General features: G+C 43.7%; 2 protein-coding genes across 7 annotated transcripts in view; one reads left to right on the top strand and one right to left on the bottom strand.

Annotated features, from left to right (window-relative positions):
- The first annotated feature begins 432 nt into the window (after window positions 1-432).
- LOC112214510 (insulin receptor substrate 2-B) lies at window positions 433-29,165 on the top strand. Of its 5 annotated transcripts, XR_006078926.1 has the most exons (4): window positions 433-4,766; window positions 24,897-26,671; window positions 26,786-26,934; window positions 27,009-29,165. XR_006078926.1 is itself a non-coding variant. In XM_024373299.2 (2 exons), the coding sequence occupies exons 1-2, from the start codon at window positions 758-760 to the stop codon at window positions 24,584-24,586; spliced, it is 4,023 nt and encodes a 1,340-aa protein (XP_024229067.1). In that variant the 5' UTR covers window positions 433-757; the 3' UTR covers window positions 24,587-24,874. The 5 variants fall into 5 exon arrangements, 1 of the variants encoding a protein (XP_024229067.1); XR_002948120.2 differs by having other exon boundaries at window positions 24,897-26,934; XR_002948122.2 differs by lacking the exon at window positions 26,786-26,934.
- A 23,598-nt stretch (window positions 29,166-52,763) lies between these two features.
- The window catches only part of col4a5 (collagen, type IV, alpha 5 (Alport syndrome)), an 83,349-nt gene continuing 64,023 nt past the window's right edge, over window positions 52,764-72,089 (bottom strand). The window contains exons 34-50 of one of the 2 annotated variants that reach the window (XM_042298201.1): window positions 69,667-69,806; window positions 68,997-69,123; window positions 68,686-68,865; window positions 68,325-68,375; window positions 67,709-67,894; window positions 64,974-64,982; window positions 64,190-64,198; window positions 63,514-63,647; window positions 63,246-63,318; window positions 61,956-62,027; window positions 61,610-61,738; window positions 61,295-61,393; window positions 55,793-56,005; window positions 55,383-55,560; window positions 55,127-55,241; window positions 54,637-54,809; window positions 52,764-54,433 (exon numbers count right to left, since the gene is read on the bottom strand). In XM_042298201.1, the coding sequence (XP_042154135.1) occupies window positions 54,352-54,433; window positions 54,637-54,809; window positions 55,127-55,241; window positions 55,383-55,560; window positions 55,793-56,005; window positions 61,295-61,393; window positions 61,610-61,738; window positions 61,956-62,027; window positions 63,246-63,318; window positions 63,514-63,647; window positions 64,190-64,198; window positions 64,974-64,982; window positions 67,709-67,894; window positions 68,325-68,375; window positions 68,686-68,865; window positions 68,997-69,123; window positions 69,667-69,806 (1,970 nt within the window). In that variant the 3' untranslated portion in view covers window positions 52,764-54,351. The remainder of the gene's footprint in view (window positions 54,434-54,636; window positions 54,810-55,126; window positions 55,242-55,382; window positions 55,561-55,792; window positions 56,006-61,294; window positions 61,394-61,609; window positions 61,739-61,955; window positions 62,028-63,245; window positions 63,319-63,513; window positions 63,648-64,189; window positions 64,199-64,973; window positions 64,983-67,708; window positions 67,895-68,324; window positions 68,376-68,685; window positions 68,866-68,996; window positions 69,124-69,666; window positions 69,807-72,089) is intronic. The other variant, XM_042298202.1, reaches the window with a different exon arrangement.

Raw genomic sequence — 72,089 nt, forward strand, 5'->3', positions numbered from 1 at the left:
GTTGCTGGATTGAATCATAGCGCTGACAAGGTAAAAGTCTCTCATTCTGCCCCTGATCAAGGCAGTTAACCCAGTGTTCCTAGGCAGTCATTGTAAATAAAAATACACCTTCGTGCCAAATCAAAACAGTGGTCAATCAACAATATTGTCCAATGAAAGGGGTAGCATCAACGAACGCCTATCACTGTACCAATAATCATTGGCCAGTCAGCTGTCAATCATCTCGAACACCTCTCTTTAACTAAAGAAAATATGTGCGATGTCTCATTGGTCCACCGTATTGACGTAAAACACGAATGACACAAAACAATTGTCTCGTTTGCCTGTCAGTTCCTGTCAATCTCGCTGAACTTCCAATGAGAAGCCCCGTCTGGCTCATTAATTCCTCCTACTTATGGATGACGCACCAGTCACGTGTTGTTTGTGCTCCGCTCAGTAGAGATATGTAGAGAGGGAGAAGGGGACAGATTGCTAGCCAGCTAGCTTGGATTCTAACGATTATAGAGACGTGGATATGTTGCACAGGGGCGGCTTTATCTCATAGAACCCCATATTGGATACCTGTTTTTCGCGAAGAGGCCTGGACCGGTCGTTTTTAACTTAACAATCTGACATTTTTGCTTTGATTGTAGCTAACCATCGCGCGGTGTAGCCACCACAATACAGCAGCGCCAGCCGGAGTCCGTCTCCTAAACAAGAATGGGGTCTAGGTCCACAGCACTGCTTAGGTAAAGTGACCTTTGGTTGTGTTCTATAAATGGCCAATTTGATGAATTACCAAGAAAACAAAGCCGCTATGTTGTTGGTGGAGACGCAACAGAGGGGCATCGGGACAACACCAGCGGCTACGGCAGCCAACGGCTACACCTCAATTGGGGAACCCCCTTCCCCGTTATTGAATATCTGCGGTGGCAGTGGAGCTCGTTTTCATCAGCACATGCCGCCCTCCAACCACCACAGCCACCATCACTACCCCCAGAGCTCGCTGCCCAAAGAACAACGCCCGCTGTTGCACCACTATCCGGCGGCGACACAGCAGCATACTCTCTCTGGTGAAAACATCCCAGGGTCCCCGGTAAGGAAAGCCTCGTTGTCGTCTTTGAACCTGGTACATGAGGACCCCTCTGCTAGCCACCACGCACTCGCTGCATCGGTGAACGCAGCGTCGGCTGCAATTCAGTTGGCTGCGAATGCTAACGTTAGCGTCGCTACCTCAGGGGTCATGGACGACATTCGGAAGTGTGGCTACCTACGGAAACAGAAGCATGGACACAAGCGGTTTTTCGTTCTGAGGGTGGCCAGCCACCTAGGCCTCAGCCGGCTGGAGTACTATGACAGCGATAAAAAATTCCGCAGTAGCCTGCGGTCTTCAGCTGCAGCCCCGAAACGGGTGATCTATCTGTATCAGTGCTTCACCGTCAACAAAAGAGCGGATTCCAAGAACAAACACCTCATAGCCCTCTACACTAAGGATGAGTACTTTGCCATTGTGGCTGAAAACGAGCAGGAGCAAGAGGACTGGTATGTAGCCCTGAGTGAACTAATGAGTGAGGGGAAAAAGGGGCATCTAGACTCTGACGAGTTGGATGATGGCTATGGTACAGTCACACCAGGTACGGTTTTCAAAGAGGTGTGGCAGGTGAATGTGAAACCCAAAGGTCTGGGTCAGACCAAGAACCTCACAGGTGTGTATCGTTTATGCCTCTCTTCTAAAACTATCCATCTGGTCAAACTAAACTCTGAGACACCGTATGTCAACCTCCAGCTAATGAACATCAGACGATGTGGACACTCAGAAAGCTTCTTCTTCATCGAGGTGGGTCGGTCATCCTCCATAGGACCAGGGGAGATATGGATGCAGGTAGATGACTCTGTCGTGGCTCAGAACATGCACGAGACCATCTTAGAGACCATGAAGGCTCTGAAGGCCTTCGCAGAGATCCGCCCTAGGAGTAAAAGCCAATCATCGGGCTCCAACCCCATGGCGTTCATCACCACCCGCCGTCACCTAGGCAACCTGCCGCCGAGCCAGACAGGTCTCCAGCGCCGCTCCCGGACCGAGTCGGCGGTCGGTACGCCACCATCGAGTAAGAGCTCCGGTGCCAGTGGCTACCGCTTCAGGACATCAAGTGAAGGTGAAGGGACGATGAACCGGCCATTCCGGTCTGTTACCGGCAGCCTGATCCACCTGAACACTGCCCGGATACACCTAGGGCGCCAAGAGGGTGGGGGAGGGGCAGGGAACACCGGGGGAGGAGGGCGCTATGCCAGGGCGCTACCGGGCTCCAATTGCCACACCCGCTCCGCCTCGCTCCCAGTCTCCCACTTCTCCTCCACCACCTCCCCCGTTAGTGTGTCCAGCAGCAGCGGTCACGGCTCAGTCTCTGACACCCTCACCCGGCCCTCCAGCTCGTCCATATGCGGCTCCCCCTCTGACGGCGGCTTCAACTCCTCAGACGAGTACGGCTCAAGCCCCGGAGACTTTCGCTACTTCCGAGTCCGTAGCAACACACCCGATTCTCTGGGCAACACCCCACCAATCAGAGAAGAGAACTGCCTGAGTGACTACATGGCCATGGGCTGGCACCGCGAGGTGTTTGGAGCGGGCGGCGTGAGTAGCTCTGGTGGTGCCGAGGCCCCCCACCGGGACGAGAGCACGTCGACGGACGAAGACCGGTCTCTGAGGCGGCGGACACACTCGTTCACGCGGCCCGGGAGTCAGGGTGGTGTTGCCGGCGGTAGCAGCTGCGTGGCTGTGTACCAGAAGATGACCCAGACCACCTTCTCACAGGACGAGTTGGTGTCTGTGGAAGAGGCTCTGTCTCTGGGCCGCACCGGCAGCAGCAACCAACCTTCCTCCACCTCGTCCTCCCTCCGCTCCGACTACAGCTCCTGCTCCGAGCACAGCCAGGGCAGACCCCCTCTTTCCTCCTATCCCTCGGCCAAGGAGGACAGTGGCTATATGCCCATGTTGTGTGGGGTGGCAGCCTCACCCCGTGACACCCCGGATTACATGCCTATGCAACCTAGCTCCCACTCTCATCCCCATCACCACTCTCTCTCACACCCTCCCCAGCCCTCCCACTCCCCCCAGGCCTCTAGCCCAGCCCTGGCCCCACGCTCGGTCCACCAGCTCCAACCCCACCAGCCTACAGACCCCCAGGGCTACATGATGATGCTACCAGGGGGACCGAGCTCCTCTTCTCCAGTCCAGGCCTCCCCAAGTCCCCACAGCAGTAGCAGTAACATGGGTCTGGGTGTCGGTAGTTCTGGTAGTATAGTGGAGCGGCCTGAGACTGGAGAGTACATGGACATGTCGTACAGCAGTGGAAAAGGAGGGAATGCAACAGGAGGACGGAAGCTCTCCAACGAAGGAGGATACTACACACTGAGCAACCCTGAAGGTACCCCTAAATCATACAGTCCCTACTTCTCCCTGCCTCGCTCCTACAAGGCCCCTGTCGCCAGAGATGGTGAACAGAGAAAATGGGAGCATGAGGAATATGTGCCTATGAGCTCCCCGGCTAAACCCATCTACTCCCAGGTCACTGGCGTTACAACAAAGGGTTTCAGTAGTGGGGGGTCAGACGCCCACCACCCCCCGCCCTACGGTGCCCACCACCAAGCAGCTCGAGGTGACCGACGAACGACTGCGGTTCGGCCCAACCGCCTCCCCTTGGGCCGCCACAGCTTCCATGGGTCGCTGAGGGTTAGTGAGCCAGCTGCTGCCGAGGGACCCTCCAGCCCCGGCGAGTACATCAACATCGAGTTTGGGGATCCCTACGGACCCCTCACATCCTGCCCTCTCTCTGACCAGTACGTCTCACCCTCGATGGGCTCTGCCGAGCAGCGTCACTCCCCTCCCCAGAACCAGGACTATATGAGTGTAGTGGTTGGAGGTGGGCGTGATGATGGTTGCCGCCTGACTAAGAACCAGTCCCCCAGACCCTCTCTGGTGGCCCCATGGAACCCACCCAGCTACATTCGACCGCTGACCGCCAATTCCTCCCTGAGCGGGGCTCTTGGCTCTTCTGGCGCTCACTGGCGGACGGGAACAGATGACTACACAGATATGACCTTTAACCTTAGCAAGGATGAGGGGTCGCGGGGGTCACAGAGTAGCCCCACAGCTATGCTGCAGCACCTGTGTGTGATGGAGGGCCGGTACCCCCCTACCTTACTCCCCCACACCATCAGCCCTCCCTCATCCTTCAGCCCCCAGCCTGAGCCCCCCAAAGTGGTACGTGCTGACCCCCAGGGGCGACGCAGACACAGCTCTGAAACCTTCTCCTCCACCCCCGGAGGAGGCAGAACCACAAGCTCCAGCACCGGCACCAATCCACCCTCGAGCTCAGCCAACCCCTCTGCCATCAACGGAGCTCTCCTGACCGAGGGCTCCAAGTGGGCCAGCTCTGGCTCCTTTGATAGCGTGTGGATGTGTGTGGAGGGGATAGGGGTAGATTTGGCTGCCCAGCCAGGGCCCTCTGATCTGGGCATGGACTCAGCCTCCTCTGGGGGCCCTCCTGGAGGACATATGTGCAGAAATGTGTCTGTGGGATATCAGAACGGCCTCAACTACATTGCCCTGGAGCTGAGAGAGGACCAGGAATCTAACACACTCCCCATACCGCAGCAGCAGGGGGGAACCGGGCCGACCCCCAATGCCCCCTCAGCTGGTAATGTGACTGTGCCGGTAGCGGAGAACAACGGCGCCTATGCCAGTATAGACTTCACCAAGTCAGACGGGATGACTGCCACGTTCACGGGTGAGTGACGGAGAGAGTGTTTTTGTGGGAGATGAGGTGGGGTTTGTGTATGTATGGGGGGGGTCTGTGTATATTAGCCTAATGCTCATAAGTGTGTGTGTGTGGATCTGCATTTCTGTGTTCAGTGTGCTTACATCTGCTCTGTGTTCAGTGTGCTTGTAGGAGTTCTGTGTGTGTGTGTGTGTGTGTAGCCCTCCAGTTGTGTCTGTTAGCATGCAGGGAGGCATGCTTGCCCTACAGTGTAAAAGGTGATAATGAGGAGAGGGATTCTCCCCTACTGTACTCTACTATCGATAGTTGCATATTGGGAAATAATTTGACGATATATCGTCTCGTTTTGACGATCGCAATATTATTTTTTCAGTTGGCTGTACCTGCACCAACACTCCAGTATTTTTACTTTAAAAAAATATCTTCCTTTTGAAATAGAGAGCCTATTTTGTTTTCAGCACTCTTGTTTATTTCCATGGCTGATCAAAACATATTTTCTCATGCTCTCTTTTCTAGCTGCAGCAGACATATAATGAGCAATATGTTTGCAACAGAATCACAGTATTGAACCGCAGTAGATATAGAATCGTGAGAATGGCAATACATATCGTGTCGGCACCAAAGCGTCGTGATGATATCGTATTGCGAGGTCCCTGGCAATTCCCAGCCCTGTTACTCTGCCCACACTTTTAAAATATTTTTTTTGATGAATTCGCAGCATTCCTGTAAAATGCTGTAGGTGCATCAGTCATGAGTTCAAATGTAACACCTTGGATGATTTTAAGGTTGCTTTGTAAATTCACTCTGAGTGTCAGAGGGTGCTCGGAGCTTTTTATAAATTCAAAGGTTGTCAATTGTCCCTTCCTAAATTCAGTGTTTCACTCTGAGTGTTCAGAATGCACACTAGATGCTCTGCAGACTTGCACACGTTTTCAAAGTACGCTGGTATGAAAAACAAATGTGAAATATGCAAAAATAGACTTCTAGTTGGCACATTGGTTTTTGACTCACTCAACCGTCTGAAGTTGGAGCTAGGAGAAAAAATGAAACCCAATCAATTTTACAACTGGTGTAGAGCTTAACTGGCATACATAGGCGGTGTGTGAGTTTGGAGGAGATCATTTTCACCATAAAAATGCACATTAATAATGCATTAAATGCATAATTGCATTTACGGTCACTTTTGAGAATGTTTTCCTGCTAATTGATTGCATTTTTTTATATTTGTGCTTATAGGCTACTGCCATGTGTGAATTGCTGCACTTATAATGTGAATAAATAGCCTAATAGTTGATCAATTTTTTTTGTTTTGTTATATTAGTGGTTGTATTATCTTACAGCCCTATGTGGCAGTGTGAAAATGATCTCAAACGGGTGCAGGAAATGCAGATTTTTTGGGGGGGAGGGGTTGAAGTTTAATTGAACAGTAGCAAACAGTCAAAGTAGAGCGACCCATTGAAGTCATAGAATGTACAGTGCCAGTCAAAAGGTTGGACACCTACTCATTCCAGAGTTTCCTTTTAACTATTTTATACATTCTAGAATAATAGTGAAGACATCAAAACTATGGAATAACACATGGAATCATGAAGTAACCAAAGAAGTATTAAACATCTCCAAATGTTTTATATTTGAGATTCTCTAAAGTAGCCACCCTTTTGCCTTGATGACAGCTTTACATACTCTTGGCATTTTCTTAACCAGCTTCATGAGGTAGTCATCTGGAATGCATTTCAATTAACAGGTGTGCCTTGTTAAAAGTACATTTGTGGATTTTTTTCCCTTAATGCCTTTGAGCCAATCAGTTGTGTTGTGACATGGTATGAGTGGTATACAGAAGGTAGCCCTATTTGGTAAAACACCAAGTCCATATTATGGCAAGAACAGCTCAAATAAGCAAAGGGAAACGACAGTCTGTTATTTTAAGACATGACGGTCAGTCAATCTGGAACATTTCAAGAACTTTAAAAGTTTCTTCAAGTGCAGTTGCAAAAACCACCAAGCACTATGATGAAACTGGCTATCATGAGGACTGCTACAGGAAAGGAAGACCCAGACTTACCTGTGCTGGAGAGGATAAGTTCATTAGAGATACCAGCCTCAGAAGTTGCAGCCCAAATAAATGCTTCACATAGTTCAAGTGACAGAAACATCTCAACATCACCTGTTCAGAGGAGATTGCATGAATCATGGTTGAATTGCTGCAAAGAAACCACACCAATAAGAAGGGACTTGTGTGGGCCATGAAACATGAGCAATGGATATTAGACCGGTTGAAGTCTGTCCTTTGCGAATTTTGGATACAACTGCCGTGTCTTTGAGACGCAGAGTAGGTGAACTGATGATCTCTGCATGTGTGTTTCCCACCGTGAAGCATGGAGGTGTGATGATGGTGCTTTGCTGGTGACACTGTCTGTGATTTATAATTCAAGGCGCACTTAACCTGCATGGCTACCATAGCGATACACCATCTCATCTGTTTTTTATTTTTCATTTATTTAACTAAGCAAGTCAGTTCAGAACATTTCTTATTTACATTGACTGCCTAGGAACAGTGGGTTAACTGCATTGTTCAGGGGCAGAACGACCGATTTTTAACCTTGTCAGCTCAGGGATTCGATCTAGCAACCTTTCGGTTACTGGCCCAACGCTCTAGCCACTAAGCTACCTGCCACCCCTTGCGCCTAGTGCCACTATCATTTGTTTTTCAACATATAAGGACCTCCAGGCTGTATAAGGGCTATTTGACCAAGAAGGAGAGCGATGGAGTGCTGCATCAGATGGCCTGGCATCCACAATCACCCAACCTCAACCCAATTGAGATGGTTTGGGATGAATTGTACCGCAGAGTGAAGAAAAAGCAGCCAACAAGTGCTCAGCATTTGTGGGAACACCTTCAAGGCGGCAGGTAACCTAGTGGTTAGAGCGTTGGGCCAGTAACCAAAATGTTGCTAGATCAAGTCCCCGAGCTGACAATCTGCCATTCTGCCCCTGAACAGGGCAGATAACCCACTGTTCCTAGGCTGTAAATAAGAATTTGTTCTTAACTGACTTGCCTAGTTAAATAAAAGGCTTGGAAAAGCATTTAAGGTGACGCTTGTTGTAAGAATGCCAAGAGTATGCAAGGCTGTTATCATGGCAAAGGTTGGCTACTTTGAAGAATCTAAACTTTTTTTGATTACTACATGAGTCCATGTTATTTCCTATTTTTGATGTCTTCATTTTTTTATTCTACAATATAGTAAAAATAAGAACCTTTGAGTAGGTGTCAACCTTTGACTGGTACTGTATGTGTTGCCACTCTAGGGGTCACGCACTACTTATAAAGGATATTTTACAATTGAAAAACTTAAAATACCATCCAAATTGGAAAAATGCTGTGATTTATATTTTGGCCATATTGCCCTAATCCAGTAATCCCCAAACAAAATTAAGACAGTTTACATTTTCACTAGACTATTGACATAAAGACACCTAATAATCAATACCCCTACATTTGAACCTAGAAAAAATGTGAGGGTGTCATTGAGATGACTAACTCAATTTCATCTAGGATTCAACACAAGACTTCTGTGTTGTCTACATTGTTTGATATCATTTAAGACTTTCAGGAAATGGCATTCAAAAATGCAAAATGCTCCAACTTCCTGAGGGGGAAGTTGACTGACCCAACCTTAGGCCTACATCAGCACCGCCTAGTCAGAAAATCCTAGGGAGATCCCTGATTGTACATTTTAAACATTTCTAGTTAGCTAAGGAAGAGCAGCCAATCACCAAGTACTCGTAACAGTCTATTGCCTCAGCAGGAATGGTAGGCTGTCTTCAACCAAGATAATTATTAGGCTAAAAAAGGTGCATTTGCTTATGATTAGAGCAGTGTGGGTGTCACACGTGCCACCGTAGTGGCTGGGTGTGCCACCGCCACGCTGAAGTGGTACCCATAACAATTCAGGTCTGACTCTGGCTGAGGAGTAGGGTTGATCTGAACGTTCTGACCTCACAACGGTGGTCAAGCACCCAAGCCAACTGGCTGAAGTTGGCTAGCTTACTAGCTAGCTATTTCCAGACACAATGCGAGAACACCTCTCTGAACACATGACTCAGAGCTGGTAGAGCTGCTAGTGTTTTCATGTTACCAAGAGGGTTAGTGACATTGTTAATGGCAACAATTGAATTGTTTATTTTTGTCTGTCTACTTACACCTGGAATTCCTCAATTATTCTGATGTTTTATGATTTCTTCTTGGAAATGTACTTAATCTAACTGCACTGTCCAATTTACAGTAGCTATTGGTGAACGAATGCCATGCTATTGTTTGAGAGTACACAGTTATGTGCTTGAAAATGTATCAATAAACCAATTCTGCACGTTTGGGCAGTCTTGATACATTTTGAACAGTAATGCAATGGTTCATTGGATCAGTCAAACTTGGCAAATTGCTGTTATCTTGTGGCCAAAATCTAAATTGCGCCTAGACTCCTTAGTCATATAATGGCCTTACTCGTGCATTTCAAAAACGATGTACCAAAATTGTATTTTTGAAATTATGAATATCCTTGCTTCAGGTCCTGAGCTACAAGCAGTTAGATTTGGGTATGTCATTTTAGGGAGTGAGGGGAGTGGGGGTACGATACGATCCTTAAGAGGTTTTAACTTTAGGACAGCTAAACCCTTGTCTTGTGATGAATGGATACTTTTGTAACCACGAACTGTCCCTTGCCATACCCCCGTCGGCAGAGACTGACTCGGCCATCCTCTCTTTGGTCTCGAGTCTCCTCAACCTTTTCCTGGCTGCTAGTTCTTCCACCATCACTACAAGCACTTGTTTGCTGAAGCTGTTATTGTGCTTTCCTTGGTTATCCATTTTTGATATAGCTAGTCTGATGGCTATAATGTGTGAAAAATAACATTTGTTTTTGTGTATAAATGGTTTGCGAGCCACCAAAAAATATATATATTCTCGAGACATAAAGCAGATACTTCGAATGTATTATTTATTTACCAACACTTTATTATAGTGGGCCAAATCCTACCATCCGTCACAGGCTTAATTATGGTTTCAAGCACGTCACTAATGTCAATTAGGAGATATTTACGAAGTTTTTAGGAAAGCTATTTACGAAGTTCCTAAGAACATTCCTAAGAACACTTACAAACTATCTTGTGAACTTGTATTTTTTCCCCCTTAAACTTCTTACGTTTTTTCACAAGTAGTGTTTTGTGAATCCGGCCCCAGAACATTAGTGTACTGTTAGTACAGTACATGCCTAGTACAGTACATGCCTACTACAGTACAGACAAGATTGGGTTGGTTTGACAGCCCATTAGGAAAGAAGCATGAGTTGTCACCCTAGTAAAAATGTGTGTGTGTGTTAAGTGAGACAAGCATCTCTCTTTTCAGCCTTTAACCTAATTGTTTCTACAACATATCCTATGAGCAATCTAATGAAACAAACAAATCCTAGACAATGAGCAATTTCATCCGGGGTGATTGGTGCTTGATAGTTTGACTCAATAGGTTCATGCAACCACAGGCTGACTCGTATGTTAACTGTTGAGCTGGGGCTGAAATGGACAAAGGGATATAAGTTCATTGACCCTGAGCCTGGCCAGTGGGTCAAACAGTACCAAGGTAATCTGAAGAAACCTTGACCTGCAGGTGTGTGTGTGTTCACGTGTGGTGAGTGTGTGTGTTGCATTGACCCCTTTCTGCACCCCTTAGTGATGTTATGCTCCCATAGGAGGGTATGCGTGTTTTTGGTTTTCCATAGGGAAAAAACACCTTTCTGACGAAGGGTGTGTTCACTGAAGTGTTTCCGCTGTTGTGTGTCTGAGTCATGCGGATGGTCTTTGATGTGCTCTAATTGGCCCAGCGTGTCTCAGCAGCCCGGCAAGAGGCACAGGAAACGCATCATCACACAGGAATGCACTTCCTGTGGCCTGCCCTGAGCAGCCAGGCACACCTGAGTCTCTTTCAGTACCCTTTCCATTTCTTCCTCCATGAGAAAATGTTTGGAAATGGAGTGAGACAAGGAAGTTAGTGGGCTACTAGGTCCTGTTCATTAGGGCACGCCGAAGTGAAACCCTTTGAAATGGGAACATGGGCAGAATGTAGGCTACTATTCAAAGTTGTCTGATAACAGCGCAGACTTTCCTTCTCGTTTTGCCATGTGTGGCATACTGAACACGACCCTGGCTTCAGAGTGAGAGTATATGGAGGGTTTTGTGTGTGTGTGGAGCATAGATGCAAGAGCGTACAGTGTTGTGCTTGCTGCTGCCCTTTCCTATCCCTGTGACATCCATAGGTAGGCCCCAGAGTGTGAAAGTGTGAGTGTAGCCTACTGGTTGTCTGGAGCATGGAGTTATTTGGAGCTTGGTTATGGTCCTGTTGAGTACAGAGTAGCGAGAGTTTTAGCTAGCTAGCTACTGTTTTAGCTTAGAGTAGCAAGGTTAGAGGGTGTTAGCTAGCTGCTGCCCATTCCTATCCCACTCCCGGGGCGGCAGGGTAGCCTAGTGGTTAGAGCGTTGGACTAGTAACCGGAAGGTTGCAAGTTCAAATCCCCGTTCTGCCCCTGAACAGGCAGTTAACCCACTGTTCCTAGGCCGTCATTGAAAATAAGAATTTGTTCTTAACTGACTTGCCTAGTAAAATAAAGGTAAAATAAAAATCCATAGGTCCCCTTCAGAGTGTGACTGAGTATACTGGTTACTGGTAGTATACTCAGCTAGCTGCTGTTGAGTGTTCGCTTGCTGCCCTTTCCAATACCACCTCCATCTATATTTACTGCTTTATTTTCAGACTGACACTTATTTATGAGCCGGGCCTAGCGGTAAGCATGTGTAGGTTGCGTCCCCAAATGGCACCCTATTCCCTATGTAGTGCACTACAGAATGTACACTGGCCCTAAAGCAGGACACTACCCAAGCACAGGCAACTGGATCCCTGTGTGTGTGTGTCGAAGAACCTAAACTTGCTCTCAAACACTCTGACGTAAATACATACAGATGTTAATGTAATCACAAGATGTTAGGTCAAATCAATGTTTTAGTAGGCTATATACCGGTCTCAAAAATTGCAGGTTGATGTTTATTGGGATGAGCGCATTAATTGCCTTATCGCTGTATAATAAGTTGCTCTGTAGTAAGTTGCTATGAATGACGATATAAGTCTGGGTCGTTCCATCTCAAAAAGCTCAAGATTTGATTTCAACACATTTTGTGTAACCACAGCATTCAAACGAGGCTGCAATAAAAACGAAAGGGAATGGTAGTGACTGTGTAGCATTAAAATGCGGGGTGTTAGCTATGTTTCTATTCAAGTGTTGATTGACATGGTAATGGACTAATAGTGTTTGAGAAAAGATGAAAAACCGGACCCCTCTGACACTGTACATTACATCGTGTGTGTGTGTACTTACTACCGTTCAAAAGTTTGGTCACTTAGAAATGTCCTTGTATTTGAAAGAAAAGCACTTTTATTTTTTTCAATTAAAATAACATCAAATTGATCTGAAATACAGTGTAGACTTTGTTAATATTGTAGCTGGAAACTGCTGATTTATCTTATGGAATATCTATGTAGGTGTACAGAGGCCCACTCAGCAACCATCGCTCCTGTGTTCCAATGGCATGTTGTGTTAGCTAATCCAAGTTTATAATTTTAAGAGGCAAAATAATCATTAGAAAACCCTTTTGCAATTTTGTTAGCACAGTTAAACTGTTTGAGAAACAGACACCTCACAAGTCCTCAACTGGCAGCTTCATTAAATAGTACCCGCAAAACACCAGTCTCAACGTCAACAGTAGGCATGCAATCGGCACATCACCCACCACTTTACAATGTGAGCTGGAGGCCGTATGCATTTTGAGAACATAATTAATTGTTTGAAACCTGAATATTTTACTGCATATGAGTCATGCCTTGCTTGAAAATCCGACAATAGGAAGGTGGAGGCAATTATTTTAGGAAGACTTCATCAGCAGCTTTTGAGTTTCAAGTTTGGGGAAGTATACAAATTATCATACAATTTCTACCGATCTGCGTGTCAATTATAATGTTCATATGTGCATTTTCCTGGTAGTTTCATTTCAATAATAGTTTTTGTTGCCAGCTCAATGCCAGAGTGAAAACGTGATAGGCATGCTTGCAGTTTAACAGCGAAGAAAACAACTAGCCTAAACTGTTAAACGAAATATGGCCCATATTACCGGAAATGTCTTTTTTCTTTATCGGGTTTCGCACACATTTTATATAATTTCACAAACCATGTCACAGGCCATTTTAAACTAAGCCCGGGTCACTAGTTATTGGTTTCATAACAAATAATATTGTTCAGTCATGTTACCTCGCTAGCTAACAACCTGGTAGCTTGACAGTAGGTTTAGGCAAATGTGATTGGCATAGGAAGAAAGGGATAGGGTCTGCTATTCATGAGATATGCTTCCGGAGGTAGGATTCAATGTAATCCTAAACTACACAATGACATGCAGCTCCTTATGTATGTATATCACAAGAGGTTGGTGGCACCTTAATCGGGGAGGATGGGCTTGTGGTAATGGCTGGAGCAGAATGAGTGGATTGGTATGAAACACATGGCTTCTATGTGTTTGATGCCATTCGCGCCGTTCCAGCAATTATTATGAGCAATTAATTTAATTAATACATCCAGAAAGTATTCAGACCCCTTGACTTTTTCCACATTTTGTTAATTTACAGATTTAATCTTAAATGGAATAGATTTTTTTTTTACCACCCTCAATCTACACACAAATACCGTAATGACAAAGCAAAAGCAGTTTATTTTTGCCAACTGAAATATCACATTTATGTAAGTATTCAGACCTTAACTCAAGTACTTTTTTGTTGAAGAACATTTTGGCAGCGATTACAGCCTCGAGTCTTCTTGGGTATGACGCTACATGTTTGGCACAGCTGTATTTGGGGAGTTTCTCCCCTTTGCAGATCCTCTAAAGCTCTGTTAGGTTAAATGAGGAGTGTCACTCCAGAGATGTTTGATCGGGTTAAAGTCTGGGCACTGGCTGGGCCACTCAAGGACATTCAGAGACTTGTCCCAAAGCCACTCCTGCGTTGTCTTGGCTGTGTGGTAAGTGTTGTCCTGTTGGAAGGTGAAAATAGCTGTGCAACCCACGCTGACCTCAGACGAAGGCATGCAGCCAGCTAATTATCTATAGGCTATGTTTCAACTTGTCAATTTCAAATTACACTGACAAAAATATAGACGGAACATGTAAAGTTTTAGTCCCATGTTTGTTGAGCTGAAATAAAATATCCTAGAAATGTTATGCACAAAAAGCTAATTTCTCTAAGATTTTGTACACACATTTTTGTACATCCCTGTTTGTGAGCATTTTCGCTTTAAGATAATCCATCCACTTGACAGGTGTGGCATATCAAGACGGCGATTAAACAGCATGCTAATTACACAGGTGCACCTTGTGCTGGGGACAAAAAGGCCACTTTAAAATGTGCTGTTGTCGCACAACACAATGCCAGAGATGACTCAAGTTGAGGGAATGTGCAATTGGCATTCTGACTGCAGGAATGTCCACCAGAGCTGTAGCCAGAGACTTGATTGTCAATTTTCTCATAAGCCGCCTCCAATGTCGTTTTAGATCATTTGGAAGTGCATCCAACCGGGATCACGACCGCATACCACACGTATGGAGTTGTGTGGGCGAGTGATTTGCTGATGTCAACGTTGTGAACAGAATGCCATGTGGTGGGGTTATGGTATGGGCAGGCATAAGCTATGGACAACGAACACAATTGCATTTTATCAATGGTAATTTTGAATGCCCAGAGATACAGTGAAGAGATCCTGAGGCCCATTGTCGTGCCGTTCATCCGCCACCATCACCTCATGTTTCAGCATGCTAATGCACGGCTCCCATGTCGCAAGGATCTGTACACAATTCCAGGAAGCTAAAAATGTCCCAGTTCTTCCATGGCCTGCATACTCACCAGACATGCCATCCATTGAGCATGTTTGGGGTGTTCTGAATCGACGTGTACGTTCCAATTCCCGCCAATATTCAGCAACTTTGCGCAGCCATTGACGAGTGGAACAACATTCTACAGGCCACAATCAACAGCCTGATTAACTCTATGTGAAGATGTTTGACGTTCTATTTTTGAACATCAGTTTTGAATTGGTGTGCCTAGTTAAATAATAGAAGTATCCCATTTTACTGTTGCGGACATTTTTTACGTTTGCGGCATTACTGAGCAACCCAAGCGCAAACTTTTTTTCTCCCTGGCACATTTCCCCAGGTGGCCCCCGCATTGCCTTCGCTACTACTACTAATTTTCATTCCTATCACAGTGCCTTATTATGTTATCATTACAGTTTCTGCATAACATGTTTTGAATGTTTGTTTTTTTACTGAGTTAATGCTAAGCTAATTGCCATGTTTGTTGACATCATACAATACGTGACAACCAGAATGCAAATGTCTGTCAGACCAAAGATATTACAACAAAATGAGGTGAAGGGATGGTTCACTCGTCTTTCGGGTAAACTTCCGGGAAGTGAATGATGGTAGATGACACACCCCCTTCAATATACATACTGCAAACAGACCCAACTCTTGTAACTGTTAATCTTTGGTTGATGAGAACTAAACATGGCTGCTCGCACAAACTATCGTCGGATTACTTTTGATTTTTAGGGAGTGTTTTACTAAATTCTATCACTGGTGAGGTCACCTGTGTTGTGATGAATTGTAAATAGTCATTTCTAATTCATATTATGGTTTGTCAGCTGAGAGTTCGTTATGACCAATGTAGCCTACATCTTCTGGTGTGGATGAGAATTGGTATGCTGGCGCTACTTCTATGGATGTCTTAGCATTGCATCCCAAAAATAAACTGCTCACATTGAGGACAGCTTTGTAAAGAATGTGTTTGTGCAAAAATGTGTCCAGGTCTAACGCTGCGTCAATCGTAACTGGACGTTCTAATCACACCGGTTTGAGCACACGTCGCAGGGATCACTGTAGAATGAGCCCACCCGTGTGTTCGTACGTGTCAAAGGGTTAATCACGTTACATTATTTCACTGCACGTATTATTTACAGTTCACAACCTGCTACACTTGTGCGGAAACACAAATGTAGCTTTTTAAAAATATTTTGTTTTGAGCAAGTGTCTGGTTTCTCTGTTCTGTTGATGTTAACGGAGTGTGCACGCATGCCTGAGCATGCATAGAAGTACCTGGCCTTCTGTGGGCAAATATAGGAAAGTGCCCATTTGGGGATTTCGGATTGTCTTAACTGAACACATCCACAACTAATAAGCTGATCTTCTCAGTGATTTTCTTTCTTCACCTCACATAGTCAGACAAAGTCTGTTTTGTTTTTTTCTACATCCATTGCGAATGATAATAGTTCCTCGCAGTAGGCCTATTTTGAAAAATCTTTACTACAATCTCTCTCCTGATAATCACCAAGCCTCTGTGTGAAAACTACTATTTTCCTTTGGGCACAAACAGTTGTCTGATAGCCCAGAATAGGCTAGTTGATACAATATTGCAAGTTCGCTAGTGGAAAGCTTCAGGCCAGACCCAGTTGTTTGATTTGAAACATTGTTGCAATGGCTCAACCTCTGTTCTGTCTGTCTTGACAGGCTCAGTATAGAGATGAATGCGATTTGAAAGTACTGGATCTTATCATTTTTGACTTTCGGTTTTATGTATTTTTACTTAGGCTATAACTTTTATTGTCAACTATGGGCCAATGCAGCAGTAGGCCTATCTCTAGTTCCATGCACTCATTTCTTTAGCCGCCAATAGATCACGTATCATCAATGTGTCCATATGGCAGAGGCTGGTGCTCTCGCATTAGTTAAATTTCAACTTTTAGATTTTTATCATTTGAATTCAGAATTTTGTAATAACCACGTGACTGATTTTGAAAATAAACTTTATTATTGAGATGAAACTGTTCCACGAAAATGAGCATATGGCAATCGTAACTGGCACACAGATCGGTAAAAATTGCAGGAGAAATTGAATTGAAAAATAATTGCCTCCGCATTTCTATGGTCAGATTTTGCCTGTAGGCTACTTTGAAGCAAGGTAAGACATGCCTCATAATATAAAGTAAAACGTTCAGGTTTCAAACGATGAAGTAGGTTTTAAAATAGCATACTGGCTCACATTGTAAAGAGCCTACTGTTGCCTGCACTTGACTGGTGAATGGGAGGTGTGCTTCAATTATCTGATATATAAAAAATAGTTTTTAAACATGCACCAAAACTGTTAACATTTTAGAGTTGTTGCGCGCAATGAATGTGCTTATAAAAACACATGTTTTACTCCAGCAGAAACCAGCAGAGGATGCTGTGCTTGTGTGATAGTCGTTATTTATCCAATAAATAACAAATACAGATGGCAATTTAATTCCACTAAATTATGCAAATGTACCTAATATACTGATAAACGTGACTCAAATGTATTTATAAGGACTGCTATTTCAATCAATTCATAAAAAGTGTTATTTTACAAAAATGTTATGCTGGTCAATTTGGCAGGCTTTAAAAAATAAAAATAAATTAATCAGCTGTAATTGCGGCATTTGGCCAACGGAAACTTGTGTGTGTGCTGTGCTAAGTGTTTTCTCTGGGACGTTAGAGGACTGACTAATAGGCCTTGCTGGAAAGTAAACGTTCCCTCCTATCCACTTAGGAGGAGGATGTGAGGTGACTAATATGAATTTGGTTGAGTAATCATGTGCCTTGAGTGTAAAAATCCCCCTCAACGCCAAAGCTTAGTGCTGTTTGTATGACCATAGAAGGACAGTAGAAGTTGGCTAATGCTGTTCGTAAGATCGTAGTGTGCTCACTGCGCACATTTTGTTCACTATAATTTAATTGTTCAGTGTCCCTAGTATTGCTGCACCGTATACTGAAACTTCAGTACCTTTTTGATACTAGAACATGGAACAGTTCTGTACTGGAATTTGTTACTTTTGGTACTTCTGTCAAATTTGTCTCACGTCATACAGATTGAGAGGATCCAGTCTGTAGTAATTTGTCTGAATCTCCTCAAGGGGACACTAGAAAGCGAGCTAGGCTACTTGCGCATGCAGTTCACACAAAGCAAGCCACTTCTGAGAGGAAAGCGGGAGGGGAGAGAATGCTTCTAACGAAAACATCATACCTCTACAAAAGTAGCTCCAGAAGCAAACTATGGGAATGCTTTGCTTACAGAGCAGATGAGGGCCAGCCCACCAAAACAACTAAGAAGAATGTGTTCCAAAACCATGCAGTGCAAGGGTATAGTTGCAAAATTACATTTTAAAAACTATTTTACACACATTTGCATTGTAACGTTATTCTACTAGCAACTAAATTCAAATGATTTGAGTGACAATGACATTACAACCTGAAAGTAATGTGAAATGTACTCGTAACTTAGCAATGGCAGCAATATATTTAGACTAAAGTTACTTCGTGTTTGGCTGGGCTTGTTTGCAGTAGCCAGCTGGCAACCCTGGGTAAAGCATTGCACCCTGGGAATCATAGTAGGCTGTGTAGAATTCATTGTATATTTATGGTGTGTAGACTATTACAAAGTATAAGCTTCAGAAATTAGTGTGTTTTGGAACATAACTATTCATTTAATACAGTAATTGATTTAGCTATAATGAATCATAAGTCTAATGGATGTAATTTGACCCAATATTATGGCCATAGATGAGGAAAATGTACTTTTCTACTATAGGCTAGTGAATTTGCGGTCTATTACTTGTCTTGTAACAGAGTACGCAATGGCATTCCACACTGCCCTTTCCCACGTGGACAAAAGGAATACCTATGTGAGAATGCTGTTCATTGACTACAGCTCAACGTTCAACATCATAGTGCCCACAAAGCTCATCACTAAGCTAAGGACCCTGGAACTAAACACCTCCCTCTGCAACTGGATTCTGGACTTCCTGACGGGCCACCCCCAGGTGGTAAGGGTAGGCAACAACACATGTGGCACGCTGATCCTCAACACGGGGGCCCCTCAGGTGCGTGCTTAGTCCCCTCCTGTACTCCCTGTTCACCCACGACTGCTTGGCCAAGCATGACTCCAACACCACCAAGTTTGCTGACGACACAACAGTGGTTGGCCTGATCAGCGACGAGACAGCCTATAGGAGGAGGAGGTTAGAGACCTGGCTGTGTGGTGCCAGGACAACAACCTCTCCATCAATGTGAGCAAGACAAAAGAGATGATTGTGGACTACAGGAAAAGGAGGGCCGAACAGACCCCTATTAACATCGATGGGGCTGTAGTGGAATGTGTTTAGACTTTTTCAAGTTCCTTGGTATCCACATCACCAACAAGCTATCATGGTCCAAATACACCAAGACAGTCGTGAAGAGGGCACAACAGCATATTTTCCCCCTCAGGAGACTGAAACGATTTGGCATGTGTCACCAGAGCCTCAAAGTTCTACAGCTACACTATCAAGAGCATCCTGACGGTTGCATCACCGCCTGGTATGGCAACTGCTCGGCATCTAAGGCGCTACAGAGGGTAGTGTGTACGGGCTAATACTTCACTGGTGCCAAGCTTCCTCCCATCCAGGACCTAAACTCAGCAAAAAAAAGAAACTTCCTCTCACTGTCAACTGTGTTTTCTTTCAGCAAACTTTACGTGTAAATATTTGTATGAACATAAGGTTCAACAACTGAGACACAAACTGAACAAGTTCCACAGACGTGTGACTAACAGTAATTGAATGTGTCCCGAACAAAGGGGGGGGGGGTCAACATCAAAAGTAACAGTCGGTAGCTGGTGTGGCCACCAGCTGCATTAAGTGAGATGTGAGATGTTACCCCACTATTCCACCAAGGCACCTGCAAGTTCCCAGACATTTCTGGGGGGAATGGCCCTAGCCCTCACCCTCCGATCCAACAGGTCCCAGACTTGCTCAATGGGATTGAGATTCGGGCTCTTCGCTGGCCATGGCAGAACACTGACGTTCCTGTCTTGCAGGAAATCACACACAGAACAAGCAGTATGGCTGGTGGCATTGTCATGCTGGAGGGTCATGTCAGGATGAGCCTGCAGGAAGGGTATCACATGAGGGATTAGGATGTCTTCCCTGTATTGCACAGCGTTGAGATTGCCTGCAATGACAAAAAGCTCAGTCCGATGATGCTGAGACACCCCAGACCATGACAGACCCCCCCCCCCCATGTTTTTACACTGCTGCTACTCGCTGTTTATCAATGCATAGTCACTTTTCCCCAACCCAATGTACAAACTACCATGACCAACTGGTACCCACGCACATAGACTCTGTACAGGTACCATATATAGCCTTGTTACTGTTATGTAAATTTGATTTGATTTTTTTTTTTTTAAATTACTTTATTTAGTAAATATTTTCTTAATCAACAGGCAGTTCAAGAAATTAAGTTAAGGGCTTGTGAGTAAGCATTTCACGGTAAGGTCTACCTACACCTGTTGTATTCTTCAAATGTGGCAAATAAAATTTGATGTGAAATTTCACTTGCATGTTCTGTTCCTTTGAATTACCATAATCGAAATGTGATTTCTGTCATTCTGAGCACCGTTGCCGGACACCCTAATCAGGTTACGCACCCACTGAATATGGGTCCGGTAAATTTCTCAAATGTACAGGTAAATGAATGTGCTGCAGGTCAGATGTCCGGCGCCACATTTTCCTGTGTGTGCTTTCTAGGATAGTGTTGTCACGATACCAGTATCGCAATACTAGGAAGCAAATCATAAAGTGGACTGAATTTGAGAGGAAAACTGAGGAAAACGGTCCTAATGTTAGGGAAGAAACTGCCTTATGTTGTCGCCCAGAGTCACATTTAGTTTATTTTGCAAGATATAATAGCACACAATATTTTCCAAAAGTAGGCTTTAAAGGACCATATTTTTTTGTGCTTTGTTTTCTTTTTTACCAAGGGAAATCTGGTATCTTAGTACCCTAGAAGCACACTCTGATTTATTATTTTATCTTTTTTGTATTTTTATAAATGTAACCTTTTTGTGTGTGTGCCACTTCCTCACCCATTATCTATCACCTGGCATTTGGCCATGACCACCTTGTCATGGGTGTGTCTGAGATGGAGTGACAGACCTTTAAGGACACACACATACACACACAGATCCTTAGGCCAAGTGGAAGGATTGCACTCCCCGTTTCAGAGGAGATGAGGGGGAGGCAAGGTACTGAGTGTTGGGAAGCCACATGGGCAGCCTGGTCGCTCCGACTAGACATAGTACACATTGTTTTTACCTGTACTATGTAACTCAACGTATAATACAAATGTGTGAGAGACCGTGTTGACATGGGTGAATGGCATTACCACTAAGCCTGTTTCGACTCCCATCGTTTAATTATGGCATTTATCTATTGGACTTGACCCGTTGGATGGAACTGACCTAAAGTTCTTAAACTAGAGCTGGTCGGAAGAAGAGGGGGAGAATGAAGAGCAAATGGAGTGGGAGGAAGAGAAGGAAGGGTGGTGAAGCCGAGTAATCTAATTGGTTTTCAAGTGGGATTAATTAGTCTCCAATGTAGCTAGGTTAATTCCTTCTCTTCTTCCTCCTTCCGGCATCAGTAGTATTCTCAGGTCAATCTCGCTCCCTCTTTCACACTCTTTCTCCTTCCTTTTCAGTCCAGCAGTCTGTCTTCTCTGCTTATCCTGGGACAGTAGCGTTGGTGGCCATTTAACGTTGCTAACATTAGGTGGTGTGTGTGTGTGTGTGCACGTACACACTGTACAAGTCAAACATTTGGACACAGCTACTCATTCAAGGGTTTTTCTTTTTACTATTTTTCTACATTGTAGCGAAGACATCAAAACTATGAAATAACACATGGAGTCATGTAGTAACCAAAAAAGTGTTAAACAAATGAAAATATATTTTATATTTGAGGTTCTTCAAATTAGCCACCCTTTGCCTTGATGACAGCTTTGCACGCTCTTGGCATTCTCTCAACCAGCTTCATTTCGCTACACACAAGCATTTCGCTACACTACAAGCATTTCGCTACACACAAGCATTTCGCTACACTCGCATTAACATCTGCTAACCATGTGTATGTGACAAATAAAATTTGATTTGATTTTGAGGTAGTCCCCTGGAATGCATTTCAGTGAACAGAATTTCTTTCCTTAATGCGTTTTAGCCATTCAGTTGTTATGGCAAGGTAAGGGTGGTATACAGGATATCCTTGGCTATTGGCTAATCAGGGACACGTAAGCTGATTGACAGTTTACCTTTTACTGCAGATCCAAACCAATAACAACAATAACCTAAAACCTAAAACGTCTTAACTGGGAATATTGAGGAACTGGGAATATTGAACCACCAGCTTTCATATGTTCTCATGTTCTGAGCAAGGAACTTATACGTTAGCTTTTTTACATGGCACATATTGCACTTTTACTTTCTTCTCCTACACTGTTTTTGCATTATTTAAATGTTTCATTATTTGAGACTAAATAGATTTTATTTACTTATTATATTAAGTTAAAATAAGTTCATTCAGTGTTGTAATTGTCATTATATTTATTTTTTAGACTAAATTTATCTGCTTTTTTTGGTCCTCCAATCTGTATCGGTGTTGAAAAATCATAATCGGTCGACCTCTAATCCTGACTGTTATAGGCCCATTTCTACTTTGACCTGTTTATCGAAAGTGTTGGAAAAACTTGTCAATAATCAACTGACTGGCATTCTTGATTTCTAGTATTCTCTCGGGTATGCAATCTGGTTTCTGCACAGGTTATGGATGTGTCACTGCAACCTTAAAGGTCCTCAATGATATCACCATTGCCCTTGATTCTAAGCAATATTATGCTGCTATTTTTATTGACTTGGCCAAAGCTTTTGATACAGTAGACCATTCCATTCTTGTGAGTATTGGTGTCTCCTGAGGGGTCTTTGGGCTGGTTTGCTAACTGCCTCAGAGTGCAGTGTATAAAGTCCGAAAATATGCTTTCTCAGCCACTGTCACCCAGGGGTACCCCAAGGCTCGATCCTAGGCCCCACGTCATCTCAATTTACATCAACAACAGCTAAGGCAGTAGAAAGCTCTCATCCATTTATATGCAGATGATATTATTATACTCAGCTGGCCCCTCCCTGGATTTTGTGTTAAATGCTCTACAACAAAGCTTTCTTAGTGTCCAACAAGCTTTCTCTACCCTTGAACTTATTTGGAGGTGTTCAGAACAAGGTTGTGGTCTGGTAAGAAGAATGCCCCTCTCCCCACCGGTGTGATTACTACCTCCTGAGGGTTTGAGCTTGAAGTAGTCACCTCATACAAGTACTTGGGAGTATGACTAGAAGGCGGTACACTGTCCTTCTCTCAGCACATATCAAAGCTGCAGGCTTAAGTTTAAATCTAGACTTGGTTTCCTCTATCGTAATCGCTACTCTTTAACCCCAGCTGCCAAATTAACCCGGATCCAGATGACCATCCTTCCCATGCTAGATTAGGGACTTAATTTATAGATCGGCAGGTAATGGTGCTCTGGAGCGGCTAGATGTTATTTGCAACCAATGCACCTTATAGGACACATCACTGCACTCGATACTCTGTAAACTGATCATCGCTGTATACCCGTCGCAAAACCCACTGGTTGATGCATATTTATAAAACCCTCTTAGCCTCACTCCCCCCGATCTGAGATACATACTGCAGCCCTCATCCTCCACATACAACACCTGTTCTGCCGGTCACATTCTGTTAGAGGTCCCCAAACACACATCCCTGGGTCGTTAGTCTTTTCATTTCGCTGCAGCTCGCGACTGGAACGAGCTGCAACAAACACTCAAACTGGAGTTTTATCTCAGCTTTATCTCTTCATTCAAAGTCTCAATCATGGATGCTCTTACTGACAGTTGTGGCTGCTTTGTGTGATGTATTGTTGCCTCCACCTTCTTGCCCTTTGTGCTGTTGTCTGTGCCCAATAATGTTTGAACCATGTTTTGTGCTGCTACCATGTTGTTGCTACCATGCTGTGTTATGTGTTGCTGCCTTGCTATGTAGTAGTGTTTTCTCTCGTTGTGATGTGTGTTTTGTCCTATATATTGTCTTTATTTTTAATCCCAGGCACCCATTTTCCTTTTTGGTAGGCTGTCATTTGTAAATCACAATTTGTTCTTAACTGGCTTTCCTAGTTAAAGGTTAAATTAATTCAAAGTTGAGGTAAGTAGATTTAACATGGACTTAGCATAATAAAACAGACTTAAGTATTTTTTGTTTGTTAAAGGAATAGTTTGGGATTTTGGCAATGAAGCTCTTCATCTGACTCTGGGGAAGTAGATAAACTCGTGGATACCATTTGTATGTCTGCTTGCAACTTAAAAAGGAAGTGTAAACGCTAGAGAGCATACTAACACTAGTTAGCAACTGTGCAATGACTGAAAGTCTATGGGAACAGCTAGCATGTAGTCTTTGTCATTACTCTAATCCTAATGAGCACTGAGTTGCGAAATGACATCTTGTTTCCTTCATACTGTACGCAGCGACTTACAAATGGGTGTCGACAAGTTCATCGGACTCGGCGGAAGTAGATAAAGGGCTTCATTGCCAAAGGGGGCCAGTTGAGGCCGTTGTACAGTAGTGTCCAGCAGTGGTTGGAGCCTGAGCATATTGTTATGGTCTAAGTAAACTGCTGTAAAAGGATCCTTAAGACCTCTCTCCATCTCTCTCATCTCTCCATCTGTTTCCCCATCTCTCCTTCCCTTCCTCTCTCGCTCTTTCTGTGTCCCCATCTCCTCCCACTTCTTTCTCCATCCCCCCCTAACAGACAGAAAGCGTTAGCCAGCATTCCTGTCGCTCCAGCCCGTCCACAGCTGAAGCCCTCTCTCAAAGCAACTGTATTGTGACCCAGCAGCCATTGTTATAACAGGACAAAGCCCCTATCAAAGCCCTGCTCAGGGTCAACTGGGGCCAGCCTTAAAACACGCACGCACGCACACAGGGGGAAATATACGCACACGCTTTAGATACAGGGGATATGCCCAGCCAGAGCCCAGCCTAATCCACTGCCAGAATGTGTGGACCACGAAGGGACATGCTTCTTTACCAACTTTCTTTTGCTGAAGTTAACTGATGCGCTCTCTCTCTACAGAATGAAGCTGGATGGAGGGATCTGATCTGAGATGGGGTTTCTGTGGTGTACCCCTCTAACTAAATCCCTCCACCGCCACCCTTCAACCTCGACCCCAAGGTGGCTCAAGGTCACGCCCCCTTTGAACCACAACACCATGAAGACGGCAGAAGATGAAGACGGAAGGCGCTCGCATTTGAGTCTTTTTACACATATATATATATATATATATCTTCTTTTTTTGTGTGTGTCGGTGGCTGGTTTTGAGGCTGCTCTCTCGTCGTTAAAGGACTTTAGATATAAAAACATTATTTCTGATCTACAGCACAAAAAGGGAGCTTTGCTCAAACATGGTATCGCTGTAAGTTAATAATAATAGCCAAATAATAATACAACTCTTAGACTGGGTTGAGACTGGTCAGTAGAGTTTACTCTAAAGTATTACTCTTATCTTAGAGTTTACTCATCTTCTCACTGAGAAACTGCTACATGTATTTAAAGCCACATAGTGCATTTGTTATCCTGACATGGTTTATTTAGTATTTTTCTATTCGCAGAAAAGGGTACTGGACTCGACGATAGTCCCAATGTTTTCCATAAAAGACGCAAGTACTTTATTTCCACTCAAGGGCCTTATTAGCACAGGTCTGGCTCACAGATGTATGGAGATATATACACATACACATACACACTTTCACTTGTCTGTGCTCTTTAGGCTACAGTCAGGGCCGTAACCAAGGTTTTTGTGAGGTCTGGATTTTCTTTGAGGGGGTGGGCATTGAAGCTCATTTACTGCATTTCTGTACAATTCAAAAAAAGCTATTTGTAGAACAGCAAAACAAGCAAAAATGACCACCGCCATTATCACCTTGGCTGCTGTAGGTTCATTCATGCACCTCAGTCGATCTACAAACGAATATTAGCTATACAATTGTAATGTTATATCCCTGAAAAGGGGGGGTGAAATAGGAGCAATGATTCAAACTGACACATAGCATCGGCGACTAAGTCAGTTGTAATGATGAATTGCAGAAAATCACATTTTTACTTCTCTTTTCTCAAATTACATAGCATTAACGTTTGTATCCCTAGGCATTACTAATCGAGCTCTGCACAAACACATCAAAGGAGCACACAGATCGTATTATCACATGCACATGAATTATTAGAATATTATGATTCTGTATTGATATCAGTGATGTAATGGGTAAACTATAAACTCCAGGGGTAAACAGTTACCAATATAAATGAAAACAAAACGTATGTCATTTTTAGTGTACTGTAATGTTTGCATTTTGATTCGAATGTAACGTCTGCCTAGGCCTATAGGGAAGATGTTCATATTGAAACATATATATTTTAAGTTCCTAACCTATTTAAAAGATTAGTACAGATTTTCTCAGGGGGGCCCAGACCCAAGTTTGGGAACCACTCCTTCTCTGCTTCCATTGCAGCCTGCCTCAACCTTAACACTTGAGTGCCACATCACTGTCTGTTTCAGTAGCCTACTCTCTGTAAAGCAAAGTTATTGTGAGATCTTAACCTATTTTTGTTTTTTTGCTCCTGTTGAGGTCGGCTTCGTTTAACATTAGCTTCATCCTTCTAGCTGGCCCTCGGCCTGTGCCACAAGAGGGCACAGTTAGCCGTTTGAGAGCGTGGTGAATGTGCTGCTAAAAAGGAAAATCCGGGGAGGCAAATCCAGGGGACGCAGGCGAACATAGCGAACAAACCACTGTTCCTGATTCCACTCGTTCGCAAAGAAGCTGGCGTGATTTAAAAACAGCCAGATCAAGAATGTAAGTGTTTTGAGCTTTGATCAATGCTGAAAGCAATATTCAGATGTTGACCCATAATAGATTATTTTTAATAGAAAGAAAATGAGAATACCGGACCGCTGTGTCCTCATGCAGTTACGGCCCTGGTTACAGTGACTGACCACACACACACACACGATGCCCCCTGTTGCAGTGACTGACCACACACACACGATGCCCCCTGTTGCAGTGACTGACCACACACACACGATGCCCCCTGTTGCAGTGACTCCTCTAATACAACAGTAAGTGTACTGGGTGACACACGGGGCTGGGGTCACGTTAGGGGTTCCAGTAACCTGACTCTACCCCCCCCAAGGTGCAACATACACACACACTCTGCCAGCCCCTAACTTCCCTGGTTACGCACCGCTGGACCCCTCCCATTGCCAAGCATGTAGGCTGGCTGTAGTGAGGGAGAGATCGCAGGGGAGTGAGGGTCTATTCTCGGCCTAAACTGGGATCCACAAGAACCAGTTCAGAGAGGTTTTCAGGATATGACAGTAAGGCACAAGTAAGGTCAAATACGTTGTCTAATATGTTGCTTGGAATCCGTGTGCCATTTAACAGAGGAGTGATCAATTTACCATCCTAACTGAAAGACTGCTGTAGGTTTTCCTCTTTTAATTTTCTTTCATTTCAGTATTTTGACTCGTGTGCCATGTCTTTAAAAAAAATATATATATATCCCTAAAAAAAATGTACCCTCCTGTCTCCCTTCTGAAAGGCTGGAAGCAGTGAGTTCTGCTAGAGTACTGTTGTGTATTTTTCTGTGCAATCTCTGTCAGCCTTTTATATAGTTAACCCTCTCTATGGGTGTAGGTGGGGGGGGCAGAGGGAGATGATGTTAGTGGCACTATCGATTGCGTGACTGGAGTGTTCATTTTATTCGCTCGCCTGACTATTCCCCCTCTTTCCCTTCCCTCTTTTTCTAGATCCCTTAGTCATTTGATATGATGACTGAACCAAAATGTCAGTGAGAAGAAAAGAAAAGAGCTTGATGCTTGTTAGGAAAGGGGGGGGGGGGTTAGAAGGGCTCAAAAGTATCATGGTACGTCTCGTCGTGTGTTAACTAATGTATGAAGATGATTATGATATATTTGTTGGTGCAGAATAATGGACTGTGGAAAAGGTTGACACCCACCCGAGCAAGAAAAGAAAAAAAGAACTTTCAACAACCCGTCAGATCCCATTTGGTACAACCAATGTCTTATATGGTACTGTTGCGGTGCACAGAGCCTGCTGTTACTGTAAGTTATGGAAAATGAACCGTTACTATACCTACCCAAGGCTGAAACCATCGAACTAGAATCCTCATTCTAATTCTGTGGTTGGAACACGTTTTAAAGGCTGTACTATGATTTATTTATTTTTTTGGGTTACGCTGCAGCGCTTTTCAGCTATTAGATTTGAACAATACAAAAGCTTTATTTGGCAAGACTTTCTGTGATTTAAGAAGTCTTACTTAATTAAATAAATAAAAAATAGGCTTGATTATCAATACTCATATCAGCCTTGTTCAGTTCTGTACTATTTGGTGGATGATGATTCTACTTTGTTCTGTTGATATATTCTAGGCCAATATGGTCCGGTCCCACACTTCTTACTCTCGATGTATTGGACATGCATTCTCAGTAGTGTGCTACTAGTGTGCATACTAAGTAGTATGCTAGTGTGGATGTTGGAACAGCTGTAGAGTTGAGTAAACAATTACAAACCCTTTTTAGGAAATAATGGGGGAAATTCTAAGAACTACATAATATATTACAGAGGAACTACACGGTACTGCATAAATGTGCAACAGTATTTTTATTTTTGTTTATCTACTTCATAGAAAGAGCAGAAGTTAAATCTCCATAGTTTTTTGGGTGTTGTGTTGATACTTTTGATTGAACACTTAAAGACGGGGTTTAAAATCATTTTTAAGCTAAACGGAGACAGTGGGATAAACTTGTTTTCAAGAGTATGACGATGTAGACACTTAGCAGTTTTGTAAAAAAAAAACAGAAAAATAAAAAATTACCTCTGCCTGATGTTTTTGTAACTTACTATTTTATTTGCTGCTGTGTAGTATTACAAAATAACCAGTTTGAATGCTGTTGATCTGATGGCAACCATGACGATGTCATTTTCATTGCTACCTGTGTTTTCTTTCAGAATTTAATGGCATTGTCATTTAGCTTTTATGGAACAGACAGTTCTTCATACGGTGGAGGTGTTAATCCTCATATGTGCATTATATTTCTCTGCAACGTATGTCCTTAAGGGGGGAAAAAGGTGTTAAAACAAAAAAGAGAAATTATTTAAATATGATAGTATTTTTTTCATGTTAATTGCGCCTCCTTTTTTTTCTCTCTCACTTCAGGGGAGATTGAGTGAAGTCCTAGTGGAGGAATTTGGAGCATAGTGTTTATATTTATCCAACTTTTTTGCTTTCAATAGAGCTATTGCAATAAAAGTGTTAATGTACATCTTACCACCTCAACTGTCCCTCATTATTTGTGTGTGTACGTATTAGTAAGCCTAGTCTGAGCCAGAATGGCCCGTGGGGCTAGAGTTTATCTACTGTTTCTGGAGCGTAAGCGGAGTTGATGTACAAGTACAGCAGTGAAGGCTGCTAAGGAGGATGGCTCATAATGGCTGGAATGGTATCAAACACGGTTTCCATGTGGTTGATACCATTCAATTGACTCCATTCCAACCATTTACTAGGTGTCATCCTCCCCTCGGCAGCCTCCACTGAAGCACAGTATACACACAGTCCCCTGTCCTGGGGGTATGGTGTGTACTACATGTCATAAGTTGACTCTTTGGCCAATGCACAGTGACTCTGCTTCAAAAGGTCTATACCCAGAATGCAACTGGCCAACAACAGCCACTGACTGATAGTTGGACCACCTCTCTAAAATAAAATGTTGACCTTCTAACAGTTGAGGGCTCGAGTTACCTTTTGGCTCAAACAACTTATACCAGTGTTTACCAACTGTTCCGTTTAGTTGTCTACTATGATCAAAAGCGGACCCTGACAGCAGTGGAATTCGAACCCACGCCCCCAAAGAGACTGGAGGGCCTTTAGACCACTTGGCCACACTATCACCTAACCTGTCACACAACTTTGTTTGTTTTGGCAATCCCATGATATCCTATCAAGTCTAGATCTACTGAACTTGTAACCGTTGTGCACATTTCACACTAAATATCTATGTGCCATTTCTGAAAAGACTGCATGTACAAATATATTGATTTTTTTTGGACAAACCTTCCCGCAAAAAGCCCTAACCTGCAAGGGGAGTAACCTAAAGAGTCCCTGCAGCCAGCTGGTTTTGGCAACACAATTGCACCTAACCAAATTAAGAGGAAACAAAAATAACTACTTGACACATTGAAAAAAAAGAAAAATCGCATACAGCAAAATACTTGAAATAATTGATTGATTGACCACTAACGTGGGTCCAATTAAATGAGAGCTGGGCCATTAGGCCTGTAGGGTACTTCGCAAGTAGGAAACCATCAGTCAGAAAAGGTGATCATGGAAATGAAATAGGAAATATAAGCTTATTTCGAACCATTTTAGAATGCAAACAATGTTTATCTTCGCTCTTCTCACTAGCAGCAAATGATTGCATCTTATATTTACTTTTTTTATTTTTATGAATACGTGTGCACAAAATACTCAGCATGGTCTCATACGAAGCTTAAATTCTTGTTAATCTAACTGCACTGTCCAATTTACAGTAACTGTTACAGTGAAAGAATTCCATGCTATTGTTTGAGGAGAGTGCATAATTTAGGACATGAAAGTTATTCATTAACATATTAGGCACATTTGGGCAGTCTTGATACATGTTTAAAATACATGCAATGGTTCATTGGATCAGTCTGAAACGGCATATACACTGCTGCCATCTAGTGGACAACATGTATATTGCACCTGGGCTGGAGTAATACATTATGGCCTTTCTCTTGCATTTCAAAGATGATAGTACAAAAATAATACAAAAGAGTGGTTGTTTTTTTCTTTGTATTATCTTTTACCAGATCTATTGTGTTACATTCCATTTCCATGAACATCAAAGTGTTTCCTTTCAAATGGTACCAAGAATATGCATATCCTTGCTTCAGGGCCTGAGCTACAGGCAGTTAGATTTGAGTATGTAATTTTAGGCAAAAATTGAAAAAAAAAGGGGTGGATCCTTAAGAGTTTGGCAACAACAAAAGGAGGGTGGGTGTATAATGTGAACATCTAGTAACCAAAAGGTTGTGTGTTCGAATCTCATGATGGACAACTTAAGCATTTTAGAAAATACTTTTTAGCTACTTTGCAACTACTTAGCATGTTAGGTTAAATGGTTAAGGTTACCTAACTCAACCTTCATCCCTCACTGCTAGCCTAGCTAACATTAGCCACAACAAATTGGAATTCGTAACGTATATGTACTGCAAATTCATAATATATTGTAAGAATTGCAATTCGGAACATATACGGTTTGCTATTTGTAACATATAAGAAATGTATGTTGGACATCCACAAATTAATGCATACCATACCATACGAAACGTAACATAACATACTAAATGGGGTGTACAGATTCATAGGAAATGCTCTGAGACCAGGTTGAAATACTAGGCTATTTGCCTGCTTGCAATGCAATACTTCAACCACTAGAAACTGCGTATGCATGGTCTAAAGTTTGCGGGAAGTTAAGCACATTCTCACTTCACGTTCATTTTTTAAAATAAGTCGCACCCATGTTCTGGGGTATATTTTGTACATATGCAACGTTTATAAATGAGGCCCCAGCGCCTGTGTCCACAAAGCAGAGTAGGAGTGTGAATCTACGATCTGTCTATACAATCTAATTCATAAAGATCTAAAATTCAAAACTGATGCTAGACAGCTAAACACATTCTAATTGGTACTAACACTGTTTTCAGACGGAGCACAGTAGTAGTGGGATACTGTCTTTGTTTCTCTCTGTCTCTGTCTGTGAATAATTCCCTTTAATTGTTGTTGTTCTCAAACTAACCCAGTGTTCGTCCCAAATTCCACCTCAGAGACAGAGAGAGCATCATGACTGTCAAAACAAGGTAAATTTCACATAACGTACAGTTATCAATGGAACTATGGTGCCCTGGAGAAGGGAACGAGGTATAACATACTATGGGGTCTCAGCGTCCAATCCTATTCGCATGAAGCAAACTGAAATCAAGCCCAACGTGCCAATGGAGGCTGAGCCCACCCTCTGAAGCCCCGCCTTCCTAGCTATAATAACAGGGCTGGCATCTATTTCCTCAATACAGTACCGCTCTTCAGCGAACCCATGCTCCCTGGCGGTGCATAGCCAAAATATGTCATGCCTCATTCCCTCCTTCAGGGAACAGTAGTTTTATTCATAACTGTACATACCCTTTCAGTCGGTATAACATACTATGGGGACATACAATCACGCCCCGAGTCGGCTCAGAGGGTACCAAACTAGCAGGATCACGGCAGCTCAAGCACACACAGGTTCCACCATGTTGTGTTGTGTTCATCATTGATTGTCTAGTATAGCATCCATGATTCGTATCATCGGTTGGACAGTATTTAGTTTGTTTTTTCATTGGAAATGACTAGGTGATTTGGTGGTTCTATTTCCGTTGCATTTGAGATGCTACTCGTTGAGATAAACGTCCGCTTCAACTGAGAACAAGTGTTTTTGGAAGTATTTCTGCAATATCCCTTCCTCCACCGGAGCAGTTCTTGCCTCATGCGGGCAAACCAACAATCCCATGGGACAGATGGAAGTTGTCGTTTGAGAAGTACATGCTAGCTACCAGACTGGATGTGGTTAGCCCTGAGAGAAAAAGGGCCATTCATCACTGTCTTGGCGCCGAGAGCCTGCACATCTTCCAAACGCTTGGGGAATCACACATGATGCGGCTGTTGAACTTTTGGATGGACATTTCACAAAGAGATATTGTCGGCATCGCTCACGGCGAGTGGGTGAGTCAGTGACCGAGTACGTCAGTGATCGTAAAGGGCTAGCACAGTCATGTCAGTTTGGTTATCTTCGAGATGAAATGATCAGGGACCAGTTAATTGAAAGAACCTCAAGTTCATCCGTGCGGGAGAGGCTTCACCTTGAAGATGATGATCTGACTTTAGCAAAAGCTGTAGCCATAGCTTCCCAAGTGGAATCAGCAGCTCACTGTGCAACTAAGATCTCTGAGGCACAAGCACATGCTTCCAGTGCTGTTCAAGCTTTGCAGCAGTCTCAGTGCTCAGACTGTAACTGTCACTCAGGCAGTGACACGAGTGCCTCAGTGCAGTTGTTGAGAACCCATGCGCGTCAACGGTGTGCCAACCGTGTTTCCAATAGATACAATTCACGTGCCCCTGACTGCCCCGCTCGTGGACAGACATTTCGACGATGTCAGAAACCAAACCATTTTGCAAAGTGGTGTAGGTCAGCTCCAGCCCATTTTCCCGTGCACCAACTCTCATGCCCTTTGGACACACACCCTGCTGTCATTCACACTGTTGGCTCAAACCTGGCTGGGTTTTCCACTTGTGCTGTATACCTGGATGACTCCTGCATTCCTCTCGTGCTAGCAAAGGTGTCACTCCCCAACATTGCCTACCTACGAGCAGTTCTTGTCCCTCCAGCCACCCAGTCTTAGCCTGTACAGTTATGGGTGCTCAGTGATTGATGTTGATTGATATGCCAAGTTCGAACATGAGTTGTCATGCTAGAATGACACACCAGCTCCAAAAAGAGGTTACAGAAGCCACCTTTTCCCCTAATACTTACCCGAGAAGCCTGAACTGTCAGAGCCTCATGCGACTGGGCTATGCACCACAGAAGGCTGCTGTAGGGAGAACGGCTCATAATAATAGCCGGAGCAGAGCAAATTAAATGGCATCAAATATCTGGAAACCATGTGTTTGATGAATTTGATACCATTCCACTGATTCCGCTCCAGTCATTATCACAAGCCCGTTCTCCCCAATTAAGGTGCTATGCACACTGACACACTGCATTCCAAATCCCTACACCCCACGGTTCCAAGAACAAGAGTTACCTTGCAAGCCTGAAACGTCAGAACTCATAGAAGGAAGCGCAAGTCCAAAACAACAGAACACCTGTTGTGACTTGGTGAAGCGCACACGTACAAGGAAGCGCACACGTCTCATTATCCAAGATGGTATAGCAGTCCGTGGGGTGTCTTTGTCTTGTCTCGTCCCATGTGTACATATCTTTTTCTAAGCGTTCTTTTTAATATTTTTCCTTAACCTCAACTTCAAAATACTCTCCTGCAACCCGCCTCACCCAATGTGGTGTGGATCTATTTTTTTCCCCTAAAGTACTTCTATTTACCTCCGAACTGGAATACCTCAACTGAGGCTAGCTAGCTACCAGCTATCAGTCAGCTAACCACTGCTAGCGGCCATCAGCTAACCTTTAGCTCGGAAAGCTCTCGCCAGTTCGTACAACGCATTTCAAACCAGAGCATACCGGACCAATTTTTCTCTCCATAACCCCGAATTCCTACCACAAACTCTGAACCTTTTCATCTGGATCATCACAGCTAGCTAACCGCAACCCGGGTTGACTACTCCTGGCTAACGTTTCCGTCCCAGAGCTAGCACCAACTAGCCTGGGGCTAGCCCATGCTAGACCCATCTCCCAGCTCACTCCTGGACTATAATACCCGGACCCCTTCTACTGCCGGTACGGGGCACGGAACTCCGCCGACCCTCTACGACTGGAATTCCGACATAATCTGCCCGAGGACTCCAACAGGCCCCTCAGGCGCGATGTCCGCTGAAGGCCCATTCTGCTAACCTGCTAGGCCTGCTAGCTAACTAGAGCTACTTGGATCCCTACTAATTCCACAACTGGTCTATCGACGTCACCCCACAAAGAGGCAAAAACAGACTTACCCTCATCGCGACGTCCCCCATAGGCTAACTTGCTAGCCCCGGTCTGCTAACTGCTAGCTTACCTGCCCCGGTCTGCTAACTGCTAGCTTGCCTGCCCCTAGCTCCACTCCCCAGGTGCTCTCATTTGTTGACTTCTGTAACCGTAAAAGCCTTGGTTTCATGCATGTTAACATTAGAAGCCTACTCCCTCAGTTTGTTTTATTCACTGCTTTAGCACACTCTGCCAACCTGGGTGTCTTAGCCGTATCTGAACCCTGGCTTAGGAAACCCACCAAAAACCCTGAAATCTACATTGCTAACTACAACATTTTCTGCCAAGATAGAACTGCCAAAGGTGGCGGTGTTACAATCTACTGCAAAGATAGCCTGCAGAGTTCTGTATTTCAATCCAAGTCTGTACCCAAACAATTCGAGCTTCTACTTATAAAAATGCACCTTTCCAGAAACAAGTCTCTCACTGTTGCCGCTTGCTATAGACCTCCCTCTGCCCTCAGCTGTGCCCTCGATACCATATGTGATTGCCCCCCATCTATCTTCTGACTCGGTGACCTAAACTGGGACATGCTTAACACCCCGGTCATCCTATAATCCAAGCTTGATGCCCTCAATCTCACACAAATTATCAATGAACCTACCAGGTACAACTCCAAATCCGTAAACACGGGCACCCTCATAGATGTCATCCTAACTAACTCGCCCTCCAGACTCACTTCTGCTGTTTTCAATCAAGATCTCAGCGATCACTGTCTCATTGCCTGCATCCGTAATGGGTCTGCTACCAAACGACCACCCCTCATCACTGTCAAATGCTCCCTAAAACACTTATGCGAGCAGTTCTTTCTAATCGACCTGGCCGGGATATCCTGGAATGACATTGACCTCATCCGGTCAGTAGATGATGCCTGGATATTCTTTAAAAGTGCCTTCCTCACCATCTTAAATAAGCATGCCCCATTCAAAAAAATTAGAACCAGGAATAGATATAGGTCTGGAGTTAACGAAGGACTGTCTGCCCTTGACCAGCCCAAAAACATCCTATGGCGTTCTGCATTAGCTTCGATCAGCCCCTGTGATATGCAACTTTTCAGGGAAGTTAGGAACAAATATACACAGGCAGTTAGGAAAGCTAAGGCTAGCTTTTTCAAACAGAAATTTGCATCCTGTAGTACTAACTCAAAAAAGTTCTGGGACACTGTAACATCCATGGAGAATAAGAGCACCTCCTCCCAGCTGCCCACTGCTCTGAGGCTAGGAAACACTGTCACCGCCGATAAATCCACAATAATTGAGAATTTCAATAAGCATTTCTTTGCGGCTGGCCATGCTTTCCACCTGGCTACCCCTACCCCGGTCAACTGCCCGGCACCTTCCACAGCAATCTGCCAAAGCACCCACCATTTCTCCTTCACTCAAATCCAGATAGCTGATGTTCTGAAAGAGCTGAAAAATCTGGACCCCTACAAATCAGCCGGACTAGACAATCTGGACCCTCTCTTTCTAAAATGATCTGCCGAAATTGTTCCAACCCCTATTACTAGCCTATTCAACCTCTCTTTCGTATCGTCTGAGATTCCCAAAGATTGGAAAGCTGCTGCGGTCATCCCCCTCTTCAAAGGGGGATGACACTCTAGACCCAAACTGCTACAGACCTATATCTATCCTACCCTGTCTTTGTAAGGTCTTCGAAAGCAAAGTTAACAAACAGATTACCGACCATTTCCAATCCCACCGTACCTTCTCCGCTATGCAATCTGGTTTCAGAGTTGGTCAGAGTGCATCTCAGCTACACTCAAGGTTCTAAACGACATCATAACCGCCGTGCAGCCGTATTCATCGACCTGGCCAAGGCTTTCGACTCTGTCAATCACCACATTCTTATTGGCAGACTCGACAGCCTTGGCCTCTCCTGGTTTACCAACTACTTCTCAGACAGAGTTTGGTGTGTCAAATCGGAGGGCCTGTTGTCCAGACCTCTGGCAGTCTCTATGGGGGTGCCACAGGGTTCTATCCCGGGCCGACTCTCTTCTCTGTATACATCAATGATGTTGCTCTTGCTGCTGGTGATTCTCTGATACACCTCTACGCAGACGACACCATTCTGTATAATTCTGGCCCCTCTTTGGACACTGTGTTAACTAACCTCCAGACGAGCTTCAATGCCGTACAACTCTCCTTCCATGGCCTCCAACTGCTCTTAAATGCAAGTAAAACTAAATGCATGCTATTCAACCGATCACTGCCCGCACCTGCTCGCCCGTCCAGCATCACTACTCTGGACGGCTCTGACTTAGAATACGTGGACAACTACAAATACCTAGGTGTCTGGTTAGACTGTAAACTCTCCTTCCAGACTCACATTAACCATCTCCAATCCAAAATTAAATCTAGAATCGGCTTCCTATATCGCAACAAAGCATCCTTCACTCATGCTGCCAAACATACCCTCGTAAAACTGACCATCCTACCGATCCTCGACTTCGGTGATGTCTTCTATAAAATAGCCTCCAACACTCTACTCAACAAACTGGATGCAGTCTATCACAGTGCCATCCGTTTTGTCACCAAAGCCCCATACACTACCCACCATTGCGACCTGTATGCTCTTGTTGGTTGGCCCTCGCTTCATACCTGTTGCCAAACGCACTGGCTACAGGTTATCTTCAAGTCTCTGCTAGGTAAATCCCCACCTTATCTCAGCTCACTGGTCACCATAGCAGCACCCACTCGTAGCACGCGCTCCAGCAGGTATATCTGACTGGTCACCCCCAAAGCCAATTCCTCCTTTGGTTGTCTTTCCTTCCAGTTCTCTGCTGCCAATGACTGGAACGAACTGCAAAAATCTCTGAAGCTGGAGCCTCATATCTCCCTCACTAGCTTTAAGTGCCCGCTGTCAGAGCAGCTCACAGATCCCTGCACCTGTACATAGCCCATCTGTAAACAGCCCATCTATCTACCTACCTCATCCCCATACTGGTATTTATTTATTTATTTTATCTTGCTCCTTTGCACCTCAGTATCTCTACTTGCACATTCATCTTCTGCACATCTACCATTCCCGTGTTTAATTGCTATATTGTAATTACTTCGCCACCATGGCCTATTTATAACCTTAACTGCCTTATCTTACCTCATTTGCACTCACTGTATAGAGACTTTTTGTTTTCTTTTGTTCTACTGTATTATTGACTTTGTTTTGTTTATTCCATGTGTATCTCTGTGTTGTATGTGTCGGATTGCTATGTTATATCTTGGCCAGGTTGCAGTTGCAAATGAGAACTTGTTCTCAACTAGCATACCTGGTTAAATAAAGGTGAAATAGATTTTTTTTTAAATAGCATCGACCAGAGTCCATGAACTACGACAGCCCAAAGCTCAAACCTACAGGAAATCTGTGATAACATGGAAACGGTGTACTCTTGTCCAGCCACGGCAGTCCAAGGCTCAAACCCACAGGGAACTGCTGGTCCACTCTTCTGGGAAGGCTTTCCACTAGATGTTGGAACATCTAGGCGGCAGGGTAGCCGGGGCGGCAGGGTAGCCTAGTGGTTAGAGTGTTGGACTAGTAACCGAAAGGTTGCAAGTTCGAATCCCTGATCTGACAAGGTACAAATCTGTCGTTCTGCCCCTGAACAGGCAGTTAACCCACTGTTCCTAGGCCGTTATTGAAAATAAGAATTTGTTCTTAACTGACTTGCCTAGTAAAATAAAGGTAAAATAAAAATTGCTGCAGGGACTTGCTTCCATTCAGCCACAAGAACATTAGTGAGGTTGGGCAGTGATGTTGGGCGATTAGGTCTGGCTCGCAGTCGGCATTCCAATTCATCCCAAATGTGTTTGATGTGGTTGAGGTCAGGGCTCTGTGCAGGCCAGTCAAGTTCTTCCACACCAATCTCGACAAACAATTTCTGTAAGGACCTCGCTTTGTGCACGCGGGCATTGTCATGCTGAAACAGGATTTTTTTTTGTGCGGATAGATTGTAGATTCAACTTAGATTCCATCTAAGTTGTCTGCATCATTTCTAATCCCCCTTATATTTTTTGGTGTGTGTGTGTACACAGTTGTTGAAGTGTGTTGAAGTCACCTTCGCCAAATACATTTCAAATACATTTCAACTCAGTTTTTCACCATTTCTGTAAAAATTCCTCGTTTTAGGTCAGATAGGAAAACCACTTTATTTTAAGAATGTGGGTCAAAAGTTAAGTAGCCTTCCACTAGCTTCCCACAATAAGATGGATGAATTTTGGCCTGTTCCTCCGGACAGAGCTGGTGTAACTGAGTCAGATTTGTAGGCCTCCTTGCTCGCACACGCTTTTTCATTTCTGCCCACAAATGTTCTATAGGATTGATGTCAGGGCTTTGTGATGTCCCCTCCAATAGGACTTTGTCCTTAAGCCATTTTACCACAATTTTGAAAGTATGCTTGGGGTCATTGTCCATTTGGATGACCCATTTCATGCTGGTCATTTATGAACATTTGAACATCTTGGCCATGTTCTGTTATAATCTCCACCTGGCACAGCCAGAAGAGGAGTGGCCACCCCACATAGCCTGGTTCCTCTCTAGGTTTCTTCCTAGGTTTTGGCCTTTCAAGTTTTTCCTAGCCACCGTGCTTCTACACCTGTATTGCTTGCTGTTTGGGGTTTTAGGCTGGGTTTCTGTACAGCACTTTGAGATATCAGCTGATGTACGAAGGGCTATATAAATTAATTTGATTTCATTTCATTTGACAATGACTCAATAATCCATGCCTTCTGGGAATGCTGTAATGTCCAAAAGTTATAGGCACAGTTAAAAAGTTGGCTGTCAGAAGTATTACAATATCAATGTACTTTTAATTCATCTGTCTGCGTATTTCAAAACATGGCATAGGGTGAAGTGAAATACTCAATGGGTTGGATGTTGTTTTTCTCGTCAATCGTCTTGAAAAAAACGTATACTTCAAAACTGGAAATCACAAAGGAAAGATCAAATGCTTTATTATCTAAATGTTGATGGGCGATGGAGAGAAACAAAATGGTGCAGTTTGAGGTCATGGAGCGGCGAGTGATACAGGCACTGGAGATGGGGGTGTGAGCAGGTGGGTATAGACAGGGTTGATGTTGTGGATGTTTGTGTGTGTCTATATGCTGTCGTTTGTATGTGTATGTGTCTGTATTGTAAAAAAAAAACACAAAAAACATAAATACGGATATCTTTGGTCCTATCCATACACCTACGTAAAGCTAGCACCAGACCCAGGCCATTCCAACTCTATTGTTCACTGGAAGCAAACGGAGGAGGTGAGACAGGTAAATGCTCGAAAGTCAGGGACCTGTATGATATGGGTATAACATTGGGAGAAAAAACTGCATTAGGATGTTACCTCACTTTGGAGTTGCCAGGTCGCAAACTTCAAACAGGAATGGTGTACTATTAGAGAGTGAAAATCCCCCACGCTTGGCCAAGGCCATGAGCAGGGCAGTCTTGTACGAAGGCCCTTCGGGTCCGAAGAATCCTATGGTTAAAAATGGAGGCTCAATCAATGTGGAACCGCACCACCAGAGGATGAGACCTGAGGTAGAGCCGTCAATCCCTACATGACACGACGAGATCTCTGCCATATCAACCTTCAATGTGGAAAAAGAAAGGCCCCACTCAAAAAGCTCTACAAGAACATCAACATGTCCACCAAAGAACTCTGAAAAAGGAGAAACTCCTTTAACCTGACACCAACCCTCAAACGCGTTACTTTTGGTCACGTAGTATATAAGTGGCGACACTTATATACTACGTGCCCAAAAGTAACGCGTTTCCACTGCTCAACAGTCCAATGGCGGCGAGCTTTACACCACTCCAGCCGAAGCTTGGCATTGCACATGGTGATCTTAGGCTTGTATGCGGCTGCTCAGGCATGTAAACCAATTTCATGCCGTGCGGTAGCAGAGAGAACAGTCTACAACTGGGGTGGCTGGGGTCTTTGACAATTTTTAGGGCCTTCCTCTGACACCGCCTGGTATAGAGATCCTGGATGGCACTGGAACTAGGCCTTACGCATTACCCTCTGTAGTGCCATGCGGTCGGAGGTCAAGCAGTTGCCATACCAGGCAGTGATGCAACCCGCCAGGAAGCTCTCGATGGTTCAGCTGTAGAACCTTTTGAGGATCGGAAGAACCATGCCAATTATTTTCAGTCTCCTGAGGGGGAATAGGTATTGTCGTGCCCTCTTCATAACTGTCTTGGTGTGCTTGGACCATGTTAGTATGTTGGTGATGTGGACGCCAAGGAACTCTCAACTACAGCCCCGCCAATTAGAATGGGGGCGTGCTCGGTCCTCATTTTCCTGTAGTCTACAATCATCTCCTTTGTCTTGATCACGTTGAGGGAGAGGTTGTTGTCCTTGCACCACACAGTCAGGTCTCTGACCTCCTCCCCATAGGCTGTCTCGTCGTTGTCGGTGATAAGACCTACCACTGTTGTGTCATCGGCAAACTTAATGATGGTGTTGGAGTCGTGCCTGGCCGTGCAGTCATGAGTGAACAGGGAGTACAAGAGGGGACTAAGCACGCACCCCTGAGGGGCCCCCATGTTGAGGATCAGCATGGCGGATGTATCCACCGTAGTCAGGAAGTCCAGGATCCAGTTACAGAGTGAGGTGTTTAGTCCCTGGGTCCTTAGCTTATTGATGAGCTTTGACGGCCCTATGGTGTTAAACGCTGAGCTGTATTCAATGAATAGCATTCTCACATAGGTGTTCCTTTGTGTGAAAGGGCAGTGTGGAGTGCAATAAAGATTGCATCATCTGTGGATCTGTTGGGGTGGGATGCAAATTGGAGTGACCAGCCTTTCAAAGCACTTCATGGCTACAGACGTGAGTGCTACGGGTCATTAGCCATTTAGGCAGGTTAACTTAGTGTTATTGGGCACAGGGACTATGGTGGTCTGCTTGAAACATGCTGGTATTACAGACTCAGACAGGGAGAGTTTGAAAATGTCAGTGAAGACACTTGCCAGTTGGTCAGCGCATGCTCGGAGTACACGTCCTGGTAATCCGTCTGGCCCTGCGGCCTTGTGAATGTTGACCTGTTGAAAGGTCTTACTCAAATGGGCTGTGTAGAACGTGATCACACAGCCGTCCTGAACAGCTGAGGCTCTCGTGCATGTTTCAGTGTTACTTGTCTCAAAGCTAGCATAGAAATAATTTAGCTCGTCTGTTAGGCTTGTGTCACTGGGCAGCTCTCGGCTGTGCTTCCCTTTGTAGTCTGTAATAGTTTGCAAGCCCTGCTACACGCAACGAGAGTCGGAGCCTGTGTAGTACGATTCGATCTTAGTCCTGTATTGAAGCTTTGCCTGTTTGATGGTTCGTCGGAGGGCATAGCTGGATTTCTTATAGGCTTCCCGCTCCTTGAATGAGGCAGCTCTACCCTTTAGCTCAGTGCGGATGTTGCCTGTAATCCATGGCTTCTGGTTGAGGTATGTACGTACAGTCACTGTGGGGATTACGTCATCGATGCACTTATTGATGAAGCCAGTGACTGATATGGTGTACTACTCAATGCCATCAGAAGAAACCCGGAACATATTCCAGCCTGTGCTAGCAAAACAGTCCTTTAGGTTAGCATCTGTTTCATCTGACCACTTAATTCAATCTCCCCGGCCGAATCCGAAGCCGGGGCTTCAGGCTGCCCCGGACGAATGTCATCCAATTCACACTCTTAAAAACCCTCCAGAGCCAATCAGGGATAATATATCATCCCCGGAATCTGGACTCTGAATTTTCCTCACAAAGTCAGCCCGACTCCCAATGGAAGTTGAACCCAGCCGGAGACAATAGTCACACAAACTGGTCTGACCCAAGGCCTTCTGGGCATGTTTCCACCCCAGGCAACAGGATAGCACTCGTGAGTATATTTAAGTTTCATTGTGAAACCACATGCCGTACAGAACTGTCGGAGGTTCAAACCCTTTCTACTGGCCCTCTTACTCATGCAAGGAAGCACTGGCTACACAAGCAGAGCAAAAAGTAGTGTATTTTTAGCCATCACAAAAAACGATACCAAGAGCCAAACCTGGCAACATCTATGGGGACTATTACTCTCTCCCCACTAACAGACACCTAAGTCAGAGACATTTAAGCCTTCATGCTTAAAAGTTTGGCGAGTTCAAGAGCGAAGAATTGAGGAAATGGATGCAAGCCCCGGTATTTTAGCCAGGAAGGCGGGGCTGCTGAGGGCGGACTCGGCATCCATTGGCCCGTGGGGTGTGATTTCGGTCTGCTTCAGTTGAATAGGATTGGTCTTTGACTCCCCATAGTATGTTATACTGAGTGACCAACTGAAAGGGAACAGTCACAGGGACGGGACAGTAAATCAGCTGAGGTTTAGCTTTGATCAGCTACCACAATGGAGGAGTATATAGCCCTTCTCGCTATAGAGTCAGCTATTCTTCTGGCCACTAAAAAGAGTTTAAAGAGTATAAAAGCCCTCTTCGGTCAGGGTACAACCTGACCACAACGTCACAAAAGACACAGATCTTCTGAAGACACAAATGCGAACATAAGAGAGCCCCCAGCATAAGAGAGCCCTAGGTTTTTGACCATCCATCCCTCTTAAGTTATTTACCAGGTCATATCCTCTGTTATAGCTTGTTATCTGGGCCCATAATACCACACCATCGATCCCTAACAACCTGCCACTGGACATGCCCACACACACACACACACACACACACACAACTGCCACGGTCCTGCCACCGTAGGGGATCAGGTCAGGACAAGACGATACAGCATTTACAATTTATGTCTTTGTTTGAGATAAAGCCACTAACTAACTTGATGGTGCCTGAGATGACCCAAGAGATCCATTGGTGTTCAATGAATAGACACCTAGCTGAACCACGTGAACGTAGTTTGGCTGTTGCTTGTTCAATGCGTAGACATTATAAACACTGCTGCAGCGTGTGTTTGAGTGAGCATATACAGTATGCACATGCGGGTGTGCAAGTATAATCCAAATTGATTCAAACATTCATACCCCAATATGGCCACCAACCTACATATGTCATTGGAACACTTGTAATCAGAACATCGATTCCACGAATTCCCCAGAAAATGAGTAAATCAGATTCTAAAAAAAGGGGGTCACAAGTGAGAAGATGGGATCTCCCTTCCTTACTCTGTCATTAGGGAACCAGTGACCTCTTTCTCACTTCCTCCACACTGCTAGAGCAAGCTGAACATGATAGTCCCAGTGTGTGTCTCAGGAGTAAGTGTGTGTGTACGTATGCATGTGTGTGTGTGTGTGTATGCGTGAGTGTGCTGTATGTGCATGTGTGTGCGTGCCTGCATTTATGCTGGATGAATGTCTGTATGTGTACTGTGTGAATCTGTGTGTGCGGGTGTCCAGGGAGGGGGAGATACAAAGGTTCATCATTAAAGCTTTAACCTGGTTAAATGAAAGGTTAAATAAATCTTGATGACATGTAGATTTACCATATCTCTCTGAAGGAGGAGGACTACAAACTTAGGGCAGGAGGTGAGAGGGGGGTGTCTCTCTTCCAGGGAAATGTCTTCCGTCACGGGGAGACGAGGCTCCCTCTGCCCTGCTGACAGACTGACCTCCACAGGGGCTCTGGAGGTATGGAGATTTGTATGTGTGTATGCACACAGTCCGAAAGGTACAGAACGGCAGGCAGGCAGGCTCAGGGTCAGGCTAGGCAGAGGTCAGTAATCCAGGGTGGTGTGACAAGGTACAGAACAACAGGCAGGGTCAGGGCAGGCAGAATGATCAAAAACCGGGAAAGCTTTAAAACAGGAACTAATGCCAGCCAGGACCACGGGAAAAAATGCTGGTAAGCTTGACGAAAGAAAACAAACTGGCAACAGACAAACCGAGAACACAGGTATAAATACAGTGCCTTGCGAAAGTATTCGGCCCCCTTGAACTTTGCGACCTTTTGCCACATTTCAGGCTTCAAACATAAAAATATAAAACTGTATTTTTTTGTGAAGAATCAACAACAAGTGGGACACAATCATGAAGTGGAATGACATTTATTGGATATTTCAAACTTTTTTAACAAATCAAAAACTGAAAAATTGGGCGTGCAAAATTATTCAGCCCCCTTAAGTTAATACTTTGTAGCGCCACCTTTTGCTGCGATTACAGCTGTATGTCGCTTGGGGTATGTCTCTATCAGTTTTGCACATCGAGAGACTGAAATTTTTTCCCATTCCTCCTTGCAAAACAGCTCAAGCTCAGTGAGGTTGGATGGAGAGCATTTGTGAACAGCAGTTTTCAGTTCTTTCCACAGATTCTCGATTGGATTCAGGTCTGGACTTTGACTTGGCCATTCTAACACCTGGATATGTTTATTTTTGAACCATTCCATTGTAGATTTTGCTTTATGTTTTGGATCATTGTCTTGTTGGAAGACAAATCTCCGTCCCAGTCTCAGGTCTTTTGCAGACTCCATCAGGTTTTCTGGTTTTCATTCTTCCAGAATGGTCCTGTATTTGGCTCCATCCTTCTTCCCATCAATTTTAACCATCTTCCCTGTCCCTGCTGAAGAAAAGCAGGCCCAAACCATGATGCTGCCACCACCATGTTTGACAGTGGGGATGGTGTGGTCAGGGTGATGAGCTGTGTTGCTTTTACGCCAAACATAACGTTTTGCATTGTTGCCAAAAAGTTCAATTTTGGTTTCATCTGACCAGAGCACCTTCTTCCACATGTTTGGTGTGTCTCCCAGGTGGCTTGTGGCAAACTTTAAACGACACTTTTTATGGATATCTTTAAGAAATGGCTTTCTTCTTGCCACTCTTCCATAAAGGCCAGATTTGTGCAATATACGACTGATTGTTGTCCTATGGACAGAGTCTCCCACCTCAGCTGTAGATCTCTGCAGTTCATCCAGAGTGATCATGGGCCTCTTTGCTGCATCTCTGATCAGTCTTCTCCTTGTATGAGCTGAAAGTTTAGAGGGACGGCCAGGTCTTGGTAGATTTACAGTGGTCTGATACTCCTTCCATTTCAATATTATCGCTTGCACAGTGCTCCTTGGGATGTTTAAAGCTTGGGAAATCTTTTTGTATCCAAATCCGGCTTTAAACTTCTTCACAACAGTATCTCGGACCTGCCTGGTGTGTTCCTTGTTCTTCATGATGCTCTCTGCACTTTTAACGGACCTCTGAGACTATCACAGTGCAGGTGCATTTATACGGAGACTTGATTACACACAGGTGGATTGTATTTATCATCATTAGTCATTTAGGTCAACATTGGATCATTCAGAGATCCTCACTGAACTTCTGGAGAGAGTTTGCTGCACTGAAAGTAAAGGGGCTGAATAATTTTGCACGCCCAATTTTTCAGTTTTTGATTTGTTAAAAAAGTTTGAAATATCCAATAAATGTCGTTCCACTTCATGATTGTGTCCCACTTGTTGTTGATTCTTCACAAAAAAATACAGTTTTATATCTTTATGTTTGACGCCTGAAATGTGGCAAAAGGTCGCAAAGTTCAAGGGGGCCGAATACTTTCGCAAGGCACTGTACACTGGGGATAATGAGGAAGATGGGCGACACCAATAATGACCAATAACCAAACTTGATTGAATGGTAATAAAACAAAAAAGTCACGTTCATGCGTTCACACATTTAAGTCACACCATCAATAATAAATAAATAAATCACACGGTCAACGGTTCATTCATGGCATTTATTACCCCTCATAAATTGGTATGCAGGGTGGCAGGGGGAATGGAGGTATGACGTGTTTGTGTGTATGTGTGTGTACAGTTGAAGTCGGAAGTTTACATACACTTAGGTTGGAGTCATTAAGACTTGTTCTTCAAGCGTGTGCGAGCAAGGAGGCCTACAAACCTGACTCAGTTACGCCAGCTCTGTCAGGAGGAATGGGCCAAAATTCACCCAACTTATTGTGGGAAGCTTGTGGAAGGCTACCCGTAACATTTGACCGAAGTGAAGTTAAAGAATTTAAAGGCAATGCTACCAAATACTAATTGAGTGTATGTAATCTTCTTTATTTTTACTCTGATTAAATCAGGAATTATGAGTTTAAATGTAGTTGACTAAGTTGTATGTTAACTTTTGACTTAAACTGTGTGTGTGAGAGAGAGAGTGTGTGTGAAATAGGTTAGTCCTGCTGTGTGGGGTTGGTATGGGGGGGGGGTGGCAGGTGGCACAGAAGTTCACACACACACACATAGAGGTAGCGTGTAGCCTCTGGGTCTCAGGAGATAAAGTATTTGTGGCTGACGTGAGTTTCAAAACCGTAATGCCTGATGTCTCAGAGTGTGTGTGTGTGTGTTTTGAATTTAGCAGTTCATCAAGAGGAAAGGTTAAGGGTTTTATGGACAACGTAGTAAGGCTTCTTTGGTGCGGAGTGACACCACACACACACATCATCAATCGTCCCTTTAATCATTGTAGGTTCATAATGTTTGTCCCATGTGTATGGTTTAGTAAGGTCAGTTCATGGACCTGAAATTTGCCAAACCTCCTCTCGTCCCTCTCTCTTCTACTCTTCCATCACTCACTTACTCTGGGCTCATTTCCCGTCCATGGCTCTGTCTTGGGACCGTCCATCGGAGCCTTCTAAGTACTTGACTCCCCACCTATGTGACTGGCTTCTTCTGTGTGTGCATACTGAAGTATCTGGTTCTCTCACCCCAGAGGAGCTGACCCTCTCTTCTTCTTCGTGTGTGTGTGTGTGCGTGCGTGCATGCGCGTGTGTGTGTGAACAAAGGGTGCGTGTGTATGTGTGTGTGACCAAAGGGTTCTTTGTGTGTGTGTGAAGACTTATATGTGTGTAAATTTCCTTGGCGTGTCCATCACAGCCTTGACTCCACCTGTATGTGATTAATTCTCTCTGTAACCCCCACAGGAGCTGAATCTAATGAGAAAGACCTATATGGGATTCATTCACAATGGAACCATAGACATTTCATCACTAAACTATACCAGTGATCTTTCCTAGAACCTCTGGGTACAACTGTGGATACAAAACCAGCTGTCCCTCTTAGAACTGACTTCAGGGAGTGCTTTTTACTGCATGCAGTGTGTGTGTGTTTGTGTGTGTTTGGAATCCTCAAGCCTCTTACCTAAAGGTCTTAGACACCTTCACTCTTAGAAGAAAAGGTGCTATCTAGAACCTTAAAGGGTTCTTTGGCTGTCCCGATAGCGGCACCCTTTAAAGAACCATTTTTTGGTTTCCACAGAAAGTTCTACCTTGAACCAAAAAGTGTTCTCCTATAGGGGCAAACGAAGAACCCTTTTGGAACCCTTTTTTCTAAGAGTGTATAGGTCCACACCACACTAGATTGACTGACCATTGACTCCTCAGATCCACATGACACAGAAGTGGGGAGACAGTTATAGGTTAGATGTGGGCCAGCCCCCGGAGGATTGTGGGTGTATGTAGAGCCTTGGTTACACAATGTACAGTAGCTTGTGCTTTTCGTAATCGGATCGAGGACCAACCACAATCAGTTATTTTAATTGTTGACACACCCATCTAAAAATGTGGGCACAATAAAGTAAACATTATCACAGCTCGTTTTGCTCATATTTACCAACGGTGCCAATATTAGTGTAGGGCACTGTATGTTGAATTGACGTTAGCTAATATGGTGACAACGATATAGGCTGTGTGTAGTGGTTAAGGGTTATGATATGAAGGTTTGGCTTGGAAAGTTTTTTTTGCCTGGTCACACACAGCTGATGTGTTATGCATTGAAGTCAAGGAATTATTCAACGATCAAAGGGATCGTGCTGTTTGTATGTGGCTGCTATGAAAGTGAACTGTGTTTTCGTGTGATCAGGGGTGTTCTCATTCTGCAAATTCTGTTGAAAAACGTTTCTTAAATGAAAGCAAACGGAACGAAACCGAGATAAACATACGTGAATTTGTCCTACATTAACTCTCATTTGCAACTGTTGGACTGATGATTACACCATAGATCTGCTAGATGCAGGCAAGAGTGTCCAAGGCGGAATTGAATGTGTCAATGTCTGTTACCTTGATTACTCAAATTTCTCTTGACCTGTGCACCTATGTTGTACACTTTCATTCATAGGCTAGGTTGTAGCTACCTCGTGATGGGTATAGGGAAAATTAGTATCATGTAATAGCCTAAACCTATCGATGTTACATTGAGCTGGGTGAATGGAATATGAATGACAGTCATCCAATATGCTGTAATAGAAATAAGGCCATGCTCATAAAAAATTGTCTTCCCTCATCATCGACCACCACTGGATTTGATAAAGACTGCGAGCTGAAGCCAGAGTCTGGAAAGCACTTAATCTGAAGTAGATCTGAGGACATCAACCGTATAGTAGTTTGAAGTTTTAATGTCACACTCACAAGTATAGTGAAATGCCTTTCTTGCAAGCTCTAACCCAACAATCCAGCAATCAATAACAATGTAATACTAAAAATATAGTTCCCACTGTGAAGCATGGAGGAGGAGGTGTGATGGTGTGGGTGTGCTTTGCTGGTGACACTGTCGTGATTTATTTCGAATTCAAGGCACACTTAACCAGCATGGCTACTACAGCATTCTGCAGCGATACACCATCCCATCTGGTTTGGGCTTAGTGGGACTATCATTTGTTTTTCAACAGGACAATGACCCAACACACCTCCAGGCTGTGTAAGGTCTATTTGACCAAGAAGGATAGAGATGGAGTGGTGCATCAGATGACCTGGCCACCACAATCACCCGACCTCAACCCACTTGAGATAGTTTGGGATGAGTTTGACCGCAGAGTGATGGAATAGCAGACACAAGTGGGATGTCCTTCAAGACTGTTGGAAAAGCATTCCAGATTAAGCTGGTTGAGATAATGCTAAGAGTGTACAAAGCTGTCATCAAGGCAAAATCAAGGCAAATCTAAAATATATTTTGATTTGTTTAACACTTTTTTGGCTACGTGATTCCACATGTGTTATTTCATAGCATTGATGTACAATGTAGAAAATAGTTTTTTTTAAATAAAGAAAAACCCTTGAATGAGTAGGTGTGTCCAAACTTTTGACTGGTACTGTAAACATATTTTCCTTTATTATTTTCAGAGATGGTTGTGGACTACGGGAAAAAGAGGACCGAGCACGCCCCCGTTCTCATCGACAGGGCTGCAGTGGAGCAGGTTGAGAGCTTCAAGTTCCCTGGTGTCCACATCACCAACAAACTAACATGGTCCAAGCACATCAAGACAGTCGTGAAGAGGCCACGACAAAAACCTATTCCCCCTCATGAGACTGAAAAGGTTTGGCATGGGTCCTCAGATCCTCAAAAGGTTCTACAGCTGCGCCAATTAGAGCATGATAGCATCACTGCCTGGTATGGCAACTGCTCGGCCTCCGACCGCAAGGCACTACAGAGGGTAGTGCGTATGGCCCAGTACATCACTGGGGCCAAGCTTCCTGCCATCCAGGACCTCTATACCAGGCACTGTCAGAGGAAGGCCCTGAAAATTGTCAGACTCCAGCCGCCCTAGTCATAGACTGTTCTCTTTGCTGTAGCACGCACGGCAAGAGGTACCGAAGCGCCAAGTCTAGGTCCAAGAGGCCTCTAAACAGCTTCTAACCCCAAGTCATAAGACTTCTGAACATCTAGTCAACTGGCTACCCAGACTATTTGCATTGCCCGCCCACAGTATATTTTACATTAGTTATCTTGTTGTTATTAGTTCCACCCTTCAGCTCCATTCAACCCCTCCCATCAATCTCTTAACACCTTCCATATTGGATTTCTATTTGTCCCATATTGTTCAACTGTTCTGTGATGTTTCACACAATTCTGAAGATTGTAATTTTAAAGATGAACATTTTTGCTAAAAGTATTATTGATCGATTGACTATGACTTTTCAAATCACCCAGTTGTGCTACCTGCAGAGTTAGCTCAAGGTAAATGTTGTAATTCTTCAGCCATTCCTGAACCTGTGAACAAAAATAACATATGGACAGTACCAAAATAAATGATCTAATGACTCTGTCTCTTCACAGAAAAATTTGCAGAGCTGGGAAGGTTGTATCCCCCATATATATATATAACATTTTATTGGTTGCAAGAATTATGTATAATAATTTAAATTGAATCCGCCATCGTTTTGCGTATCAGTTCATAAACCATGTGCCATGGAATCGGTACATCGAAAATCTCTTCCCAACTATTTTGCAATTTATATGGCACAGCTTTCAATTTTTTTGGTCGTTAAATGAAACTGGTATGGTTTTTTATTCATCGCAATTGTCTTTAGCCAATTTTGGTCTTTAATGCAGGGCTGACAGACAAGTTCCTTCATTTTTCCCGTTTCCACTTGCCTCTTCCATTTTTGCGGTAATGCTGCAATTAGTTGATTGTAATTTTGGGTAAAGCAGACATCTCCATCTCCACCTCCACAGTTAACACAACCCTATAAATCACTCCTTTCAATGGTGCCCTGCTCCTAAGAGCAAAGCAAGGAGAAGATCTTGACCCAGGTTGCATGAGACGGAGCACCCGCTCCCTCTGGTCAGAAGAAACACAAACAAACATCACATGTCCACTACAGTTTACCTTCACTGATTCAACTGCACCAGTGGAGGCTGCTGAGGGGAGGACGGCTCATAATAACATCTGGACCGGAGCGAATGGAATGATATCATACAAAAACTGTGTGTTTTTGATGTATTTGATACCATTCCACTGATTCTGCCCCAGTCATTGCCACGAGCCCGTCCTCCCCAATGAAGGTACCACTGACCTCCTGTGAACTACACCCACCCTGAAACCACAAATGGATCCGCCAAAAGACAAGGCTTCACTTTTTCCCAAAATGCCACTCCTACTGGACCAGATTCTTCTTACTATCTACCTCGGACAGGGTATCGTCTGTTGAGTCTGAGCTTGCAGAAGGTTAGGCGGAGCAGTAATATCTGAACAATTACCTGCTTGCTTTCGAAATGGCCACTCCTTTTGACACACCCACTCCTTTCCACACGCCCATACCCCATTCGCCATATTGGGGCTCAGCTTCCCCCTTCTCATTCAAAACATTTTTGCAAAACATAATTCTCTAGACCTCCAAGGGAGGTGTGATAATGAGGTGGTTATGGAGGTAATGGCAACACAAGACTAATAGACCAATAACAAATAGAGCTCCAAACCTCTCTGCCTATAAGAGAGTTTTAAGTTTTCCCCTCCCCTCTCAGACCACACCCCCAGACAGCCCAAACAAAATGATTGCTTGAGAAATGTTTTTGCTAAAAAAGCATTTTTTTTCTTCAATTTTAACGGAAAACTATTACAGTAAAGTACTTAAGTGTTACCCAGAAAATATTTGATATTGATATAAAAACAATGTGGACCCCCTGGCCTAGGCAGAGAGCTCTGTAAATATTGTACATAATTTTGTTATTTTCATATTTTTTCATCACATTTTTTAAATAATGTTTGAGGTTGATCACTTACATCTCATGGTCTTGACTCTGACATTCATCATTCTTTTTGGCTTACGCCTATAGCTAGCTAGTTGGCTGTTTTGGATTCAAATAATACAGCCCCTGCTTTATTATTTAATCTGTCAGGAAGGAATTACAAAAAGTACTGCATGCTGTGTCCAGAGATGACAGAAGACGTTCAGGGACTGTTCTTAACTGCTGCCAAGATGTTGTGACTTCCCGTGTCCTTTTCAGCAGCTGTGGCATCACCCATGTAGGTGCTACATGTTCGGCAATGGACAACCAGTAGCTACGGAGAAGCAGGTCCTATGGAGAAACTGACCATCGATTCCCCCTCCGCCGAAGCTACACTGCCTTTCCAATCCAAACTGCCTCAACTCCCAGCCTTTCACCTGAAGCCTAATTGAGACATTCAATCTCAATACCATCTCAATTTACATTTGTTGTTTGTTTTTCTTTTCATTGGCTTTGAGATGATTTTCTGTAATGCAAGTTACCAGCATTATTATTACATAATATCCCTAGTCGTTGTCTGTCATAGTCAATGTCTCCTTGAAGCTTGGCTCTGTAGGATTCAAGTTTATTATGTGAGCTGCAGGCATGTTGATAAGACAATGCACAGAAACACATTAGTCAAAGTACTGGAACAGAGCACTTAAGTGTGCACTTCCAAGTTAGGGGAGAAACGTTTCCACACAAAACGATGGACATGGGGTTTATTTTTCAGTCTTAAAAGTTTATAACAACTTCTGGATAACATAACATAAAAAATAAAATAAAAAACAGATTTTTTAAAAATGAATAAATGTCACCCCATGATGACATTACAAATTAAAAATAAGATTTGAAAAACAACATCACAGGAAGAATCTTCCCCCCACAGCTCTCCTCGTTGACCGTAGAATAGAAAAAGAAAGAATAGAACAAATTCTATTTGATTCTATTCTCGCAGTACGTAACATTACATGCATACCTACCACACGCTAGTTCATAGTGGGACAACCTAGACCAGTGTTAAGATGTGAATTCATATCAATACTATACATTTTCAGGAGTGGATTTTATTATCAACCTGTTATGGTATGAAATCGGGTCATTTTCTAACCCCCCCATTTAACTATTGAATGATAGATTACTAGTAGAAATCAAATACAAAAGCTTGAGTGATTGGCATTCTCATACACAGTACATGATCATAATAGGATAGGGTTTTTGATTGGTTGGCAGGGAAACTCTGTTTACTCAGTTTCGTTGTCATGCCAATAGTTTTGTGAAATGTGAAGAAAAAAACAACCTTTTGGAGATAAAAATAATGAATGATGGAAAATAAACTCCCGCCCGCAGCCAAAGTGTATATACTTTTTTATTTTTAAATATATATATATATATATATATATATATATATATATATATATATATATAAAAATACTGTTTCATTTATAGATGTACAATATCTGAATGAGTGTGTGTATATGTGAGCGAGTGAAAGCATGAGTGTGTGAATGAGTGCATGAATCAATTAAATGAGTGAAGACGAGTGAACAAACAAAATCAACCCAGAAATTCATAATATAGCTAAGTACCTGTTTTATGTCTTACAACTATAAAGGTGTTTTACATAATATACACATTTAATTACTTACAAAAAGAGAAACGAGGCCTAGAGTTAACAGGCTGGGAGAGACAGCAGTGTTAGTACCACCAAAGAGAAAAAACGAGATAAAAAGAAAGAATAACAGAAAGATTTAATAAAAATTAAAACCTAGAAAAACGCAGTCTCGCTAAGAAAGCTCATCAGTGCATCTCTTCTCTTTGATGTTCCGACGTCAAAGTGCCGATTTGGTAACACGGAGACAACTCCACTCATTTGTAAAACACAAAAAGAAAAAAAAGAAAAAATCTGTCTAAAAATGAAATGTTTGTACCACCCTCTGTACTGTACTGAAAATCTAAATATATTTTTTTCTTGTTGTTGAAACAAAATAATAATTTTGAAAAGATAAAAATAAAATGCACTTTTGCCACACAAGGCACCTTTCATGTTTTTTTTTGTGTTTCTTTTTGACGTACTTGAGGTATTAAAAAAGAAGAAAAGACTAAATAGATTCATTTTTTCAACGTTTTTTTCTTTTGTTGCTGTGTTGCACAGTAGCACCATTGAAGTTGTTGTTTCCGGAAGACAATACACCATTGGAATTCCACCTTGTCACGGAGACATCATCATCACCACCCCTCCGCCGCCGCCATGTTCGTTGTCGGTTGTCCCCAGCAACGGTTGCCGCTGCGCTGTTACGTCCTCTTCATACAGACCACACAGCGGCTGACGCGCGTCCGCAGGTTACCTGCTTTCAGCGTCTCCGACTGTGGCTTCCTGTTAGGGGTCAGGGGTTAGAGGTCAGGGTTTGGGACTTTATATTTTATATGAAAACTACCCATCTCAAGCAAATAACAACATTATCTAATGCTTTCAGTGTAATTTCTCATTACTAAGGATCAATCAACCAATCAATTATTCAATAAATCAATTACTGAGGGGAAAAAACCCATCATAATCTCTGCAACATTCTCTCGTACCTGAACATTTCTGATTGGTCGACGGTAGCCAGCCAGAAGCTGTAGGAGTTGCCGTAGTAGTTGCAGGTTCCCCGACCGTGGCACTCGATGAAGGGAGCGCTCCGGAATTCCTCTAGACAGGAGCCAGGAGAGGCCAGAGCCTGACCCGAACCCTCAGCACCAGCACTAGTGTGCTGTTATAAAAAGAGAGCGGGAGGAAGGGAGGGAGAGGAGGAGGGGAGTGGGAGGGATTGGTGGAGAAAGGTAAATGTGTGTGTTCATATGGTGGCTTAAACACACTTAAAATGTCAAACTTGATTCCTGTGTGTGTGTGTGTGTGTGTGTGTGTGTGTGTGTGTGTGTGTGTGTGTGTGTGTGTGTGTGTGTGTGTGTGTGTGTGTGTGTGTGTGTGTGTGTGTGTGTGTGTGTGTGTGTGTGTGTGTGTGTGTGTGTGTGTGTGTGTGTGTGTGTGTGTGTGTTTGTGTGTGTGTGTGTTTGTGTGTGTGTGTACCATCATGAAGGAGTATCCGATCCACAGTGGTTCCCAGTAGCTGGGGCAGGTGGGGATCTGAATGGTCTGACTGTGTACAGCTATCACCATGGCAGGGGCCTCACACACTGCACACCTAAAACACACACACACACATAGAGGAGTGGTTAAATACACACACTCAGACATGATCAAATCACAGTCCCCTATTGTATCTCGTCTCCTCTATATGCCCTCCGTCCCTCCATCCCTTCCCCCTCCCTCCATCCCTCTCTACCTGCTGATGTAAGGTTTGATGCCCTCTCCGGTGATGGGGGCCATAGTCATGGGCATAGGCGTGGGTGTGGACAGCCAATAGGAGTAGTCGTTACGGGAGGCAAAGTTACACACGTTGTTGATGTTACAGAACATGAATGGCATGGTGCTGAACCGACGCAGGCAACTACCAGCAGTTCCTAGAGAGAGGGAGTAGAGGAAAGAGGGGCGAGAGGATGGGAGAGATGAAGGGTAGGAGGGAAGGGCGAGAGGATGGGGAGAAGAGATAGGGAGAGGAGAGGAGAGTTTAATAATTTGTTTGGAAGATTTTCCAGCTTTGAACTATTTCCTATGTGTGCGTGCGACCACGCATGTGTGTGCATGCGTCTTTGTGTCCCAGCTTGTATACATAACTCCAGTCTCCATCCTTACCCAGGTCCTGTCCGTGTGCCCTCTCGTTGCCCTGTACGTAGAGCAGAGAGTAGCCGTCGTAGATGAGACTGGTGCCCTCTGGGCAGAGGGGGACGTCCTCGCCCTGGCTGTGTCTGGTGATCAGGAAGCCGTGCGCCACAGAGGCAGATCCAGATGGACCTGGGGGGCCCTGCAGGCCATCTGAACCAGGGGGACCGGGATATCCACGCTCACCTGGGAACAGGGGATAGAAGGGATAAAAGACAAAGCATGGGGAAAATTAACAACTCAATGAATTGTATCATACCACATAACTCAGGCAGACTAAAGATGTAAGATGTGCTATAATGATCAGTATAATCAGTAAGATGTCCTACAATGATCAGTAAGATGTGCTACAATGATCAGTATAATCAGTAAGATGTCCTACACTGATCAGTATAATCAGTAAGATGTCCTACAATGATCAGTAAGATGTCCTACAATTATCAGTATAATCAGTAAGATGTCCTACAATGATTAGTATAATCAGTAAGATGTCCTACAATGATCAGTATAATCAGTAAGATGTGCTACAATGATCAGTAAAGACTTGTTCACACTACAGGCCTTAATGCTCAAATCTTCTTCTTTTTTAAATCCGTTTTGGAAGACTGACTGTCCAAACAGCGAGTTACACATGTCCAAATCAGATTTGTGTATGTTCAGACTTTAGTCATTTGCAGATGGTAATGGCGGGTGTGTGTGCAGTAGTGTTGGCTGATTGGTGGTGATGCTCGTGCTCCCTCTCAATCAGAAGTTATGTAGCAAGCTACGGTCACAACTACGCCTGCCATGGAACTCTCCCAGTTGCTTTGAATGTTCGAAATCGGGGTGTAATAACACTAACACCTCAAAGGATAAGATGATCCATCTTTCAAAACAAGTCATTTTTGGCTAGCAACAACAGTCAAATAGTTAGCTAGGTAGCAGTTTAGCTTGCTAGCACATTCTCAAATTTGTTTGTAAACAATTAACAAGCTAGTAATACGAAGTTCTTGTCAAACTGTCAACAGAGTAGCTAGCATGCAACAATATATACGTAAAAACAGTCTACAAACCACTTTAAATCAGATTTAACTGTTTAGACACAAGTCACATGGCCAGAAATCTGATTTGTATCTGGCTTGAAATATCTGATTCAAAATTATCAGATTAGAATCAAACTGCCAGTGTGAAAGCTTTAGATGTGCCATAATTAGGGATGTAACGATTCACCATATCGGTTCCTGATTCAAATGTTTAAGATACAAGTGCAACGGCCCGCGGACCCCAAACGGATTAAAATGTAGCATGCAATTTATTATGTGACTTGTTAAGCACATTTTTACTACTGAACTTATTTAGGCGTGCCATAACAAAGGGGTTGAATACTTACTGACTCAAGACATTTCAGATATTCATTTTTTACTCATTTGTCAAAAAAAAATCTAAAAACATAGTTCCACTTTGACATTATGGGTTATTGTGTGTAGGCCAGTGACACAACATCTACATGTAATCCATTTTTAATTCAGGCTGTAACACAATTTTTTTTTAAAGTCAAGGGTGTGAATACTTTCTGAAGGCACTGTACCTGCTGAACAGGGCTTACAATATATTTTATTTTAATAATAATTTATTGGATTTATATAGTGCTTTTCTACCAACTGAGGTACTCAAAAAACTTTACATAGTAGAGGTAAACTCACCTCATCCACCACAAATGTGTAGCACCCACCTGGGTGATGCACAGCAACCATTTTTGTGCCAGAACACTCACCACACATCAGCTGGATAGGTGAGGAGTAATATACAGTACCAGTCAAAGGTTTGGACACCTACTCATTCAACGTTTTTTCTTTATTTTTACTATTTTATACATTGTAGAATAATAGTGTTGGGGGTGCACCTCAGCCACGCTCAAGGTACTAAACAATATCATAACCGCCATCGATAAAACACACTACTGTGCAGCCGTCTTCATCGACCTGGCCAAGGCTTTCGACTCTGTCAATCACCGTATTCTTACCGGCAGACTCAACAGCCTTGGTTTTTCTAATGACTGCCTCGCCTGGTTCACCAACTCCTTTGCAGACAGAGTTCAGTGTGTCAAATAGGAGGGCATGTTGTCCGGACCTCTGGCAGTCTCTATGGGGGTACCACAGGGTTCAATTCTCGGGCAGACTCTTTTCTCTGTATATATGAATGATGTCGCTCTTGCTGCGGGCGATTCCCTGATCCACCTCTACGCAGATGACACCATTCTGTATACTTCTGGCCCTTCCTTTGACACTATGCTAACTAACAATCCAAACGAGCTTCAATGCCATACAACACTCCTTCCGTGGCCTCCAACTGCTCTTAAACGCTAGTAAAACCAAATGCATGCTTTTCAACCGTTCGCTGCCCGCATCCGCCCGCCCGACTAGCATCACCACCCTTGAAGGTTCCGACCTAGAATATGTGGACAACTATAAATACCTAGATGTCTGGCTAGACTGTAAACTCTCCTTCCAGACTCATATTAAAATCTCCAATCCAAAATCAAATCTAGAATCAGCTTTCTATTTTGCAACAAAGCCTCCTTCACTCACGCCGCCAAACTTACCCTAGTAAAACTGACTATCCTACCGATCCTCGACTTCGGCGATGTCATCTACAAAATAGCTTCAAACACTCGACTCAGCAAACTGGATGCAGTCTATCACAGTGCTATCCGTTTTGCTACCAAATCACCTTATACCACCCACCACTGCCGACCTGTACGCTCTCGTCGGCTGGCCCTCGATACATATTCGTCGCCAGACCAACTTGCTCCAGGTCATCTATAAGTCTATGCTAGGTAAAATTCCGCCTTATCTCAGTTCACTGGTCACGATAACAACACGCACCCATAGCACACGTTCCAGCACGTATATCTCACTGATCATCCCTAAAGCCAACACCTCATTTGGCCCCCTTTCCTTCCAGTTCTCTGCTGCCAGTGACTGGAATGAATTGCAAAAATCGCTGAAGTTCGAGACTTTTATTTCCCTCACCAACTTTAAACATCAGCTATCTGAGCAGCTAAGCGATCGCTGTAGCTGTACATAGTCCATCTGTAAATAGCCCACCCAATCTACCTACCTCATCCCCATAATGTTTTTTATTTACTTTTCTGCTCTTTTGCACACCAGTATCTCTACTTGCACATCATCATCTGCTCATTTATCACTCCAGTGTTAATCTGGTAAATTGTAACTATTTGCTCCTATGGCCTACTTATTGCCTACCTCCTCATGCCTTTTGCACACACTGTATATAGACTTTCTTTTTTCTACTGTGTCATTGACTTGTTTATTGTTTACTCCATGTGTAACTCTGTGTTGTTGTCTGTGTCACACTGCTTTGCTTTATCTTGGCCCAGTCGCAGTTGCAAATGAGAACTTGTTCTCAACTAGCCTACCTGGTTAAATAAAGATAAAAAAAATTAAAACCTCAGGAGGCTGAAGAAATTTGGCTTGTCACCAAAAACACTCACAAACTTTTACAGATGCACAATCGAGAGCATCCTGTCGGGCTGTATCGCCGCCTGGTACGGCAACTGCTCCGCCCATAACCGTAAGGCTCTCTGCACAACTCATCACCGGGGGCAAACTACCTGCCCTCCAGGACACCTACACCCCCTGATGTCACAGGAAGGCCAAAAAGATCATCAAGGACAACAACCACCCGAGCCACTGCCTGTTCACCCCGCTATCATCCAGAAGGCGAGGTCAGTACAGGTGCATCAAAGCTGGGACCGAGAGAATGAAAACCAACTTCTAACTCAAGGCCATCAGACTGTTAAACAGCCATCACTGACATTGAGTGGCTGCTGCCAACATACTGACTCAACTCTAGCCACTTTAATAATGGAAAAATGTATGTAATTAATGTACCACTAGCCACTTTAAACAATGCCACTTTATATAATGTTTACATACCCTACATTACTCATCTCATATGCATATACTGTACTCTATACCATCTACTGCATCTTGCCTATGCCATTCGGCCATCACTCATTCATATATTTATATGTACATATTCTTATTCATTCCTTTACACTTGTGTGTATAAGGTAGTTGTAGTGAAATTTTTAGATTAGACTACTTGTTAGTATTACTGCATGGTCAGAACTAGAAGCACTAGCATTTCGCTACACTCGCATTAACGTCTGCTAACCATGTGTATGTGACAAATAACATTTGATTTGATTTGAAGATGTGCTATAATGATATTGTATGTGTCGATATTAATAATGGTTCCAACATGAAGGAACATTTGGCCAAACTATAAACTGACAGATATGGGTTAAAATGTGAAACACACTACATGACCAAAAGTATGTAGACGCCTGCTTGTCGAACATCTCATTCCAAAATAATGGGCATTTACATGGAGTTGGTCCCCCTGTTGCTGCTTAACAGCCTGTACTCTTCCACTAGATGTTGGAACATTGCTGTGGGGACTGGCTTCCATTCAGTCATAAGAGCATTAGTGAGGAAGGGCACTGATTTTGGGCAATTAGGCCTGGCTCACAGTCGTCATTCCAATTCATTCCAAAGGTATTCGATGGGGTTGAGGTCAGGGCTTTGTGCAGGCCAGTCATGTTCTTCCACACTGATCTCGACAAACCACTTCTGTATGGACCTCACTTTGCTACACAGGGGCATTGTCATGCTGAAACAGGAAAGGGCCTTCCCCAAACTGTTGCCACAAGTTCCAGAGTCCAGAGTCCAATGCTGGCGAGCCTTAAACAACTCCAGCTGAACACTTGGCATTGCGAATGGTCGGCTGCTCGGCCATGGAAACCCATTTCATGAAGCACAGTTCTTGTGCTGACGTTGCTTCCAGAGGCAGTTTGGAACTCGGTAGTGAGTGTTGTAACCGAGTACAGAATATTTTTTACACGCTACGCACTTCAGCACTCAGCGGTCTCATTCAGTGAGCTTGTGTGACCTTTGTTGCAAAGGTGGCATCCTATGTCAGTGTCAAGTTGAAAGTCACTGATCTCTTCAGTAAGGCCATTCTACTGCCAATGTTTGTTTATGGAGATTGCGTGGCTGTGTGCTCGGTTTTATACACCTGTCAGCAACGGGTGTGGCTGAAATAGCTGAATCCTCTAAATTTGAAAGGGTGTCCACATGCTTTTGTATATATAGTGTACTTTTCTAATACTTGATTTTGGTTTGGCAGGTACAATGGACCCAATGAAATAGTCCCAAAAGTGCAAAGTCATGGTTAAATCAAAGGCACCTCAATGTATTTGACTAAGGTCTGTCTTAGGACTCAACCTTGTTTGTCCTGTCAATTAACTCACTGAACTCAATGAACAATACTATATCTAAGTTGACTTGATTTGAGTTTATTTTACACTTCTAGAGCTACGTATTGTAATGACTATTGACTAATACTATATGACTACTAACTGATATACACAATGGAAGGTTAGGTCTGTGTAAGAGAGATTTGAATTACCTGGCTGTCCGGCGGGTCCTGGGTCTCCCTTGCGGCCGGAGGCTCCACTGAATCCTGGGGGTCCCTGAGGACCGGAGTCTCCTGGCTGACCGGGCTGACCTGGAACAGACCAGAGGACTCATCAGTGACCTTATATACCTCCCAAGTGGAAATCTCTCTTCGCTAGCTCTAGTAACTAGCTAATGATAACGGACTGCAGGTAACTGCAGCTTCAAGCATCCTCTGGTAAGTATTAAGTTAATTGTAATTAACTTTATGAACTGAATATAAAACTCTCCTATGGCAAACAGACACTGGGTGTGACAGTCAACTGACCTGAGAGTCCCTCCAGCCCGGGGGGTCCTGTGGCGCCACGGCCGCCTGGTAGACCAGAAGGGCCGGGGGAGCCACGCTCTCCCTTCAGCACGATGGGGGCTGGAGCAAAACCTGGGTCACCTGGAGGTCCTGAGATCAAAGATGACAACGAGAGAGGTTTCAGAGAAGAGGAGCGGGGTACACCAGAGATGGCAGTCAGAGTTTTGGGGAGTGTGTGTAGGTGTTTGGCAGGGTGTGTCTATATGTGTGTGTGTGTGTGTGTGTGTGTGTGTGTGTGTGTGTGTGTGTGTGTGTGTGTGTGTGTGTGTGTGTGTGCCTGCGCAGAGGGATGAGGGTGAAGACTCACCAGCAGGGCCACCATCTCCGGGGTCTCCAGGGAGACCAGATGGTCCAGGGATTCCAGAATCTCCCTTTGGTCCTGGGGTAGAGGGGAGAGATGTAGAGAGAGGGGGGAGAGAGGAAGGGAGTAGTGAGAGAGGTGGAGAGGAAGGGAAATAAGGGAATATTGTCAACAGAGATACCTATGATGGGACATTCACATATACCAGTGGTCACAAACATTTTCAAAATTCAAGCCGAGAACTACCACTCAGATCTTTTTTTTTTACATGACTTAAAAAACTTAAGCCCAACATTAACCAATTAAAAACAGTTTTGTAGAAATGATGTTTGTGCAATAGGCTATAGGCCCAATACATTATCACTGCATATTGGCTACACTTGAATTGCCCTGCCAATATTGTTCTTCTCAGATCATTTTGACATTTTATTTACACGTTTTAGGTATATGATCACACTGGTAATATATAATTTGTTGTATTACTTGTGAGGCGCAGCTGAGTGAGCATAATAATACACTTTTTTTGTTATGGACAGATGGCCTGCATCTGATGGTCAGTCTGAGGGGAGGGAGGGAGCAGCTACCTCTCGCCCACCTCACCGTCCCTCCTTTTTCCCTCCCTCTGCTGAGAAAAGGGGACACAGTCTTCCAGCTAATGGCTAAACTTAAGTCGAACTGCATTATTTCTGCCTCATGCACCAATTCATGATGTTAGTCCTATGACCAGAGAAAGTGAAATATTCTTCGGTATTAAAAAAGATACAAGCCGCCAATAATAACAACGCAAGCTTATCGAAACACTTTCCTGTACTCATTCGTTGCAGCTGAGGTGCTGGTTGTAGGGTGAGTGGAAGTAGGAAGAACGCACATTTTATGGCTTACAAAAGTGTTGAACAAAAGTGTCGACAGTGCGGAGTAACAACTTAAACACAAACTTACTTATAAAAACATCAGCTCTTCGCTGTATTCGTTGAGTCTCTCTCTAGTCATGGTTTTGAAAGTCTTGAAATCTCATATTATCAACCTTGCTGTGCATTCTAGGCAGACACAGTGATCTGAGCTATCTGATTGGCCAGTGGTAGGCCTATAGGTACACTTGATTTGTTCTCTGGACCCCTTGGCGGGCTTCTACCTTCAGACACATGAAATGGTTCAAAATGTAAACACTTTGCCTTATCGGTACTAGGGCTGCTGAATCAAGTGCACCTAACACCAACAGTGCAAAACTTTTTTTTTTTAAATCGATCGACTAGGAATGGTTATCGACTAGGAATGGGAATGTTATTCCTGACTGACCTGGGAATCCGGGAACTCCAGGCAGTCCGATGTCTCCCTTCAACCCTTTGGCACCAGGAATGCCAGCATTACCCTGGTCACATGATAGGAGAGAGGTCAGGGGTCATGTAATATCCCAATCTCAGATGGAATTTTTAATTTACTTCATACAATCCCAAACCAACCCATAGCCCATAGCCCCTATGCCCCGAGTAAGTGTCTATATTTGACACATCCTGCTATCAATGGGGGAAGGAGATCCAAGGATCTATGTTGACTGGTTCCTTACCGGGAATCCGGGCGATCCGAAATCTCCCTTCGCTCCGGGGAAACCAGGCGATCCAGGAATTCCGGAAATTCCCTTCTCACCTTTGGTCCCTCCGCTGCCGACAGGGCCACGGGGACCTTCGGAGCCAGGAGGACCTTCACACGAATAGGTCAAAGGTTAGAGGTCAGAGATAACACTCATCTCAACCTGACATTATAACAAATAACAATAATAATAACCATAGAGATAAAACTAGATCCAGTTGATCTATCTCCATGGTTACTGTATAACACTAACATCAACAGTCAACATAGCATAAAACTGCATGCGTACATACAACTATTTAAAAACAGCATAAATACAGTATAAAGGAGGAGACTTGAGTGTGTGTTCAAGTGTGTTTTGTGTATTGCGGGGTGTACAGTGTCTGTGTAGGCTATAGTCTTTTGTTAGGCTTCACAACCCATCCTGAAAAGTAAAATGTGGTTAACAAATCATCAACAATGGTTAAGTTGTAACCAAATCAACAAAATGCTAGCCTGAGTGCCAGTCTGTTTGTGCTACCATGCTAACAATGACAGCAACGAGTTGGCAAGAGCACAAACGGATCTGGGACCAGGCCAAACAAAATGTACACAGATCAGTTTCATCACAACAGAACAACAAAGGTCATCATCATCAAACCATTGATTCTAACCTGGAGGACCTAGGTATCCCAGAATTCCGGGAATAGCAGAGCCGGTGCGGCAGAATGTGAAGGGTTTAAAACAAGAGGCAAGAGTTAGCATAGATAGATACACCATCAGGCTAACGTCTGACACAACCAAACCTCAGGGCAAACCGTATGTTATGTTTGTGATTCAATATTGTTATTTCATTTAAATTAATACCTGTTTGGGATTTGGCTGTGTACATATAAGATACAGTGAACTTATTTCTAAAAGCTAAATAGTGCTAGTTCTTACATATGTGAAGTTAATGGAAAAAATGCTAACAAATTTAAACTATTTTCTTTAAACTACATGCTAAATTCATGCTTATCAACTACATTTTCAAGACATTTGTCAATTCCAAGTTGAACAGAATGACAATGACTGTTTTTAGTGTTAGAGGTTTGTCTGTCAGCTAATCAATAATTCATTCATCAGAAATAGTGTCTGTTAAAAAAGGTATTGATTATTGAAAGATGTATGTTACCACATACTGTATATTCTAAAACATGCCAAAATAATTTCAAGCAAAAGTTCAAATAATTTTAGTTATGGTTATTTGACCAGTGTGACTACTCAATCAGAAGAAAAGTGAGATTAGCAGGAGTAAAAAAGGAAGGATCAGAAAATTAAGGGAAGAAAATAATTAATAAATACTAAATCCAAGATCCAAGATCAATCAGCAACACAGTGAGGTTAAGGGTTGTAGATTTGTATTCTAGACCAGGAGAACATGCAGTAGAACAGATGCCTGTGTACTGGAACTCTGACCTTCGGGACCTGGGTACAGACGAACGTGTCATCAGAGGGGGAGGGGCCACACCACAGGGGGTGGAGCCAAGACACAGGAAACAGGAAGTACATGTCATACCATCGCTCTCATCCCCCCCACAACTGGAGATGACGCCTATCCTGGCACAGAGCTGGGCTAGTAGTACTGGGCTCAATACAGCTCTCTATAATATACTATATATGTACATGTACACTGAGTATGCAAATGCTCTTTCCATGACATAGACTGACCAGGTGAATCCAGGTGAAAGCTATGATCCCTTATTGATGTCACTTGTTAAAAGCACTTCAATCATTGTACAATTTAGACATGGATTGTGTATGTGTGCCATTCAGAGGGTGAATGGTCAAAACAAATATGTAAGTGCCTTTGAAAGGGGTATGGTAGTAGATGCCAGGCACACTGGTTTATGTCAAGAACTGCAACGCTGCTGGGGTTTTCCTGCTCAACAGTATCAAGAATGGTCCAACACCCAAAGTACATCCAGCCAACTTGACACATCTGTGGGAAGCATTGGAGTCAACATGCGCCGGCATTCCTGTGGAACGCTTTCGACACCTTGTAGAGTCCATGCCCAGGCATACTGAGGCTGTTCTGAGGGCAAAGGGAAGGTGGAAGGTGTTCCTAATGTTTGGTATAATCAGTGTATTCGTAGCTCTCCAATGTAAGAGACACTTTTGGGAGATATTTTGAGAATCAAGATGATAAAGAATCTTACTTAAAGTTCAGCGCAAGTGATGTGAGGAAATCGATTTAGAGGATGGCATAGGGGTGTCAAACAGCAGGGGTGTCAAACATTTTTTTTTTAAATGTCATTTTTTAAATATATATTATTTTGGTTGGGGGAGAACAAACTCAATATAAAGTTACTGAAACCAAATCAAAACTGTGTAGAAATTATAATGGACCTGCATTCATATAGTTGTTGATGGTGTACAGCTCACTAACAATAACCAAAATGAAAGCTAGAAAGTCGGGGAGCACTGAAAATGTAAAATAAATTATGGACAGAGGACTACATTTTTTTGCAAATTTTGACTGCGAGAAAATATTACAGGTTTTCAGTGCGGCCCTCAGGACCTCAAGACCGAATGCGACACCAGGTCAAAGTTAGTTTGACACCCCCTGGTATAGAAGATTATAGACCTATAGTGATCTCCTTTTAGACACCTTATCAATGTAACGAAGTTGGAGTTGGAATTAAATCTGGAATTAAAATATGTTTAATTGTGGTCTTAATGTTCTAACTGAGCCCAACTCTGTGCTATAGTCTGGCGTTGTGATTCAGGTGCTGAGGTACGGTTGGACACACATGGCCCATGCAGGACAAACAGTTGACTGACACACTGTGGGAGAAACAGAGACGAGTCACAGTCAAACCTTCTCAGTCTTACCTAGACTCCAGTAGCCTATTGATAATACTGGATCCACTGTGTTGTAGTCTAGGGACTCGGGACCACAATGGAAATAAGTATTTAAAATGTATGTATTGAGTGAATATGTCTATTTTTTGGGGCTGGCTAATAAAATCAATCAATCATCAATCAGTGTTCAGTTGAACAGTGTATTATTCCTTTCATAAATGACACTGATCTAGAGTGAGAACACTTTATAGTTCATTCCTTAACTGTATAATACAGGGGTTCAATGCTATATGGGCAGTCAATGAGATCTATTTGACCGACTACGCCAACGTTGTATTGGAAACGTTCAGTCAAACCCATCGATACCCCTTTGACTTACAACACTCTTCTCACTTTTATAGATAATGGTGGTGATACTTCTTGTTTCTAGATAGTCTAGGTTCTTTGTTGTTAAATCCACCAAATATTTGTTTTCTAGGCTTTTGAAACCCCTCCTCTAATGCATAGTTAGACCTGTTACAGGTTTGACTCTAGTTCGTCTGCTTCACACCAAAGTCACATAATTAGACAATTAGGATATAAAACACCAAACAACACACAAGACACAGGCACATCAACCCTGTGGAGCGATGGACAGATCAGGATCCGTTCCCCTGCAACCGAACGGGGAGGGAGAGGGGGTGAGGAGACACAAGGATGGAGAGATGATTGACAAACAGATGGCTGGATTGATGGATGGATGGAGGACGTAGACAACAACTTGTGGTCACCCCCCATGCTCTGATGTTGGGGGCGTAGCTGGAACCAAGACGGCGAGGGAGACACAGTGATTGGTGCGTGTTGGCAGTGCACCCCAACATTGTGTAGTGAGGAGGTAAGGGAGTGGGGGACGTTTGGTTGCATAGTGGTGGTGGTGGTGATACAATCGGTTCGGTTCAGTGCTCAGTGTATCACAACGATGGTGATTTGAGTGACAGTGTATGTTTATGCTCAGTGACATATAGCTGATCTGGGACCAGTGTTGATTGACAAAGAGGTTCACATCTCATGCAAATCAATGGGATTAACATAAAGCATTCACATAAAGAGCTGCAGGTAGGCCATGTTTGCTGCCTGGTTTTACCTTGGGTATGTGTGTGTGTATACAATGTGTCTGTGTGTCATGTGTCAGAGAGAAAATATATCAATAATCTATCTTTCGAATTTCCTTCCCAGTCCACGATTTAATACATTTTAAACGTTTAACTATACCATACACTACAACCAGGAGGCTCCATACTTCAAAATGTCCAGAAAACCAGGCAGCAACATTGGCTAAAAAGTGATGGAGTGGTCAATTCACAACATACCTCCTCTTCCAGGGGGTCCGGGGGGTCCGGCGTTACCTTTGGGACCCTGGAGGGCCACACCTGGTGCGCCAGGGGGCCCAACACTACCAGGGGACCCAGGCAGGCCAGAGAAACCCATCTCTCCCTTCTGACCAGGGAAGCCAGGGCTACCGGAAGAACCAGGGGCGCCAAGATCTCCCTTAGCACCTGTGGGGAACCGATTGGCAAAAACAATCGCAAAGAATCCCTTTTATTCACCAAGTACATTGACACACACTCAGATTGTGACCCGGTGAAATGGTGCTGCCAGCAGTAGACAGATGTAAAGGAAGAACACAGCTGGAGGAATTTACACAAAGTCAACATACAGCATAAATAACGGATATCAAGTAATGTGGTGATTGAAGGACGTTGGTAGTAGTAGTTAGTAGAGTAGTAGTGGTTGTTGTGGACTTCTATTGGTAGAATAATAGATGGGGAATGCTATTTAAGTTGTATATGGACTAGAGTCGGTTATCGGCTACCGTCTGTTCTCTGTAGTGGATGGTTTGTCTGTCATTCAGGAGCTAGTGTAGAGTGTATGTATGGTTTGTGTGAGAGTAACAAAGACAGTCAGTCAGGTGGGGGTGAGTCTCACCTGGTAATCCTGGGAGACCAGGAGAACCGGGGCCACCAAAACCAGGAAGACCTGTAGGACAAGATGATCATGGGAAAAAGAGGGTTTCATTTTAGACATCCATCTAATAATATAACACTTTGGTCTTACTGCTTAATATCACCATAACAAGCGCTAAATCCTTGTGAACAATTACATTTAGGATAATTTCGTTTTATCAATTTGACTACAACTTTCGGCTATTGTCGACAGTTGAACTAAGCTCATGAGGCATTTCTATGTTATATCATTCAAGAATCAATGGGTATATATTAATAATTTAAAAGTAAATAAATGTAAGTAGCAATCCCAGATTGCTCCTTTAAGTGACTACGCCAACTACCTGGGTCTCCTTTGACTCCCGCTGGTCCAGGGATTCCGTCACGACCCGCCTGACCCTTGTCCCCTGGGAACCCAGGCGATCCGGCACGGCCGTTCTCTCCCGGTCGGCCGGGTGGTCCGCTGAGACCGGGGTTACCGGGGATACCATCCAGACCCTTCGGCCCGGGAATCCCGGGAGAACCTAGAGGAAGTACCAGAAAGACAGCAGGACAGATTTAATGACATAGGTAGCTGGATATGAGATGAAGGCTTGGAAGAATATCATACACATGATTCTTCTGGTTAGACCGTAGCACCGTAACCATTAGTTACCTTGGAATCCTGGGAGGCCGGGGTCACCTTTGGCGCCAGGGCTGCCAGGAAACCCTGGAAGACCTGGTGTTCCGGGAGTTCCTTTTACTCCGTTTTGTCCGGGGAATCCTGACTGACCGGGCTCACCCTGAGAGAGAGAGAAGAGAGAGAGAGAGGGATAAGGGATAGAGAGAGAGAGAGAGAGAGAGAGAGAGAGAGAGAGAGAGAGCAGGAGAGAGAGAGAGAGAGACAGGGAGAGAGAGAGAGAGAGAGAGAGACAGGGAGAGAGAGCGATAGAGAGAGTGAGATAGAGAGCGAGGTAGAGAGACAGGGAGAATAAGAGAGTGAGAGAAAGATAGAGAAAGAGAGAGAGGATAAGGGATAGAGAGAGAGAGAGAGAGAGAGAGAGAGAGAGAGAGAGAGAGAGAGAGAGAGAGAGAGAGCAGGAGAGAGAGAGAGAAAGGAATAAAGTTGCATTGCAGACGATGAAGCAGATTTTCCATATTACTCAAATATCATTCAGAATGAGTATATAGTTCCCTTTGAAACAGGTAAACTCATCTAAACTTGGACAGAGATCTAGACTTATGCTTAAAGGTACACACGGTTCTATGCGGTACTGGTTCTGTACGGTTCTAGATGGTTCTTCACATGGTTCTGTACTAGGGTTCTAGAGTAGAGGGTTCCATACCTTGGGACCTGTAGCTCCTGGGGAACCAAAGCCAGGGGAACCGGGCTCTCCCTTAGCTCCAGGGAACCCTGATGCTCCTGAACTACCGGGTCCACCCGACCGACCTGATTGACCCGGAGTTCCTTTCGCCCCTGTGGGTCCTGTGACATCATCATAAATGGACAATAAGATTGGTGTAGTCGGATAAATAGAGTTCGGTGACAACATTCTAACTAATTGTTATTAATCTAGCAATCAATATATGGATCGAACTGTATTTGTATACTTGTTTTTTTCCATCATTAAACTGTAACAGAACACCTGCTGTAACAAAATAAAAGTATTCAGGTATGTCAATTCATAATGGCCAGCGTTTCTATGAACATGGAGAGCTGAGAGTGGCCAAATCTCGGGGTTATGGGAAGTCTTTACAAGTCTTTATATTTCAGTGTGTAGAACATAGGAATGACAGGTCAATAAACATAACATTTCGGTGATGGTGGGGATATGAGGTTATAGAACATGATGGTGGAGATATGAGGTTATAGAACATGATGGTGGAGATATGAGGTTATAGAACATAATGGTGGGGATATGAGGTTATAGAACATGATGGTGGGGATATGAGGTTATAGAACATGATGGTGATGGATGGGGATATGAGGTTATAGAACATGATGGTGGGGATATGAGGTTATAGAACATGATGGTGGAGATATGAGGTTATAGAACATAATGGTGGGGATATGAGGTTATAGAACATGATGGTGGGGATATGAGGTTATAGAACATGATGGTGGGGATATGAGGTTATAGAACATGATGGTGGAGATATGAGGTTATAGAACATAATGGTGGGGATATGAGGTTATAGAACATGATGGTGGGGATATGAGGTTATAGAACATGATGGTGGGGATATGAGGTTATAGAACATGATGGTGATGATATGAGGTTATAGAACATAATGGTGGGGATATGAGGTTATAGAACATGATGGTGGAGATATGAGGTTATAGAACATGATGGTGGAGATATGAGAACATGTGGGGGGATATAGGTTAACATGATGGTGGGGATATGAGGTTAGGTTATAGAACATAATGGTGGGGATATGAGGTTATAGAACATGATGGTGGGGATATGAGGTTATAGAACATGATGGTGATGGTGGGGATATGAGGTTATAGAACATGATGGTGGGGATATGAGGTTATAGAACATGATGGTGGGGATATGAGGTTATAGAACATGATGGTGGGAATATGAGGTTATAGAACATGATGGATGGTGGGGATATGAGGTTATAGAACATTATAGATGGGTGGGGATATGAGGTTATAGAACATGATGGATGGGGATATGAGGTTATAGAACATGATGGTGATGATATGAGGTTATAGAACATAATGGTGGGGATATGAGGTTATAGAACATGATGGTGGAGATATGAGGTTATAGAACATGATGGTGGAGATATGAGGTTATAGAACATAATGGTGGGGATATGAGGTTATAGAACATGATGGTGGGGATATGAGGTTATAGAACATGATGGTGATGGTGGGGATATGAGGTTATAGAACATGATGGTGGGGATATGAGGTTATAGAACATGATGGTGGGGATATGAGGTTATAGAACATGATGGTGGGGATATGAGGTTATAGAACATGATGGTGGGGATATGAGGTTATAGAACATGATGGTGGGGATATGAGGTTATAGAACATGATGGTGGGGATATGAGGTTATAGAACATGATGGTGGGGATATGAGGTTATAGAACATGATGGTAGGATATGAGGTTATAGAACATAATGGTGGGGATATGAGGTTATAGAACATGATGGTGGAGATATGAGGTTATAGAACATGATGGTGGAGATATGAGGTTATAGAACATAATGGTGGGGATATGAGGTTATAGAACATGATGGTGGGGATATGAGGTTATAGAACATGATGGTGGAGATATGAGGTTATAGAACATAATGGTGGGGATATGAGGTTATAGAACATGATGGTGGGGATATGAGGTTATAATACATGATGGTGGGGATATGAGGTTATAATACATAATGGTGGGGATATGAGGTTATAGAACATGATGGTGATGGTGGGGATATGAGGTTACAGAACATGATGGTGGGGATATGAGGTTATAGAACATGATGGTGGAGATATGAGGTTATAGAACATAATGGTGGGGATATGAGGTTATAGAACATGATGGTGGGGATATGAGGTTATAGAACATGATGGTGGGGATATGAGGTTATAGAACATGATGGTGGGGATATGAGGTTATAGAACATGATGGTGGGGATATGAGGTTATAGAACATGATGGTGGGGATATGAGGTTATAGAACATGATGGTAGGATATGAGGTTATAGAACATAATGGTGGGGATATGAGGTTATAATACATGATGGTGGGGA

Source organism: Oncorhynchus tshawytscha, linkage group LG15, assembly GCF_018296145.1.
Source record: "Oncorhynchus tshawytscha isolate Ot180627B linkage group LG15, Otsh_v2.0, whole genome shotgun sequence".
Lineage (NCBI taxonomy): Eukaryota > Metazoa > Chordata > Actinopteri > Salmoniformes > Salmonidae > Oncorhynchus > Oncorhynchus tshawytscha.

Bases quoted from the DNA above. Each gene is read 5' to 3' on its own strand.
- LOC112214510 (XM_024373299.2), top strand. From the start codon at position 758: ATGGCCAATTTGATGAATTACCAAGAAAACAAAGCCGCTATGTTGTTG.